Below are 67,143 nucleotides of genomic sequence, written 5' to 3'. Positions count from 1 at the left end.
TTCTCGTCCACACCCACCCTCTCAGGGGTCTCAGTCACTGAGCTTGTAGACAATTTCAACTGTAAAATTACAAATGTTATTGATGCCATTGCTGCGACTAAGGTCAAAGCTGTCTCTAGTTAGAAAAGATCTCCATGGAGAAATATCATACGAGTGAGAACAGAAAAAAGAGAGTGTCAAAAAGCTGAACGCAGGTGGCAAAAAACTAATTATTAACTAACTATTTTATCTGTTTTAAATTTTGTATTCATTTTTAATTGCCTTTTAATGTTTAATGTTTTATGTAAAGCACTTTGAATTGCCATGTTGCTGAAATGTGCTATATAAATAAAATTGCCTTGCCTTGCCTTATAGACAGAATAGCAGCTGAGATCAGTCTCATTGTTTTTTAACCAGGGCAGCAGTTTTCAGATTATATTATGTGCTTACATAATTGCAAAAGGGTTCTCCAATGTTTTCTCAGTGAGCCTTTTAAAATGATATCAGATTAGTGACCAGAATGGGCCTTTGGATCATTGGATGAATGGTTGCTGATAATGGGCAATGTAGATATTAAAGATCAGCCACTTCTGTCTACAACAGTCGAGACCCCTTTTGGTATTATATACATAACGTAATCTGAAAACTGCTGCCCTGGTTAAAAAAATAACGCAACTGATCTCAGCTGGTATTCTGTCTGTAATGGAGTGGAATGGAAATTAACATTTGACTGGTAGTGTGTGTGTGTGTGTGTGTGTGTATATATATATATATATATATATATATATATATATATATATATATTACATAGTCCTTATAGCAAAGTCCTTATATTGATTTTCTTTCTGTAATCTAGTGAAAACTAATGGTATCCTCAAAGGTACAAAAAAGTCTAAATCTAAACACTACAGCATACTTTGGCACTCTCCATGATGTGATGATGATGTCTGTTTTGTTTTGTTGGGCGGTTACTCTTCACACACACACACACACGCATACACACACACTCCTACTAGTACACAATGAGGACAAGGCAGTTAATCGGAAAGACTGTTGTTATTCTCCAACGCAGGTTCTCGATGTTGCACAGTTTCTGTCTAAATAAGTAACTTTTTTAATCATCACAGTGGACCTTCCATGTTTAACGTCAATATCTTTCTACCTAGGACTTTGGCAGTATGTTGTACTTGCTGGTACAGCCATTTGTAAGATCACAGCTCATTCATTACAAGAGCCTGTGGTCACAGGTCAGGTTTTTCATCGGCCCTCTGTGAACCCAAATCGCAACGCAGCAATTAAGAATACGCTAATTGGAAGGTCATTTCAATATTTTTACAGTTTCCTTTAAGCTTTTCTTTTATTTTGTGGGTTTGTTACCTATTTTGAAAACCCAACTAACGCTGTTGTTAGCTTGTGCTTCTTTTTAGTGATTTTGCTTCGTCTCCAGATCTCAGTAATTAACTTGTTGAGTACAATGTTAATTTTGCCGAAAGGAATGATGATCAAAACTACTAAAATAGGACGCAGTTATAATAAAAGTGGAACGTCTGCTAATATGCTACATGAGTTTTGATGGGATGAAGTGATTGGATGATGTAAGTGAGAGCACTCTCCCTGGGAGATGTAATGACTCTGGAGCTCTGGAGAATGAGGAGAAGAAGTGAACACTCTCACTGAGGCTTGTGGCTGTTTTCTGCTTCTCTGTCCGTGAGTAGAGCAGGGAGGTTGGAGGGGCTGGGGGACAGAGAGCGGGGGAGTGTGTTCGGTGGACAGCCATTCATCCTGAGCTGAGGGAAGGTTTCCAAATCTCCCCCTGACATTCTTCTGGGCTCAAAGAAGCCCCGGGACAGAAGTGGCCCAAAACTGGCACAGACCGCCTCAGCGTTGCCAGGGACAGCCACTCTGGTGAGGCGTTGCTGGGGCCCAGCGCTGTTTTGTCTTCCGTTCTCACCTCACTTCCTGGTTTGGAAAACTAGGCTGGAGGATCATTAACCACCAGAAGGACCCCATTCTACACTGTATGTCCACACATAACCCGACCTCAGGACAGGCTCACACGTCTTCATTCATGTTTCTGTCTTCACTGGCAGTCAGTGGCACCTTTATTTATTTTTTACTCTAAAGCTAACGTCCATCCAGTTACATACTGTCCCATGTCCTGTCTCTGACTGTACAGCTTACAGCAGGGGGGTCAAACTCATTTTAGTTCATGGGCCACATACCCCTTATTTGATCTCAAGTGGGCCAGACCAGTAAACCACTCAGAAACTTGATCTGCTACAGAGTTTCTTTGTTAGCTGGATGTTGGCCAAGTTGCTTCTGCTATGACAGCGTTCTAAGGCCATTGTAGGAAAAATAATAATGACACGGACCCGGGAGAGAGGGGTAATATTCAGAGAAAGAACTCAGAATTTCAAAAAGATTCAAAGATTAAAGTGGTAAATTTACGGAACAAAACTCAGATGGATTAAAGTGGAAAATTTGGAATTGGAATTAATTACTTCTCTGTAAATTTCACATTTTGCAAAGTCATCCAGTGGGCCTGATTGGACCCTTTGGTGGGCCGGTTCTGGCCCATGGGCCGTATGTTTGACATCCCTGGCATACAGTGTAACTTTTGGATAGCATGTGTTACTTCATACCGTCTCACTAGATAAATATCTTACCAGGCATATACCTGTTGCCATACCTGTTTCAACGCAGAGGAAATGCCTTGTCTTTTAACTTCCTGTCTACACAGGAGGTGGGAATGTGTCAGGTTGTTTAGTAGGGCTGTAACGATATGCGATATGAAACCAAAATTGCGTCCAGATCCAATGCTACCACATCTTTAAATAATTATTAGCATTAGTCGTGCATTATCCTCCTTTTGTCGGGTACATTTAGCTAACTGTAAAGACGGCTAAAAGCAAAGGGGTGGGGGGGGGGGTAACACTGGTAATGCTAACGGAGGTGTAACGTTACGAATGGCCGCTGTTCTGACTCAGGTGAGTGGGTCTGTTTATGGGTTATTAGTGTTAGAGTAATATCAAATATCAATATCAAATATTGATTAGTGCAGCTATATTTTCCCTTATCATCCTGTACATATTATATCAAAAAGGACATGTACCACATTTCGTGCAGTTTGACAGATCACATCTGTGTTTGTTCTCTCAACTCTAGTTGTGTTTTCAACAGAATGCATGATTATGAAAACAAACAACTTTGACCTGTTATTAAGAATGTGGTTAGATCAATTCAAGACAAACACATTTTATTTATATAGACCTAAATACAAGTCACAAATTAGCCTCCAAGTGGTCTATCAATCTGTACGTCACATGACACCCTCTATCCAGAGGTGTAGTCTAATGTATTTTAGCGGGTACTGTACTATATAAATATATGGACCAGAATGGACATATCATAGTGGGGGGTCTGGGTGTCCTCCCCCAAGGAGGTTTTGAGCGTCAAACACTTCATTTCCTGCATTCTGATACACTTTAATGCACCAATTTACGCTGGAAATACCTTTATTTAGCCTATGTGAAGAAAAACACAGATGACAATTCAAAACATATCAAAAATATAATGTTGCGTGTCATTGCACATTTTTAAGTGGGTATATGGAAATTCTGGAGCTTTCTTAGTGGGTATACTGCGTGTACCTGTGTATCACAATGTGAAGAAGGACAAACGTCACATCTAGTAAAAATAAGGAACAGAATGATAATACTCAAAACGGTTATTTTACTTTTAAAAGATATGATTCTGCTTCACAGTGAAAGATTGCCTTTACAATATTTTGAAATGAATGGACCTGATATTAGACCCATATGATTTAAAGAAATATCTTTAATTGTTGAGTCTGCATGCAACGAAAATGCCACCATTTTTTAAGTCACAGAAATGGACGTCCTTCATGTACTCTATGTTGCCTATAACTGCTTGATTGACAATGACAGAATTCATTTGTAATTTACAGTGTTGATATTTTGCTGTTGCTCTAACTTTGTGAAGAGAGATCTGTTCCAGATAGGTAACTGTGTGAACAGGAAGACTTGATCTGGAAATCTTTGCTGAGAAAAACCCAGAAACTCCCCCTCAAATCTTAAAGAAGATATTCTGTAGAATGCTGTTTCAGTTTACACTCAGCAAATTATCCAAATGACTAAACCTGCTTTATGGAAAAGGCTGCTGATAAGATAAGATAGACTTTATTAATCCCACGCTGGGGAAATTCCTGTGCTACATCAGCTCAAAAGAAAAACATGTACACACATCAGAATGACACAAATACACATGAAGTAGACATAGGAGAAAAAATATATAATAATATAAGAAATAGGAAAAATAGAATCAGTTATAATAATAATAGTAATAAAAACAGACATATTTACATAATAAACACCTTTATATAAACAGTATATATACACAGATATACAGATGAGTAAGGTGCAGATGAATAGATATGACATACTGCACAGTTGGAGGTAACAAAGAGTGATAAATGAATAAATATGCATAGTGCAGAATATTGTCCAGTGATGTATCATATTGCAGAACCAGCAAAAAGAACCAACAAAATCTGCCAACCGGCACCTCTGTTCCCCCCTGGTTCCCAGTCTTTGTGCTAGGCTGCTAAGTGTTAGTTGACTGCTGGTGGTACTTCCCCCAAAGATCCATATAGAAAAGAAAGAAAAATCCTGTGCACACTTTTTCCCCCTTTGCATTTGTTTTACCAATAAACGTGACCAATTAACCAAAGTGAAACCACCAAAGGGAAAATGTGTGTGAGAATTTTCTTTGGTTCTTTCATATTTACCAAAAAAGACATAAGAGTGGTATCAATCTGAACATCTCATTCTCTGCAAAAAAGGAAATAAGCTTATTTCGCAAAATGTCATTTAAATTTTCAAATAAACCATTTATTTCATTTCCTACATATTACACTGAATGTTCTCTAACAGAAAAGACCTATATGCTGCTTCTCTGCATAGCAACAGCATGCATCCTTCAATGTCTTAATGTTCTTGAGTAAAACACTGCACTCCAACCTGCTCCGGCAACATCTCTTCCTCCAGACCTTTAAGTCTCAGTCTACTTGTGCAAGGTATATTTGTATGTGAGTCAGAGGCAGGGGCGTAGCACAAACTTCTGGTCCCTGTAGAAAGGCATTCTCTATGGGCCCCTCCCCACATCCACAGCTATTCATTCTCGCATCTTTTTGGGCCCTCCTCACATTAAGGGCCCTGGGTACTCAGTCCCCTTCCCACCCCCAGTCCGACACCCCTAGTCAAAAGGAATACGCAAAATTATAAAACCCTAATTGCAGTGTGAGTACTGTAGCCACAGAGTGCACCTTCCCTTGACTTACGAGTTAACTAACGAGCTAAAAGCACCAAACCCATCCACCCAGAGACCACAGTGTGACTGACTCTCATTCCCCTGTCATTTCTGGATGTTTATGCTGTGGGCAAACTAGTTCAGCTCACCATCGGGGGATGGATGTGGATGGATTGTAGCCTCTGCTGTCTGGGCGATGCTGAGGCTGCTGATGCTGAGACGAGTGGCTGTGGCCAACAGCACAACAAAGCTGCAGATCCTCGGGGACATTGTTAGAGCTGCTGCTCTCCCAGGAACAGCGTCAGGCTGCTGAGGCAGCGTGCATTTCATCTGTTAGATAACACACACACACACACACACACACACACACACACACACACACACACACACACACACACACACACACAATAATCCACTGATGAAAAAAGCACAATTTTATGCAAATTTTTACAGGCAATTACGGACCACAATGTTCTAAAAAAAATAATGTTATAGTACCACAGGAGATGTAAAATAAAGTAAACCCATAAAAATGACAATAAAAAAGTAGAGAGGGAATACAAGATCATTAGCCTGCATGGTATGTATGTAGTCTCTTGGATAAACTTACTGCTAAATATAGTAATATTGAGGTGATTTTCAATGTGTTTCTTTCTCTCTTTGTATATTATACCATTTGAAAAAAAATATCTATTCGAGAACCCTCTTTCTACCGTGTACCAGTTAGTGTAAACTTGTAGCTACTTATGTAAGACTTGCATTTATGTATTCTCTGTGTTGATCATTGACTCAAGTCCACCCCAGCTCAGTTTAGACTGTACTCGTGCGTGTGCGCCCATTCATTCAGGAATCCAGGCCCATTGTTAAATTTAAACTTCTATCTCAGCCCCCTGGTAGTAAATTAGTAGGCTTGTGGAGGAGACGGGCAACGCACAGGCACACATTTCCACACACATGGGGGTAGAGGGAGGGGTGGGGGGACGAGCGCAATGGAGACGAGGGGTTGTTATGGAGGGGAGGGGAGGTCTATATCGTCAGCTCAGAGTGTGGAGGGAGGGCCCGCCTTGTGGCCTTCCTGGCCCCCTGCACCGGACGGGTGTATAGATGCTCATCCAAGCAGCCGAGCGGCGGGGGCCACTGGACGGGTGCAATGTGACGGGGGTCAGGAGAGACTGGGACACACAGCCTTAACCGCGCGGGAGGGAGGGTTTAACCATTAACCACCATTAACCATTAAGGCAGCTGTGCAGAGCCGGTACTGTAGGCTACATAAGGCGTGCGCACCGGCGCCCACGCCTCAGCCTGAGCGCGTACCGAGAGGCGGAGGATACATCCAGCCAGCCAGCCACGCGAAGGAGTGCTCGTGCTGTTACTGATCGTCACTGATCACACACTACTCTCCGGACCGCTGACACTATAAGGTAACCACCGCCGAGAAGCTGTGTATATGACTACCTGCTGGACATTTAGCTGAAATGTCATAGAACAGAGTGAGCGACCGGCTGTGAGAGGAACGTAATGCTTCTTTTTTTAATGTAACGGAATGTGTCACTTAGCGACTCAAACTGCCTATCGTAGCCTATCGTGATGATACAGAATGAAAAATGATGGTGTGTTTGCATTCATTTTCACGAGTTCTATACTCGTGGTGATAGTGGCAGTGACATAAGCTCCAACCCGGCGTTGGAACAGAAAGCCCTCTGCCCTTGTTTAAATGGGCAGTAGAATAGAATAGGAGGGCTCGTCTATTCAGCCCTGACCAGGGGAGCACTAATTTACGCCTTTGCCATGTTGGGTTCGGGTGGTGTTGGTCCTGACTACTAAACAGAGGATTGTTTCAGCGGGGAAAAGCCAAACTCTGTGTGCGGATGTCGCAACATGCAGGCGGATGAGAGCCGCGCCAAGTCAGCAGCAGTAAGACTGGAAGAAAGTAGATTGGCCTTCAAAATAAAAGCGTGTATTTATTTAGTAGTAGGCCTACTACTTTGTAGTAGTTTGTAGTGTAGTAGTCAGTCATACCCATGACTGAAAAGACACAGGCTGAAGCATCATTCTTATATGCCTACTTCAATTTAAGCTAGCCTCCAGAAAAAAAAAAATACTAGTTCTGTATATTTTCTGGGTAGGCTTCAACTTTCTTTATGTCATCTGTGTCAGCTGTGCGTTATCAGGTTAGGTGAAACTTAGGCTACCATCCACAACACATTGATGTAGCTTTGGTCACAATAGAGATCTGACAGCATCCAGTCTTAATATTATCTCTACAGTAACCAGGCATGTCATTTTTTCACTCATTGCTGATTTAAGATTCAGGAGTTTTTGTGGTGAGTTGCTGTGGTTTGTCTGTAGTTTAGAGAGAGAGAGAGAGAGGGGGGGGGGGGGGGAGGGGGGGGGGGGGAGAGAGAGAGAGAGAGAGAGAGAGAGAGAGGGGGAGAGAGAGAGAGAGATACAGAGAGATACAGAGAGAGAGAGAGAGAGAGAGAGGGGGGGAGAGAGAGAGAGAGAGGGGGGGGGGAGAGAGAGATACAGAGAGAGAGAGAGAGAGAGAGAGAGAGAGAGAGAGAGAGAGGGGGGGAGAGAGAGAGAGAGAGAGAGAGACAGAGAGACAGAGAGAGAGAGAGACACAAAGAGACCAAGAGAGCGAGAGAGACAGAGAGAGAGATACAGAGAGACAGAGAGAGAGAGAGAGAGAGAGACACAGAGAGAGAGAGAGAGAGAGAGAGAACAGGGAAATACATGTGCTAGATTAGTTCATGGACCCCTTATTTGATCTCAAGTGGGCCAGACCAGTAAATCACTCAGAAACTTGATCTGCCACAGAGTTTCTTTGTCAGCTGGATGTTGGCAAACGCAAGTTGCTTCTGCTATGAAAGCGTTCTAAGGCCATTGTAGGAAAAATAATAATGATACAGACCTGGGAGAGAGGGGTAATATTCAGAGAAAGAACTCAGAATTTCAAAAATAAAAAAAAAATTAAAGTGGTAAATTTACGGAAAAAGAACTTGGATATTCTCGGAGATTAAAGTGGTGACTTTGAATTACTTCTCTGCAATTTTCACACTTTACAAAGTCATCCAGTGGGCCCGATTGGACCCTTTGGCGGGCCGGTTCTGGCCCACGGGCCGTATGTTTGACACCCCTGTGCTATACCTACCATCACTCCATAGGACTATTAGCCTGACATGTAGCCTATATCTTCACACATCTGTTTCCGTGATGACTCAAACATGTTCCTTCATTCAACATTTCTGCTGCTTCATTCCACATGTATGAAAATGGGAAATGTAATGAGGTTTAAAATTAGGCTTTTTTACTTCTATAACTTGGGTTTCGGTTTCCTTGACTGAAGCTTTTACGTTTGCTGCTGTTGCTTTGAGTTTGCCTGAAGACATGTTAACAAGGCCGGGGGGGGGGTTCAGATGACAGTTGTGTGACACTCCGTTGCAGAGGATGTGCATCGTACCTCTGTTAAAGGTAGAATATTTTTAGCCTCTGGGAGGAAATTTGGCGCTGGATGTTTTAAACTCACTGTTAGTCTCTCCCCACGTCTGCCGTAATGTCAGGGGAGTTGTTTTTGTTTGGCTTAAATACTGTTATAGTCTATTACAAGGCTTTATAGAGTATTTGTAGTAATCAAAGTGAACTTATGGTGCTTAAGGAGGTTTTATCATCCACTGTAATCATGATGATGATGATGATGATGATGAAAATGTCTCATATTTAGTCTATATTACAGAGAATAAAGTATTCTTTCAAAGATGGAAACTTAAAAACCACCATAGTTTTTTTTTAGCTCTTACATGTTGCAGTCTTGTAGGAGCTGAACCTAAAGGCCACCTCCAGCCAGTGTTTCTTCCTGTTTAACGGTTAACGTTCTTTCTCAAATAGATGGGAATTGCATTGTCAGGAAACAGCCTTCATTGATAGCTATATTTAAAAATAAACCTGGAATGGTCTGAAAAGTGTTTACATTTGAATAATCAATGAATTTGTTCTTTTCCCAGGTGACAGTTTACTCCGGTTGGAGAGGTGGGCTATTTTTTCGCCGGTAGTAATTCAATCTTCATACTGCAGACCTTTAAATATCTCCCTTGAAAACCTCCCAGCAGCCACGTGGTGTAAGGTGAGACATTGCCAGCCCGGTACACTCACCAGTCTGACATGATCAGTGAACTGAGAGCATTACTAGTCTGCGCTGCAATCCGGCCACTCTAGACCTCTGATTTTATTTTTTCTGAACTTTAAAGGACTGTTTACAAGTGACTGGAGGGGATTTCTGTTGTGAGTCCCCACGCCTATTGTTTTCTCTTCTCTTCTGTTTTGAACCAGTATGCTCTCTTCTTTTTTTTGCCGGTCTACCCTGAGCACCTTGCAGTGAATGGAGAACATACTGGTTCTGCTCCCTAAGCACCGACAGGAACACGGGCTGTGCAGACGCCCGGCTGCATGTGCCTTGCTGCAGGTTTTTTCCTACAGAGCAGTTTTCTCCAGGTCTTTAGTAGCGACCCCCACTCCCTGTCAGCCTCTTTAATGGGATAAATCAATTGGACTGATCAGGTTCAAAACCAGATCAGGTGGCCAATTCCATTCTGACTTCCCCAAAACTGTTAGGCAACCTGACCTTTTCTTGTCAAGTCCACTGTCTTCCAAAGGCTTCCGCATGGTACTTTGGTCGAAAGAACTAGACAAACTCCCTGACATCAGCATGTCCTCCGGGGCCATTGAGGCAAAGAAGGAGGGCGGCCCACCGAGCCCGGCTCTACTCAACTCCAACTGCTCCGTCCCCCCGGTGATCCTCACCAAGGGCACTGAGGAGGTGAGCCCAGGGACCGGGGGCGAGTTCGAGCTCACAGAGGTCCCGTCTCTCACAGAGAGGGCCGGCGAGGCCGCAGAGAATGAGGAGAGGACGGAAATTGTGGTGGCGATGGACTGCCGGGCCAATGCCAAAGGTCAGCGCGAGGAGGATGCTCTCCTGGAGAACGCAAGCCAGAGCAACGAGAGCGATGACACCAGCACCAACCAGAGCCCAGAACCACCGGCACCCCTCAAGGAGACCTCCTTCTCCATTGGCCTGCAGGTGGTCTTCCCCTTCCTGCTGGCTGGGTTCGGGACAGTGGCAGCTGGAATGGTGCTAGACCAGGTCCAGGTGAGTGATCCCAACATATTATATACTGTACATAGTAGGTTTGGGGGAAAAAGGATTCTCATATGTCTTGTGATTATTATTTTTTGCGATGATTTTTTATTTATTTTTTTACCAATGATTCACCTAAATATGTCCTGTTTATCAGGTACCACGACTGCATCATAACCGTTCCTAGCAAAACCGAGCAAAAGCAGAAAATGCAGAAAATCTATGTTATGTACTTCTTTACAAATGAAATCAATGTCAGACTGACTGACATGAGATTGTGATGTGCATTCTTTTTTTAGAAAACAATTAGTTTTTAGAAGTGTCTCATGGTATATTGTCTCTAGAAGTGTATTATTCAACTTTTGTTTTTGTTAAAGAAAGAACAGAAAATCGCAATATTTCGATACTATCGAATCACAGTACTTCTAGAATCGCAATAAATGAAAATCGCAATACAAATTCAATCGGCACCCATGTATCATGAAGGAATCAAATCGGGACAAAAAAGCATATCGTCCCAGCCCTAGTACAGCATAGAGCATACATCTATGAAAGATATGCTTGGTTCTGATTGTAATTAGAAACTGGTCAATCTAAATAAACAATTCAGTGTAGTTTATGCACCGGTCTGTAGCGTTCTGAAACCTTCCAGTTCACACCAATGAGACTAGATGAGACGCTGTATCATCTCCTTAGCAACGACTCTTTGTACTTCCGTTCGTACGTCCGACTTCCGGGCTTTTTGTAGCTGAATATATCATTTGTTGCGTCTAAATCTAAATCTAACTATAAATGTTTCTCTGATTCACGGCTTTGTCCTAGGCGCTCCCTCTCTTCAGTCATTCTCTAGCTCGCTCGACCGTACGTGCTTTCAGGCGCACGTTGAGCCTCCATCTATCTGCCATTTTGACCAGTTAACAGAAATAAAATGGATTATTGATAATTTGATTTTTATAGTATGTAGCTGACTTTACAAGATGACTTCGCTATTTGCTGTTGAAACAGCTGACGTCCCATTCTAAAACCAGCCTCTGAGACTTGACCACCATCAGCCGGCTTTAGTCGAGCTGAGACGGGCCAGTTCAGACCGCTGCAACTTTTCTCTACGACGTTCTAAAACGGTTTTGTCTCGTTGCAAATCTTTAGTCTGAACTAGGCTTTATGCACACTTGAAAAAGTTCTTCATTGCACCAAAAGGTTCTGCTCTTGTCCAAGCCTAAAGAACATGTACTGTATGGTAACACTAATGGAAAGTTAAATATTTTTGGGTACTTGGTATGAAGTGGGGGAACAACAGTTTTGGGCCAACACACTTTCATCTTTATTTGGAGAACAGGATCACAGGATACCTGGATCCAAATGTCCAGAAACACTCATTCAGACATTAATCCAGTCAGTTGAACTCCACTTTATTCCCTTTTCTGACAATCCAGTTACCTGTAAAAAACAACAGGAGTTCATTGTGTTTCTGAGCAGAGCCGGTACTGCAGGCATTGTGCACCTGGTAATAGAATCCGATCAGAGTTTTTTGATCACAAGTAGACAGCTCTGAGGACAGGTGGGAATGCAACCAGGACACATTGAGATCTGATCACTCAGACCACATTCGGAGGTGGTTTAGGCCGCATGTGCCACATTGTTATAGCAGTGTTTACGCGTATGTAAACTGTCAACTGTGAGCAGAACTACGTACTCATTAAAAGTATTTCTATTGTCACAGAAACCACTGAGAGTGAATCGTATGTTTTGGATGTTATTAGCAAAAATTGTCAAGCGATGCGTCGCTGCATTTGTTCTGGTGCTGGCTGCTCTTTCCACGGCCTGGAAAAGGCAGCCGTCGGTATACAATAACCTTATTTTTAGTTTCATAAAATGTCCCCCAATTCACCAATGTCTCCTTTTGTTATTTATTAGTCTGGCATGGCCAGACTTCTCTCCACAGCACTGTGTCAGCGCTGGAGTAAGCCAGCGGGCCCGAGTGGTCAAAGCAGCAGCTGTAAAATGGTTTCATTTCCTACAAATTCTTCCAAACCAAATTTTGTTATTTGAAAGCTTTTCACAAGTGGTCACTCAAGACACATTTGGAGACTGTCAATGTGCTGCTGATTCTGATGCCGTGAGTTTGGGGGTGGGTGGGGCAGTCGTCACACGCCATGGGGGTATTTAACAAACCTTTCTCACCTCGGGCCTGCCTGTCCTCAGGGCTGGCACATAGTAGTACACACTTGTCTTCTAATATACTGTCACATACCCTACTATTTTAAATCTGACTTTTATAGAATAGAAACAGGAATAGAATATGCTAATTGTAGTGCAGTGTGTAGCCAGAGAGCTGCTGGAACAACTCTGCCTCCAAAAAAAGATATGACTGAATTTATAATTACTCTCTTTCCTTTTTTTCCTGCTAACTCACTGGAGTTGCCGTCTCGCTCTGAGTACATCTAAGAGTTCACGTGCAGTGTAGAAATGCAGGCCAAAGTCATGCTGACAGGTCATATATTTTCCTTAAAGTCAGCTTGTGATGCAGATAAAGCTGGAGGTGTCAGGCTGCCAGGAGACCAATCCGGGCACATTGTGTACACGCATACTCATGCCAACATGGTGGACCCCAGGAACTCGGCACAGGGAGGAAGGGAAGAGGCAGGGGAATGAGTGTACTTTCTTTGAGCACCTGAAATGGCAGCACACTTCAGTCGAGCAAGAGTCTGAGTGAAAACAAAAATACAATGCAGTGTCTAAGCCTCCATTACCGTGCGGTTAGGTATCCTCACTAAACCAGGAATGCAGAGGTTTGAGGTCAAAAAAGTTTTCATGCTGCCTCAACTTAGGCACCATGCTGCTGCAGTCGCTCCAGTTTCCAAAACACTCAGTGCACCATTCCTTTAGAGGTGAGGCTGGGAAAGAGGAGGCATGGTGAAGGTACATGTACAGGGCCTCATCTCTCACTTCTTGTCAGCCATGCTTGTGCCTGTGGGCAAGCCTTAAAGAAATGCTTTGGTGTGAGATGCAAGATGAGGCTTGATGGTCAGCCTAAAAAATGACTGTTCCAGTGAGTTCGGCTAAGCATCTAGCAGGTTGTCTCACTGTCTAATTCCCCCTCCATGACACCATGAAACACCAACTTAGCTAATCCGCCCCTGTCCTTGCAGGAAGGTAATTGTCTAACTCTCGCTCTCTCTCTGGTTCAGTCAGACTGTACCAGCTCTCTGCTAAAAGTGAGCTTGAAAACTGTAACATGTTAGAGCCTTTATTTGTTGTGTCTGCCTGGCCTGAGTTAGGGCTGTGCGATTAAATCAAATTTGAATCGCGATTTTGATTTTGGCTCACGAAAAACAATTATTTTGCACATTTCGTTTTGCAAGTCAACTTCTTTGTCTAGTGTTCTGAATGAAAAAAAAAGTTCAACCGGGAAAAGAATTAAGGGAAAGTTTTCACTGTTGATTTGTTTCACTGTTTTTTAACTGTAATAATTGCAACATCTGTCCAAAAGTCAATGAGTAATCATGTTAAATACTCGTGATTTTAATATTGACCAAAATAATCGTGATAATCGAGGAGCCCTTTCCTAAGTTTAGAAGTTGCAGCTTTTCACTTTCTGTAAGGCTTCTTTGAAATGTGACCTCTTTAACGTTGGTCACTTGACTTTGCACACACACACACACACACACACACACACACACACACACACAGCTGGCCACATTCCCACATAGAAAGGACTGTCCAGGCTGGTATAGAGGAGTGAGATGTCTGCATAGTTGTGCTTAGTGATTTGGCAGCAGAATGACCTAAAACCATCAGTCTCTTACAGCCAGGACTAGAAACCGGCTCACTTGGGTTACTCACTAAAGGTTGCATGTGGTTTGTAAAGGTCATGTAGTGCTAGTTTTCCTGGGAATGCCGGTGTCAAAGGCCAAATGGGTGACTTGCTATCAGTCACAGGACACAGTTTCAGATTCTAAAACATACAGTTTCTTCCTCTGTGCAAACAACAAACCAATGATGCAACAATTAAAACTTGTTAGTGCAGTAAAAAATCATTATCATCTGTGTTTTCCTCAGTGTCTAGCAGCCTGTCCTGCATGTCAGTACACTTAAACACAAAAATAAAGTGGTGGGACACAGCTTCATCCTAAAAATACAGGCACCAGAAAACAGGAAATCATAGTTGAAACAATGGTTTAACACCAGCCAAACCCCCACTGCCCACCAGACACCATTTTAGTCCAACCACATCCACTTACCTGGTTTTTACACAGGAGCCACCGCTAAACCAGGGCATGGGCTTATTCCCTCAAACTGAGGGGGCTCTATAGAGAAGCCTGTAGGGGGAGAGAAACCTGTAGGGGGGGCTCTGTAGAGAACCCTGTAGGGGGGCTCTATAGAGAAACCTGTAGGGGGGGCTCTATAGAGAAACCTACCAGCAAAAAGCGAGAAAACAGCGAAGAAATGGCCAAAACTGCATAGCGCCCCTTTTAAAAGCTACAACGTAGCAATGTAAATGTAGCCTGAATCATCATTCTGTCTTCCAACCCTGGCTCTATTCACTGGACAAAGTTGATGCTCAAATGAATGCATCATTAGTATTCCATTCATTCCAGGATTTTCCTAAACAATGCCACCAAAATATAAAATATAGGACCCAGTGCATTTTTTCTAAACTTTCAATAGTGTCCACCATTTGCACTATTCTATTGCTTGCTTTAGACCTTCTATTCATATTGGTCAGTCTTTTCCGTCATGCAAAAATGTTATGTCCTGACAATCATTGACAAGATATCAGCTCACAGCTATTAACACCTGTCAATATCCCAGACAGGTACTTGGTTAGGATGTGAGTGATGCAAATTGCAAGGGTTAGTAGGTTAAAATGCTTTTGTGTTGCCCAAAACCCTGGCTAATTTTTCACTCTGTCCAGGATCTTCAGGAGTCATTGGATTGGTTGCTTATTTGTACTTGCCCTAGTCAGATATTTCAGGTTTTACCTTGCATCTACTTTCATCTGGTCCCTAGATGCAAACAGTCCACATCTCCGGCTTCTTTAGGACTTAGCTTAGAGCTTGATCATGCTTTTTGTGTACATGTGTGGGAACATTAGTGCCAAATTTGTGCCTGAAAACTCATCCATTTAATGCCAATGAGGTCTTGTTGCATAACATATTTGAGAATCAACTACACCCAATGCCCAATGCCTTTGGTCACAGCTGTGTTCATTTTACCCTCCATGGCATGTGTTGGCACACAAAGCGGGACCCAACCTGTACCATGCATGGAAACAAACACCACCTGATGCAGTTTCTGTGACGCTGCCGGAGGTGCCATCTTAAAGATTATTTTTTGGGGGGCATTTTTAGGCCTTTATTTTCACAGGAAAGATGAAGACATGAAAGTGGAGAGAGAAGGGGGAATGACATGCAGCAAAGGGCCGCAGGTCGGAGTCGAACCCGCGGGCACTGCGTCGAGGAGCAAACCTCTATATATGTGCGCCAGCTCTACCAACAGAGCTAACCTGGCCACAGACATTAAGTGCCATCTTGTCTTGCATTGCCTGACCTATATCCACAGCGTTGTGACAGCGCTGAAGTAAGTTGTGCCTATAGCACACATACATTCTGGGATAGAATTACTTTAAATCAGTCACAATCATCTTGCGCTAAGCTCCAGATGCAAAATAGCCTCAGGAAGGAACTAGTTTTGGTGGAACATTTGCACATAGGGAGGCTCTGGAATGGCTAATTCTAAATAAAACGCATACAATATTAAATTAAGTTAACTGTTCACACAATAGAGTAACGTGAGCTATCGGACAGGCAAATCCTGACATGCGCTGGATGTCAGCCTTTATCCTGGAAATGTTCTTCCGTTGCGCCAGACTACGTTCCATCAGGTTCAGCTTCCCACTCAGTACAGAAAGTACAGTGATCATAAATGAAATTGGGCCATGTTGCTCAACTGGGCAACCCAACCCTTGTGGGGCTTGCATTCCAAAGCTCCTATAGGTCTGTACACAGAGGTACTGGGGTTGTCCAGTAGAGTTCCTGGAACCGAGGAGGTGGCCATGAGGAGGGAGGGCTTCCTTGGCTCAGAGCCAGTGTTCCAAGGAGACAACAACATATATCACCACAGGGGAGGCAAAGAGAGAGATAGGGGAGTAAAACAGACTTAGAGAGAGAAGGGGAGAAAGCTTGAAAACAAGCGGCTGTGAAATAAGAGAGGATTGCTAACAGAGGTGCTCACAAGGCTGCTGGGTTGGCAGAAGGCAGTGGGCCAAGCTGAGGGACTGGCTGTTGGAAAGGAGCTCTGCTTGGCCTGATGACAACAAGGGGACAGACAGAGGGAGTTTAACCCACACTGGAGTTTTGGTGCCACACCTTCTGATACAACACAAACTAAGCTGTAGACAGCACAGATAATGGGTGCCCTTATCTGTCCTATACAGTACAACATAGTGACATATACAGCCGGACCAAAATAGCGAAACAGAAATACAAGCTTACTAGTGTGAGAAATGCAGGACAACAGTGTTTGTATGTAGCTTCAACGTCTGCTTCTCCTCTATTTTCTTCCCCCCGTCTATTTTCTCCTTCTCTTTTCTTTTCTGCGTCAGCTGCAGTGAATATTGATTCAGCTCTGGGCAGACTGGACTGTAAGTGCTGGGGGCCTGTGGGACTGGCCCCAAAGATAAGCACTTTTACTAGGGATAGATCGATGGCCTCAGCCTCAGCAACAGCTTTGTGTTTGGCCAGAGTAGACCCCAAACCTGCTATCACTGCATGAACTTTAATGGAGGCACTTCACTACAGTGACAAGCCTAGCGACTCACAGGGAACCCACCTCTCAAGAGCTGGCCAGCAGCCTTGGAGGAGGTTATCTAGTGGCAGGTCTTATAACACCAACTATAAATTTCACGAAAGGCCATCTACTAGGATTAGGATGTGTAGCTGAGCAGACACGTTATCTTGGCAGTGCTAAACATGATTTGTGATTCTCTCAAGCAAGCCCACCATCTGCCTAAGTTGTCCTTTAGATTCTGCTGGCCTAGCGCCTGGCTGGCTAGCTCCTTAGGAAAATGATGTTCCCATTCCTAAAGCTACGTTTGGTTGACTTGGATTGGTTGAGGAAATAGCCATCAGTGGGTATAACACCAGACCTTTGAATTGCTAAACAAATAAAATGTGTGCAATACAGAGGTCTGGAAACAGGCTATAAACTCCACACAACCTTAAAACAATACTGTACATGAAATTAACTTTATACTTCGTGTTGGGAGGGTTACTTTTAAAATCCACTACAGATTACTGAATACATGCCCTAAAATGTAATATCTAACGTATTTCATTAGATGACTCAAATTAAGTAACATATTCTAAATACTTTGGATTACTTTTAGAACACTTCAAAAACGTCTTGCTGAGCTCATTTGACTGGGTCTTCTATTTCCATGCCAAAAACACATTCTTGACCGTGTCCTAGCTGTGTGTCTCCTCTGCCATTGTCATGTGACAGGTGCTAATCACTTTTAAAAAGAAATTGTGTTTAGATAATGCTTGCCTCATATGCATTTTAGAGCAAGTAAATCAAAAACAAACTAGCAGGGCACTTGGAAAGCGCAAACCTTCGCCAAGGCCATGCCCCATCTTGCAAAGTTAAGGCAAACATAGTTTGCATATCAGCTCAGTGATTCGAATCCACTCCCAAATGTAATGGGTTCTTCCTTGGCCCATGCTACACCCTTCCACCAGGTTTCGTGAAAATCGGGCCAGTTGTTTTTCTGTAATCCTGCTGACAGACCAACAAACTAACGAACCAACCGAAATGAAAACATAACCTCCGTGGCAGAGCTAATGAAGTAAATATATTTTTAGTAGTAACTTTTTTCAGAAAACCATCAATTTAAACTGTAACGGATTACAGTTACTCATGTTTTGTATTTTGATACGTTTGATATGTTATACGTTATCCCGTTACTCCCCAACCTTGTTGATACTTACATGAAAGGTTCCTCCTACAGAGAAAAATGAAATGTATATAAAAATGCTGTATACATTGCAGAAGTAATTGTGAAGGTACAGAGTTTTGCATTAGTGTGAACCGCCCATGTGTATTGACAGAAATATTAATATTTGTTCAAAGTAATAACATTGTTATCATAACTCATTTGTAATAAACCATTTTAGTGATAGAGAGATATGAGGCAGGCCAGTGTCCTTGTGTTAAAGCTGCAGTAGATAAGGATTGGTGGGTAAAGGTGAAAGAGGGGAATCACAAGGGAAAAGGGGAGAATGGAAGCCAGAAGAGGAGGATGATAAATCATTTCTACACAAAGTCCCAGTGACCCTGATCGTGTTAGAGGAGACAGCTGAAATGATACATAGTGTAAAAGGTCTGTAGAGACACACTATCTGGTCCATCACACAGGTCTGGTTTCACCGCTGAATCAATATTAAAGAACAAGGTCACAGATCCATTCTGCTCCCAAATAAGGACACACTCCATACATGTACTGTAGGTGACAGTGTCCCATGTCCCTGTGAGCAGTGTGTTCATTATGTCGATGTTGTGTTACTGATATTACATGGTGGTCGTTGCAGCATTGGACGGTGTTTACGGAGGTGTCGGAGGTGTTCATCCTGGTTCCAGCACTGCTGGGGCTCAAAGGCAACCTGGAGATGACGCTGGCCTCCAGACTTTCAACAGCGGTAAGAAATGTGTGCGTTTGTGTGAGAGTGTGAGTCTGTGTGTTGGTGAGGTCTTACCTTTAAGACAGAGACTTAATAGTTATCCCGAACTACCAAATTACAGTATGTCCTACCCAAAGTGCCATTGGTTGTTTTCTATTGCATTATTCAAACTGAAAAAAAACTCATCTTATCTCTAAAGTAGCCATGTCTAGAATTTGTTTTGTATATCACTGCAGATTTGTCTAATTTTAGCCTGGAGAATTGTTTCAACTGATTGTGGTTGTGTTTAGTGTAAAGTTATCTATCTCTCTTTGTGTGGCAACCCCCGTCAGACCCATTAAAGCTGAGTGTTCTTGGGGTCAGAGGTCATATTGCCAAATGTGACCTGGGTTTCATACAAACTGATAGCAACATTCTTGTCCCGTTCTTTTTTTTTTTTTTTTTAACATTTTCACTGTCCGCGCCCAGCCTGTTCACTTGAGCACAAAGGTTGGTTTTGTCTTAAAGTGTTCATATTATGCTTTTTGGCTTTTCCTTTATCGTGTTATATATCTTTTTTGTGCATGTTATAGGTTTACAAAGTGAAAAAGCCCAAAGTCCACCCCAAAGGGACTTACCATCTCCAACAGAAAACACTGTTCACAAACTGCTCCAAACAGCTCTATTGTAGTCCAGCCTTTACTTCAGAGACAAACGTGGTCACTTTGGAACACACGTTATAATGCTCACCTAGCTGCTAGCATGGCACGCCCTCATACTCTGCTTCTGACTGGCTAGTAGTCCTTACCTAGATACTGTCAGGGCACGCCCTCATACTCTGCTTCTGACTGGCTAGTAGTCCTTACCTAGGTACTGTCAGGGCACGCCCTCATACTCTGCTTCTGACTGGCTAGTAGTCCTTACCTAGGTACTGTCAGGGCACACCCTCATACTCTGCTTCTGACTGGCTAGTAGTCCTTACCTAGGTACTGTCAGGGCACGCCCTCATACTCTGCTTCTGACTGGCTAGTAGTCCTTACCTAGCTACTGCGCATGTGCGACTCCCAACAGAGATGTTACAGCAGTGAGAGGTCTCATTCTGTAGCTAAAACAGAGACCTGAACACACCGGGTCAAAATAGGAGCTGCAGCAATGTGCAGTACAACAAATATATGGTGTTTTTGGAAAATTAAAACCATGTAAACCTATTCTGGTACAACCTCTAAATACAATTATGAACCTGAAAATGAGCATAATATGAGCACTTTAATATGTTGTTCATCTCAAACATTTACTGAGTAGAGAGAAATAATTTGGACCAGTATATATTTTCGTGTATATTAATTTGAACTAGTAATTCAAATTTGTTAGTTACTATGCTGGTTCAGTCAAACCAAAGGCCATGCTGTTGTAGTAGACAGACCAGACCGTCCTCACCCAGAAAACGACCGTATAGATCGATTGTGCAAGCAGCTCATAACGACCCATATTTACATTTCTTGTTAGGGTGCGACCTCTCCTGGCTGTAGTAATTATCGCGAGAGCAAACGAGGAAGTGAGGTGACAAAGTATAAGGGTGGCAAATTACGGGGATACGAGGGATGGGTCAAACAAACACAGGAGTTTTGACTCATGAGCCTGTGTTTTTTGTCCCGTGTAAAACCGTAAGCCAACTGTCACTTTCTGAAATCAAGTTTCACAGTCACACAGAGTTGTACGGACCTTAGTCCGTGACGCAATGACATCTGTGACGTCACGTTACGTCCTCATTTTAGTAGTTACTATATCAGGGTTTCTGCGGGGTCTTAAAAAGTCTAAAAAAGTCTAAAATTTTAGGCCTTAAAAAGTCTTCAATTTGCTGAAGTATTGTGTTCTAGGTCTTAAATCATTTTAAACAGGTCTTCATTTTCCTACGCCCATGTAATGCTACCTCTAATGATCATTGAAATGTTTTTTTTTTTATTTCTGTAGTTCTTTCTTTTGATAGTCCAAATATAATCTGCTGTATATGTACAGATTATTATTACTCTGTGTCGCTTTTATTCAATTTTAATACATTTAAATACTTTGCAAGTATTTTTGTGACTTTACATTTCGTTGTACTTTTATGTTGTGATATAGGTCTTAAATTTAATTCATAAAGGTCCTAAAAAGGTCTTAAAAGTCTTAAATTTGTATGTTATATGTATATACAGCCAATCTCTGATTTCTTTTACTAACCCTGGCTAAGTATTTTTGTTACCCAAACTTATCTAGTTCCGTTTCACGTTAACTACGTGTTTAAAACTGCACCCGTTACGTTAAATGGATCAGTCACATGATTAAAATGTCCACTGCAGTCACTTGTTTAACACAGTCATACATGTTGTTTTGGGAGTCTTTGACAATCAACCTACCCACATTCATGTTACGGTATCTGTTTTTGTGATAAGCTTACTGGGTTTGATTAACTGTTAGCCAGAAGAGCAGGTTTCAGCTCTTTAATTTACTTTTAAAAAAATACATAAAACCAATCTCTTGAGTCTGTATTATTGTGTCGTTCTTGCATAATTATAGCTAGCTTATGTCTGCTGGCTAACCATATTCACATTTTAGACAGTTACTGTACATGCCACTTTGGTCAAGCTGCAGGGTTTGCACAAGTAGAATGTGATGCTATTGGTACATCTATTGTCTGTGGTTCACGCCAATAATGCTGCTCTCTGAGCTAAAATGGTCCATTGTATAGTCTGAATGTTCAATGAACCAGCAGCATTGGTGACCAAAGGTTAGCAGCACACCCTACAGTTATGAAGACATAAGAAAATGAGTCCAGTATCGCTCTTAAGTGCACCAATCCTCACATTCTTTCCACTGGCCTATAGAAAACAGGTGACAAAGCTGATTGTCTTTGCTAACAGCAGCCAACCCAGCATGAAGAGCTCACTGCAGTCACAAAAATAATCGATTCTAACAAGATATTTAGAATTAGTCTGACAGTTTTCATGCCCTGTAACAAGTGAATTTGTGAGTATTCAGATGTTTTGTAGAAATACTCTTAAAAGTAAAAGTCCTGCATTCAAAACTTTACTTAAGTAAAATTAAAAAAAGTATCAGCACCACAAGAAAGTACCCAAAGTAAAAGCACTAATTATGCAGAATGACCCATTTCAGTATTAATATAATCACTTTAATATTGCAGTTGGTAAATGTGGGGCTAAGTCCTATCTATTTATAGGCCTACACTTTTTATACTGCTGGGAAGTTTGTGAATTTATATCTGGGATAAAGTCTAATTGTCTAAAATTTGAATATTTGATGAGACACAACGGTTGCTTTTTTTTGGTTTCAAATGTTTTTAGTCAGTGTTTTGCCTAACTTCGCCTGATGTTTCCATATTATTTCAGAGTGCAGATATAACGGTGAATCAATGACAGATTGGGAGACGTTGTCACCAATGCTTCAACACTGGTTTAACAAATTGTCAATGGTTGTTGGAATCTGGCTATGATATTAAATCTGGAGTGGCTATTTTCAAAGTAAGGACAATGTCTTGAAATAACCACCTGTAGCAGACAACATATACATTATGATATAAGTATCATCGTTTTACATGGAACCAGGGACATGAGGAGGATGTTAGAGGGGCAGCGGCCCACATTTTGCAAATAACTAAATAAATATATCCCTGGAATGACAACTTTTGCAACACTATTAAAGGGATATTAAAATGTATGTGTTTAAAACAAACCCATGACCAAGGACGTAGGTTTCATGTCAACATTGTATTGCGTTCAAATATTTTTGTTATCCCTGCTGATTCAACAACACACATGTAGACATCATTTAGTTATTTAAAGTCATGTTTTAAGACTTTAACAGAATTAGCAGATATAATAACTTTATTTGTATTAACTTATTTTTTTGCACCAGTCCCATTTGTCAAGCTGTATAGTTTAGAGTTCAGCATAAAAGGATTCTCACATCCATCATCACAAAGTAGGCCAGAGTGTGGAGCTTGTCCTGAGACATTACTGTTAGCTCTCTGCTGGCTGGCCCCAGCAGGACCTTTCTTTCCATGCCGCCGCTAATTATGTGCAGATTAAGACCACTGTAAGTTTCCTAATGTGCTTATTAGTGATAAAAAAATAACGTAATCCCTAGGACTGGCTGGCTGTACGAGTTTTCAATTCACATGACCGTGTTTCCTTTCATTTTTTTTTTTCTTTGAATATTTCACTCAAACGAGTCTTGTCTTTTTACTTTTTATCAACACGCAGTTTTTTTCTCACCTCTGTCTTATTCCCTCTCATGTTACTGATTGTACGTATTTGGATAATGATATTTTGTGGATTACAAGAACTTGGCAGCACCTGCACTGCAACTGTCTCCGAGTTGCAAAAACAATACAACATTGACCACACTATAATCAGCGATTACAAACAATACAAAAGCCTACTTTATCCTCATCCTATGTGTATTAGATGTTTCAACATACACTGCATTCACATATGTGGCTCTAACCATGTAATCAACAGATTTGCTCCGAAGTGAACAAGTTGCAAATGAATGGTGTTTTTAAATGTGTAGTGATGCTTTTGAATCGTAGGGTGTCTCATCCTTCTTATGTCCTCTGTGAATCACTTTCACTGATGATCCAAACACCGCTAATACAGGCGCCTACGCACACACACACACACACACACACACACACACACACACACACACACACACACACTCAAAGCTGAGGACTCTGCATCATCATCATAATCATCATCATCACATATCACATAACACCAGGCGATGCTTCTGCAAATTTCTGAGCTCATCTGTGTACTGAATTGGTTTGCACATTGTTGTTGGTTTGCACATTGTTGTTCTAAACGGGAATTTTTCTATGAGTTGCAAAAGCTTGTTCTGTCTGAAAGCAACTATATGCATCCCTTCACATGTGGAGTTGATTGTGAGTCTATGATGCCCCCAGTGCTCTGCACAGACGGTTGGCTTTCTCTTATCTCTCCTATCTAAGGTCTGTGGTAGTCTGCCCCCTCTGAACGACAGAATCAGAAAAGATTTATTACGGTTAGGGTTAGCATGGCTGTGGTAGCCTGAGGCGTTCATGCACACATTTACATGGTGCTCATGGGTGAGGAGTATGTTTGCGTGGCTAAGTGGCAGAGACACAAATCCCAATGACGCACAGTTCTAAACACATGAGCGTCAAGCTGCCTGTCATGCTGCCAGATACAGTTGTCAAATGGGGATGGTGCTACAATGTGAGACTTTTGAGAGGGAGACGCACAGAAAAAAACAATATTAACATCTCACTATGGCTCTTCATTATTAACCAGTTATTAAACATTGAAATGCTTTTAACATTGGTTTATCTTTATGTATAGTCATAATGAAGTTTCAGCATTTAAAAAAACTCCCATTCCCTCAATTTAGCTTATTTCACTTATCATAATAGCATGTCTTTTTATGTTTTGCACTACTTTAGTGTCTCTAATCCTCTTAATATTTGTTTTACAGTAAGTCAGTTAAGAGGATGTATTCAACGTTTTACTGTATAAAAGTCAAACTCTTTATGCAAGACTCATTAAAGCGCCATTACAGTAATCAACACAAGCCAACAGATGTGTAGCAATAGTGTGTTCTTTGGAGACATATTTCTGGCTGCCTGGCCAATATAAGTCCAATATTCACTCTCTCCTTACCTTATTCACTTTCTTTTGTTCTCCAACAACTCCTAAGAACAGTCTGTAGCTGCTGGATAATTGTGAAGAACAATTGTTAAAACAGAAGTTAAACTGTAATTATCCTCCAAACTTTATACTTAAATAAATATTTATTCTTAGAAACTTCGTACACCGCATTATTACATAAACCCAAGCATGAAGCAGATATCCCTCCCCGCAGACTTGTGTGTGTTTTCATTGGTCCAGATGTTTCCTTCCCTCTACATATGTAAATGTTAGAGGACAGGAAGGAAGAGGAGATCCTCTGTTTGTGTCCTCTCACTGTGGATGAGCATCAGGATCATTGCTCTGGACACACAGTAGCCCACTGTAGCCACTTGAGACCGTGTGTGTGTGTGTGTGTGTGTGTGTGTGTGTGTGTGTGAGAAAGAGGGAGATGAGATAAGTGGAGTCTGCCACAGGGTGGGGGATCAGATCAGAGTGTCTTTGTCCAGAGAACTGACATCTGATTGTTCTGATGGGACCAAGAGGCAACAGCATGGACACACGCTGTACACCCACACACACACACACACACACACACACACACACACAGACACACACACACACACACACACACACACAGACACACACACACACACACACACACACACACACACACACGATAATATGTTGAACTTGTGTGTTCTTGTCTCTCTTTCAGGCTAATATTGGTCAGATGGACACAGCTAAGAACATGTGGAAGATGATCATGGGGAACTTGGCCCTCATCCAGGTAACCTTAGCACATCTCTAGAGGACAATAAGGTGAACTCTGACTATGCTTACAGCCACATAACAAACCAGGGTACTGGGTGGAAGAAATCAGGTTATGAGTTTATGTGCTGTTCAATGTTCTAAAACGCCATTTATATGCAAACATTTTAATTTTAAGTGTGACTTTGCATTGAATTATTTGGGATACCACAATGCACAGCTACAATACCCCCTTTTTGGGGGTCAATACTTAATGTAAACATTAACCTGATGCATTATAAAAAAAACATATTTGAGGGTTGCTTCTTGCTTGTACAATTTACAGCAAAGGTTCTCTGAGAATTTATTTTTATATCCAAGCAAAGTTGGTATTGTAACTGAAATGTCCCTAATTGATATCAAATCAAATCAGGACCTTGGGAATCAGAATCAAATCGATTCGGGAAATCATTGGCGATACCCAGCCCTAGCTACAAGTAATGAGGCTTTTTCTTTTTTCCTGTCACAGCTACATGATCCTTGTTCAGCATTTTTATCATGCACAAAACAACCTTTAAAAACCATCTGAAACCAGTTTCCAGTTTTACATGGCCAAATAATTAGGGTTTCTCTTGGACCCTTAACCTGATCAAGGAAACACAGTTTTTGCTGTACATAACATTTCAGGAATCAAATTACTGCCAAACCTGGGAACAATCTGGTTTCATAAGTGCACTGTGTGTACAGTAAACAGAGCGACGGATCATTACTGGGCACACCAGTAACACTTACTGTGTGGCTTCAAGCTTCTGAACTCTAGCTCTGATCAGAAATAAAAAGTGACAAACAATTTGATTGAAAGCACATACTTACAGCCACTACACACACACACACACACACACACACACACACACACACACACACACACACACACACACACACACACACACTAACGCTACACCAGCACAGTGTGTTTCCACATATTGTCTGATCTGACTGCACCTTCAGAACAATAAGGGTTAGGGGTGTCACAATTTTTCTCTCTCCAACCCCGCCTACTTGCGCACGTCTGAAGAAAAACAGGCTTGCCTGCCTAAAGCATGCAGCTAGAGAAACAGGATAACGCTAGCTTACCAGTAGCCTGCAGCTGAACTTTTCCAGACACCATGGCCACTGCGGGAGTCGGCGATGACACAACAGAACTGGAAAATCCCCCTCCTTTCCTGAAATCATGGTTGTGGCAACGTTTCGCCTTCCCCTGAGTTATGTAAACACACCACGAACTGTAAAGCCTGTGGGCGCTGATGTTACTAAATGCTGTGTTCAGGTGCACCTCGTTAACCTCATGGTGCATTTAATTGCACCTTGTAAACTCTGAGAAACTCAAACTGGTGTACCCTTCTGCCATCTAGTGGCTCCTGCTGTTACTGCTGAAAAGAAATTTGAATCGAAATTTGAATCGAATCGTGACCTTAAAATCGAGTGAAATCGAATCGTGGATTTTTGGACAATCGTGACACCCCTAATGCGGGTCTAAGTTGAAAGTCACTGAGATGTCAGTCAAGCACATTTTGAAAACAGCTTGTGTCCTAAGACAAAGAGCAGGTGGGACAGGAAATAGCATGGGCAGGAGACTGCAGGAGCTTTTTCCTCAAACACTATTGTCATTACTCTCAATTAATGTCCTTGCACTCACTGCAGCCTCTCATTTCCTGCTACTTCTCTGAGCAGTTACTGTACATAAACAAGGATATAAACAACCAATATTTCCAAAATGAGAGGTCAGTCTCTGTCAATCCAGCTTGACATATTGATATATGTAAATATCCTATTGTGAACATTCCAATAATATTTAATTTCCCAAAATTAACTCTTCATTTGGCCATTTCTGAGGGTCTGTTATTTGAAGTGGGCTTGTGGTTGTGTAATGATTGGTGAGTCCATACTTCCTGGAACACTTGCTGACATAACCTCCTATAAAGAGGCAGGGTGTACTCACACTGGGTCACACTCCATTAAGATACTTATATTGGAGATTCACATTTTTTGTCTATTACTTATTTTGGTAGTTGTGACACTGTGTGTTTCGAAATAGTATTCCCCTTAGATAAAAAGCTAATAACTGTGAGTAAACATGAATTAACAAGTTATTTTCTGGGGTCTGTGATATTGAATAAATCAAACTGTAAATCATACTGTATGTATGAATGCCATGTAAGCTTCAACAGTGTGTAGATTCTGAAAGAATCAGAATCAGAATCAGAAAGGGCTTTATTGCCAAGTACGTTGCACATACAAGGAATTTGTCATGGTGTTGTTGGAGCATGTCACACATTCAAATATAAGAAGGATAAAAAGAATATAAACAATATAAGTATAAACATATACACACAGTACGTATTAATAACGATAAAATAAATTTAAATAAATAGTAAAATAAGTTAAACAGTAGTAAAAAGGGACGCTACAGCAGAGTAGGTACAGTGGCATGAGGAGCCAGAGGTGGGGTGTGGAGAGAGTCAGGATGGATTCTGGGCCTTGTTAATAAGGCTAGTGGCGGAGGGGAAAAAACTGTTTATGTGGCGTGAGGTTTTGGTCCTGATGGACCTCAGCCTCCTGCCAGAGGGGAGTGTCTCAAAGAGCTTGTGTTCGGGGTGGGAGGGGTCAGCCACAATCTTTCCAGCACGCTTCAGAGTCCTGGTGGCGTATAGGTCCTGGAGCGGTGGCAGATTGCAGCCAATCACCTTCTCAGCTGACCGAATGACACGCTGCAGCCTGCCCTTGTCCTTGGCAGTGGCAGCAGCGTACCAGATGGTGATGGACGATGTGAGGATGGACTCAATGATGGCTGTGTAGAAGTGCACCATCATTGTCTTTGGCAGGTTGAATTTCTTCAGCTGCCGCAGGAAGTACATCTACATCAAGAAAGCTGCTCAGATGTAACAGGTTACTCTCACATACGTCTGAAGTTTACATGTTAACTGATATACATCCACCATTTTATTGTGTGTGTTCAGGTCCAGGCCACAGTGGTGGGGTTCCTGGCCTCTATAGCTGCTGTGATCTTCGGCTGGATCCCAGAGGGACACTTCAGGCTGGGCCACGCTGTGCTGCTGTGTGCCTCCAGTGTGGCTACTGCCTTCATCGCCTCTCTGCTGCTAGGTATGTATGGCCACCACACAGGATGTCAGGGATATTCAGTGTTAACAGCTACTCATCAGGCACAGGGGCGATTCCAGGATTTTTTTAAGTGGGGGGACCGAGAATCAGTCAGGGGTGGCCCAGAATATAGCATAGAAAATCTGTTTAGAAATATAGGAAATATTAGATAGGATAGAACAACACAATGTAATTCTGCTAAATAAAACACATTCCATTCATTGATAATTTCCCTTATTTTCATTTTGAACAAATTGAAATCCGAATACAATACACATTTTCTATAGGCTCAGTCTGCCATTTAAAAAAATATTAAAATTCCAGTGCTGGTTCCATTATATCAGAATTGAATTGGATTATATCAGTCATCATGGAAACATGAATTGGTCATGTGACAAGGGCTGGGAAATTTGGCAGAACAGGCAGCCAAGTGACAGTGCTCTGATCCAATGGAAATCATAATTTTCAAATCGACAGCACTCTAGCCCTAATGGATTGGGGGGGGCAATCATATTTCAGGGGGTGCCAGTACCACCCCTTGCCCCCTTTCTAGCCGTGTCCCTGATCAAGCATGTCTGGGTTACATCTGACTCTCTGTGCCAGTGCTTGAGTTCTATTCTAAGCAACTAAATACTAGCCTGGTCCTAACAGACTCTGGTACATTAGCATGGTCCTACCAGACTCTGGTCCATTAGCCTGGTCCTACCAGACTCTGGTCCATTAGCCTGGTCCTACCAGACTCTGGTACACTAGCCTGGTCCTACCAGACTCTGGTCCACTAGCCTGGTCCTACCAGACTCTGGTATATTAGCCTTGGCCTACCAGACTCTGGTACATTAGCCTGGGCCTACCAGACTCTGGTACATTAGCCTGGGCCTACCAGACTCTGGTACACTAGCCTGGTCCTACCAGACTCTGGTCCATTAGCCTGGTCCTACCAGACTCTGGTACATTAGCCTGGGCCTACCAGACTCTGGTCCACTAGTCTGGTCCTACCAGACTCTGGTACATTAGCCTGGTCCTACCAGACTCTGGTACACTAGCCTGGGCCTACCAGACTCTGGTCCATTAGCCTGGTCCTACCAGACTCTGGTACATTAGCCTGGGCCTACCAGACTCTGGTCCACTAGCCTGGTCCTACCAGACTCTGGTACATTAGCCTGGTCCTACCAGACTCTGGTACACTAGCCTGGGCCTACCAGACTCTGGTCCATTAGCCTGGTCCTACCAGACTCTGGTACATTAGCCTGGGCCTACCAGACTCTGGTCCACTAGCCTGGTCCTACCAGACTCTGGTACATTAGCCTGGTCCTACCAGACTCTGGTACACTAGCCTGGGCCTACCAGACTCTGGTCCATTAGCCTGGTCCTACCAGACTCTGGTACATTAGCCTGGGCCTACCAGACTCTGGTACACTAGCCTGGTCCTACCAGACTCTGGTACATTAGCATGGTCCTACCAGACTCTGGTCCATTAGCCTGGTCCTACCAGACTCTGGTCCATTTCATTGGTCCAGAGAGTCTGGCCTCTCTCCATTGACAGTGTTAACTTCCTTGAAGGCGGGTACTCTGCTGAAGTTTAAAACTATTGGATCTGCCCAGAGCCACTCTGGATCTGCCATAACCAATCGCTAATGTTTGGTCGTGACGTTGGCTTAGCAGCGTTAAGCGCTAGCGTTAGCCTTGGCAGTAGCTCAGTCCGTAGGGACTTGGGTTGGGAACTGGAGGGGCGCTGGTTCAACTCCCAGTACGGACCAAAGTACAGAGTGTGGATTGGTAGCTGGAGAGATGCCAGTTCACCTCCTGGGCACTGCCAGGTGCTCTTGAGCAAGGCACCGTACCCCCCCAACTGCTCAGGGCTCTGGTCCAGCACTGGCAGCCCACTCACTCTGACATTTCTCCATTTGTGCATGAATAGGTCCTGAGCATGTGTGTGTATTTTAGGCCTGTGTGTAGTGATTTCAAACAAACAGAGTGTAAATTGTAATTTCCCCACTGGGGATCAACAGTATAAATTATGAATTATAAATAACCAATCGCTAACGTTTGGTCGTGACGTATGTCATGCGCATGTGCAACTAGAGGGGAGTCCGACAACAACTATCGGCTTATATTTAGCATTAGCATCGCTAGTGTTAGCCTTAGCCAACTCCTTCACCACTAACGGAGCGAGCTGGAAAATCAAACTTTTCCCAAACCCCGTGGGGAGGAGGGCCACAACATGATGTTGTGCCCGTATCCAGGATACAAAGCTTAAAAAAAATTATCCTGCATAATTTTCCATTCATTGTGTTTTTAATGGCTTTTATTAACTCAAAAACTTCTCTTCTACTGCTTTTTCTCCCTATTGCCCTTCTATGAGCAAAGGCTTTTTCTTATCTGCCCTTGACATGAGAGGACCCTGTTTGTGGTAAACTGCAGTGAATACTTTCCTGTTTCTGTAAGAAACAGAACATTTCCCATTTCTGATCTGTGGGAACAAAAAATCATTTATAACTGTTCTAGTCCTAAAATATTGTAAATCCTTTAGCCTCTCTGGCCAGCAGCTCTTTATTGCTTCAGATCTTCTCACTTTATGTTTTTAACCCAACCTTCAGGATTTGTTTTTGCCAGCTTCAACTTTTCCTGGTGGAAAACAACAGATTCCCAATCCATTCTCCCGGAAAAACAAAAAAAAACTCTGGCTACACCCTTAAAGACAACATTTTCTACTCTGTGTTTTTACTCCTCACACTTGTTTGAAGTTCACGGTCAATAAGACCCCACAACCCTGATGATAGATGGTTACACTGAACATCACATGGTACATTTTACAGATTATGTGTGTGACAGTGCCCTCAGATGTCTTCCATGTTGTGACATCTCTGACCCAAAATCCCACAGGACTCATCATGATCGGTGTGATCATTGCGTCCAGGAAAGTCGGCATCAACCCTGACAATGTGGCCACGCCCATTGCTGCTAGTCTGGGAGACCTGATCACCCTGTCCCTGCTGGCAGGCATTTCAACTGGACTGTACAAGGAACTAGGTAATAAAAACACACACACACACACACACACACAGCTCACAAAGTAAATGTGATTCATTTAGTATATATATAATGCTCAGTTAATGGTGCTTATTAGTGCTCACACATGTGTCAAGCATCAAAGTGTATCAATGTCTTTGGCCTTCACAGATCATTCAGCTGTTTTCACATAAAGGGAGGACATTTTTTGTTGTTTTCACTCGTTTGCTATTTTTAACAGTGTGGGCAAGAAATGTATGGAGGAGATGGGAACGTAAATATTATTTCATAAATTTAAAGCAAATTAGTGCAAACGCTGTTTTTACAGCTTTATTCAGATGTCAGATACAAATAAGTCTGTTCCTTCATGGCAGGAAAAAGAAAAAAATATATTATAGTTTATGGGCGACGTGATACAATCAGAAAAGCCTCTATTACCTTTGAAGATGTTTTCATGAAAGGGAGCAGCATGTGTAGAAATGTGTGAAATGTGACTCCGGCTGCGTGCGGTAAATAGGGATGAAGGCCGCACCCACCTAACCTCACTGTGTTTTAGGGCTGAAAATATAGCTGTTGTCAGCTCGGCGATAGTATCTTTACCGCAGACGAACCCAGCTTCACTAAACTATCCACTGCTCCATCGTTTCCACACCGCAGACAGACAAACCAACACTGACACACTCAGAAGCAATGCAACCAGTGTGGAGTAATCCCATTACTCCTCCCTTCGTCTGAGAGTCTGCAAACCTAACAATGTTACTAACTTTAAATGCGAGTCAGGTACTATATTGAGCTTATTTGGGTTATTTTGGCTGTTGTGTTTGTGGTGGTTATAGTCTCCTGTAGTGTCAATTTAGAAGTAACACTGTCCCCTATAGACAACACCAGGGACTTACTGTCAATCCTAATATAGTCTGTCTATAGTAGTCTAATGTAGACTTACCTTGCACGGCGGCTGGATTCACACGAGATCACACGAAAACCATCTGGCACGTCAGGTAATATAGTCCTCTACAGATCTCTACGGTTATATTATTAGTTAATGTCAAACTCTGTTTGTTTTGTTATTGTTAAGATAATCTTACCTGGTGCTTTAATATATGTATTGTAGTTACTTTGTTATTGTTATTTTCTTTTTACAATTGTAACAACTATTATTACTAAGCAAATTAGTTTTTTTAAATTGTACCAATGGTAGTACGAGAATACCTTTTCTGTACACAAATGGGACTATTGCCAGTGATTGTCCTTAGGGTTAGGGTTAGTGTAGTTAGTAGTTAGTAGTTAGTGTAGTGTAGCAGTGTAGCAACAGTGTCCGGCGCAGTGCTGACTCCACATAAAACACTAAATTACTAAATTACTTCCAGCAAACTTCACTGAGAACAATGAGGTTAAAACAGCATCACTAATCTGTTTTAACCAAATATTCCTATATATGATAAAAAGCATTGTCCATCAACACGTGCTTGGTGTGTGAGTCCACCTTCTTTCTCCCCTGTCCAGATGACAATGACTATGCCAACCCGCTGGTGTGTGCGGTGTTTGTGGCGTTGTGCCCCCTATGGGTGCTGATTGCCAGGAGGATCCCATCCACCAGAGAACTCCTCTACTCCGGCTGGGAGCCAGTCATCATCGCCATGGCGATCAGCAGGTAGAGCACAGGGGGATCAAGTTATTTCACCTTTATCAAATCACAAATTGCAGAATACACATACTGTGGCTATGACAACGTATTCCACAGCTTATCGCTATATCTAACATTATTTATGCAAAACAATGTTTTTGTCTCCATTTTCTAAATATTAATATTAAAATTATGACCAACTATTAAATTAAAGACTGTATTTTTATCTATTGACACAATTTTTCAAGTTGTTTACTCTTGCATTGATCAAATACTGAAAGTTAGCAAAATGTACACATCACCATTTACAAGCAAGCACCAACCTCCGGTGCTGAGAAATGAAGCCAGCATGAAGTGCCAAAAACTGCAGTTCATCAAATGGCCACTTGAGGCTAGCTCCAAAAAGGGAGTCACTCCCCATAGCCCCGCATGTTACAATGCCCCAACTTTACAGCAGAAATAAACATGTTTACAGCCTGGTTTTGGTCGACAGCTAAGTTTCCCTTCATGACAACTGTGGGGGTGGTGAATTTTTTCGTTTAAATTACATTCAGGCTTAAAGTGCCCATATTATGAAAAAATCACTTTTTCTGGGATTTGGGGTGTTATGTTGTGTCTCTGGTGCTTCCACACACATACAAACTTTGAAAAAAATCCATCCATGGTGTTTAGAGTGAGATACAGTTTCTGAATGTGTCCTGCCTTCAGTCTCTGGGTGAGCTGGTCAAAATCAGCACGGCTTGTGACGTCACAAGCCGAAACAAGCAGGCTAACCGCAACCATTAGCTCGTAGCGTTAGCATGCTAACGCTAATGCTAACGCTAGCATGCTAACGCAAGCATGCTACCTCGTTCTCAATAGCAAAGCACTGCTACAACACACACAAGTTCACCATAATCTACAAAAGAACTACTTCCATGTGCGCCCTCATTTAGAAGTCTCCCAGCTAATCCTGCCTTGTAACTGACCCAAGTTGTAGAAACAGCCTTTCTTTTACTGTCTATGGAGCTAGCTAGCTGACATGATCTACATCTGAGCTACTGGGCATGTGCAGTGCAATCAAAGATAGTACAGAAGAAGAAGAAGAAAAGAGGTCTCACTCTGTAGCTAAAACAGAGACCAGCTGAAAAGAGGATCTGCAGCAGTGAGAGAGAGCGGTGCAGTACAACACAAATATGGTGTTTTTTGAAAATTAAACCATGTAAACCTATTCTGGTACAACCTTAAAATACAATTATGAACCTGAAAATGAGCATAATATGGCTGCTTTAAAGTTCTGCATAATTAAGGGTGTGTCGCTTTGAGTGACAGGTGGCTGCCATCACAGGAGGCTAGCATAGTCTGTAGGCCTCATGACACTTCTTTATCCAATTTTGGAAATTCTGCCGGATGCATGTCTTTCCGTCGATGTGCGTCCCCTTCCTCTGTCTCTGTGTTGGCGTTCTAACCTCCGGTGGATTTATGAGGACTATGGTTAACTGCTCCTCAGATCTCTGCAGCGTAAATCCAGACAGCTAGCTAGACTATCTGTCCAATCTGAGTTTTCTCTCACACGACTATTTGACAGCGGCTCCGTCTGGAGCTTAGCACCGCCCATGACGATTGTGATTGGTTAAAAGAAATGGCAATAAACCAGAGCACATTTTTTTTCCCATCCCGGAATGCTGCATGGACTAGACAGACCCTCCTCCGCTCCGCAGCGTGTGGATGGTCTGGCAAAGCGAGACTAGGTGGCGTCAGGCACTGCCAAGATGGCGACGGCCGGACCCACCCACATTGAGCAGAAACATATGGGTGGCGTCGCAGAGACTACGTCCATACTTTATACAGTCTATATTCACAACCTACAACCTGCATGTCCGTGTGGGATGGATCTTCATGTATTTTCTATGTAATGATGACAGTGGAAAACTATGATTTCACTTACTGTAATCACTCTTGTCTGTCTTTTAGTGTTGGTGGTTTGATCCTCGACAAGACTGTCACCAACCCAAACTTTGCTGGCATGGCTGTCTTCACTCCAGTCATTAACGGTGAGCAGTTATAAAAACTCAAAGATGAAAGTTTAAGGATTCCTAAATGGGGAAAGTGGGTGGAAAGAAAGAAAATGATAAGTGAGTGCATGGTGGATAAGATAAGATACCAACAGCCAATGTGCTAGTAAGTAAAGGTCAAACAATAAAACAGTGATAAAGATAGGAGAACAAATATAGAAAAATCTGTTCTAGCATTGAAATCTGTATTTAAAGCCGTTCATGTTGCCACCTTCATCGGATGTGCCAAATGTGCTGAAATCCAGGTAAATGTGCGTATAATCGATTAATCGTTGGTAGATAATGCTGTTTTCAGCTTCTTAAATATAGAGGTTTCCTGCTCTTTTCTGTTTTATATCACATTAAAGTGAATATCTTTGGTTTTTGGACAAAACAAGACATTTAAAGACCTCACCCCGGACATTGCGAAACTGGAATGGACATTTTTCACTATTTTCTGACATTTTATAGACCAAGCGATTAATGGATAATTAATTGAATCGTAAGTTGCAGCCCTGCATCACACCAATATATTGAGGCTGTAAAGTTATGATGAAGTTACCAGCGTGTACCTTTATTTTGAAAATCAGAACTGACTGTGTGTGTGTGTGTGTGTCTGTCTGTCTGTCTCTCTCTCTCTCTCTGTGTGTGTGTGTGTGTGTGTCTCTTGCTCTCTGTGTATGTGTGTGTGTGTGTGTGTGTGTCAGGTGTGGGAGGTAACCTGGTTGCGGTTCAGTCCAGTCGAATCTCCACCTATCTGCACATGAACGGTCTACCGTTGGGGGATCCCAACCCCACCCCCAGGAAGTGCCCCACACCCTGCACCTCCTTCTTCGGCTCCTGTAAATTGACGGGCGGCGGTGAAATGTCCCACTGTTTCCCTCTTCGTTTCATCCCATGAATCATCATCATCATATTCTTTATTTTAGTATTAGTATTAGTATTAGTATTAGTAGTAAGTATTTGACTGGTTTAAAACGAGGTCCTTTTTTCTCTTCCAGCTGTGAACTCTCGTTCAGCCCGTGTGCTCTTCCTCCTGGTCGCCCCGGGTCACCTCGTCTTCCTCTACACCATCAACTCACTGAGGGGGGGACACACCACCCTGACACCCGTCTTCATTACGTTCTACCTGGTTGCGGCACTACTACAGGTACACACCAACACCCATACAAAACACACTCTGTACTCTTTACCTGCGACTGAGGAGAGTGAAATATCTAGAAAACCAAAACTAGGTGCAATGTATGTATGCAGTATTCACAAATAATTTTTTCCTGGGAGTTTTATAACATGTATAAAACTGAAAACCTAATAATCATAAATCATTTATTATTATTAATTATTAGAGAAGCAGTAGCAAACAGCTGTAGAGGTAAGCTGGAATTGTGCTTCCTGCAGAGTAAACATCTTAATGAACCTACGCAGAGGATGTTATGGGTAACAGTAGGTCGCAGAGTTGATTGGCTAATCCATTGTTTCCTGTCAAGAAGTTCTCTAATATTTTCATTTGAGAGGGTGTACGTAGTACTGTGTAAGTGATCTTGAAGCACATAACCTCTTTAAGACTTGCTTTCTACTAGATACATTACATGTCAGATACGTATGTTATACCCCCAATCCTAAACATTAAAGACGTGTCTGGTCTTGTAATTGGGAGATAGTTTTCTCATAATTATGAGCAACACAATTTATTTTTTCTTTGGTGAATGCAATTCACTTCTGTATTAAGTATGCTATTTTGCAGTAAATTGCGGTAATACTAAAACGTGCAAATCAGCTGTAAAGAACTTGAGTGATAATCATAGTATGTAAAACGCTGCAGTGAGATTAAATTGGGTTTTGTAGGATCTTGGTTTGTGGCCATTTCTGTCACTAGTAGCCACTAGCTTGTACTAGCCAGGACATTGAATGCGTTGGTGTAACATTTTCTATTTCCTGAGTTAAAACCTCAGTGTTTCCGACCATGCCACGTACAGTAGGACTGCCAACAAGCTACGGAGCTTAAAAACTGGCATACATTCTTCCAGTTTGGTGAGTTTATGTGAAACGACTGCAGGAAGATCTCAGAAATGCTGCAGGCCTTGTGGGGATTGGTTAAATCTTCATGATTTCTTATGATTACAAAATTGTGAATTCCATGCAAGGAATGTCAAATTGGCTTTCCCCATCATTTAGTTAACCTCCAAACTGCATTCGGAGTAGAGGTGTACCAATTCCAAATGTTGCTGTTCAATTAATTGTCTTAGTAATAATTGCGGTTAACAATATAATTGTCTCTTTCAGTGAAATTTTAAAATATTTATTTATTACATTTTTTAAACAAATTATAGTTTTGAATGAATTCCAGGATACATCTTTTGGTTATATCACTGTTATGTGACCGAGATCATTTAAAGTGCTCATATTATGCCCATTTTTAAGTTCATAATTGTATTTAGAGGTTGTACAGTTGGTGAACAGTGTTTTCTGTTGGAGATGGTAAGTCGCTTTGGGGTGGACTTTGGGCTTTTTCACTTTGTAAAGCTATAACATGCACAAAAAAGATATATAACACGATAAAGGAAAGGGAAAAAGCCAAAATGCATAATATAAGCACTTTAATAACACAGGTACACAGCCTATGAAGTAAACTATGCCTCTTTGTTATCATAAAACATTTTACTATAATATATAATAAAATAATAAAAATATATAGTCTGACCAAGAATGTTAGCAGTTAATTGAGGTTAAAAAAAGAAACCACGATTATGTAAAAAAAATTTGACAATTACACAATTATGTAATAATTGTTGCAGGCCTAATTTAAGAGACTTAGAAAATGCGACAGGTAATCCCAATAGTGACCTGTCTGCACAGTTGATCAAATAGTGCCTTCCTTTAGTTCCTCTATGGTTCCTGTAACATACAGTGTGCTTGTGCTTCGTCTTCCTCCAGGTGATAATCCTTCTCTACCTGGCAGACTGGCTCGTCCACTGGATGTGGGGTCGAGGCATGGACCCTGACAACTTCTCCATCCCCTACCTGACTGCTCTGGGTGACCTGCTGGGGACCGGTTTCCTCGCCCTCTGCTTCCACATGCGCTGGTTCATCGGGGACAGAGACTCTAATTCGGGCAACTGAATGCATGCAGAGATACACACATGCACACACACATAAAAGAAAAGAAAAAAAAACTTTACATGCTCTTTGCTTGCACGCACGACAGTGACAAACATCACCCGTATGCGTGAACATTATCTGAAAGTGGACATTGTCTACTATAAAAGAGCTAATCTCCTGTAGGGCTCGGATTGATGGTTTAGCATTTGTAGCGCAGTAGCGTTTCATCTTCAGGATGTCAGGACACTGACGCACCGCGGCAGCAGCAGCAGTGTTGGAAACACACCTCAGTATCTCCACCTCAACCAGTGAACAAACTCCACCTGATGAACCCAGCCCCGCAAACTACACTTCTCTTCCTATATTTTACTAAATAACTGAGTCCTACTACGTTTATTGTTATTATACTTTTGACAATGACTATTATTGTTGGTAAATAATGCATTTGGTGTGAATCGATATGTGCAGGGCCAGTCCTCATTATTTTAAATGGGGACGTTAGCCCTCCCGTTTTTTAAAGATCAAGTTTTAACACTTGAAACAAAGACGACAGAAGACAGCAAAACATATATCCAAACCAGCCTAGAATGCTTAATCACCAAGTGCTATGTCATGTATACAGAATGAATATTATATGTGTCTCATTTGTGATTTAGTAGAATGCATAGGGCTAGCTATTCTCTCTGTTTTACCCTGGCCTTGTGACGGTAGGAAAAAGGACCAAGGGGTTTTACTGCAGGGGACTGGACCACAAATGTAACAAGCTAAATCCCTTTTGGCATCGCTCCCCTCAGTGAATGGCTTAATTCAAGTCAAAAAGAAACAGAAAATCTTGGCCTCGAGAATTAGGAATATCAGATCTGAGGTCAGATCACAATCCAACAAACGCTTGTCAGCCACTGCGAGAAGGGATTTACCTCTGATTTTGTTAGCAGTTGAGAATTGCCTTATTAATGCCGATTTAAAAGTTTCTCACTCCCACAATAGCCTGTATTTTATTCCACAAACGTCTTCTGGACTCCACAGAGGGTTGCACTGCTTCCTTTTTTTGGCCAACTACTAAAAACTGCCGTTACGAAATGCCCTGAGTAAGATTCTTCTTTGTTTGAGCAAACGCACAGAAACAGTGGAAAATAGTATGTGGAAAATGGCCAGACAAGTGTCAGTTAGGAATGTGTCGGTACACCTGACACACACACACACACACACACACACACACACACAGACACACACACACAGACACACACACACACACACACACACACACACACACACACAGACACACACACACACACACACACACACACACACACACACAGACACACACACACACACACACACACACACACACACAGACACACACACACACACACACACACACACACACACACACAGACACACACACACACACAGACACACACACAGACACACACACACACACACAGACACACACACACACACACACACACACACACATACACACAGACACAGACACACAGACACACACACACACACACACACACACACACATACACACACACAGCCACACACACACACACACACAAACACACACACACTTCACTGTTGGCTGCAGCTCACTGTGTTTTTGTATTTGATTTTTTGTGGATGCCAAAAGGTTAGAGAGGCTTATTTTGCCGCGAGCTGTTCCAGGTGAGGATAGCACCAGTCCCCCTGCCTGAAAACATCTGACAACTCTCTACTGGAGCTGGCTAGTTGTTGTTGTGTTGCCCTAGCCAGGCGTATAGTAAGTGAAAAGACGCTCAACATGCTGCAACGCATTGGAAGCCACCTGCAAAGCTCAGCCAGCTGAACGCCATTGTGTTCACACATGGTGCAGATTGTGAATGTGTGTTAAGTTGCCTTAGCCTGGATGTGCTCACTCAGGTTCAGCTGTCTGATACCAGATGAAAGGTTATGATTGCTGATATTTTGCGAGGATATTTAATATCTTTTAATTTGACAATTTTAATTCCCACATGCATTGTGGGAGTCAAACTTGGAGCACTAAACCTTTCCAATGAAAGACGGACCAATGAAGTTGTTTGAGGATGGTTAACAGTTAGGTCACAGTGGCTACAGGAAGTTGTGGCAAACCTTTTTGGTATTTTATTGTTGGTGTTGGTTTTCATTCTGGAGCCTTTAGATTCAGATTCACCAAAAGATCACCGTCATCTTTAAAGCTGTCCTAGGGTCCAGTCAAACCAGCGATAGAGGCCCGGTCACACCAGCATAACAAACACAACCATTTAAATACATTAACTTCACTGGAATCAACACGATCAGTGGATTCTCTCACGGGGTGAGATAAGCATTAAGTTCCAGTCAAGTGAAATTGACCAATAGCAAAACGTCTTGACAGTTCTGGCCGTTGAGGGAACAGGAGGAGAGCTAACTCTCTGTCGGAGTATAGACCAAAGATAACTAAGATAACAGGCTTCCTGTCAGTTAGCAAGTCTCGATAGTTTAGAAACATTTATCCCTCTTCTAGTGCGTTCCATTTGTACTCAGAAGTCATATTTTCCGAGGTCAAAGTTGCAAACACGCCCCCTGAACTCGGATTTCCGAGCTTGGAACTCGGACAACCACTGAGTACCCCAAGCTCAAAATCCAACATGGCTGCCCCGTGCATCAACAGCAGAGAAAGCTGTAGTAACATACAGTTATTATCCCTTCTGTCATATTGTGTCGCACTAAATCAGTCGTACACACAGTGCTGTCCATCTTCTACATGTTGTTACGCTGTTTGGATGCACAAAAACCAGCCTAATGCGTTGTTAACTACTGGTATTGCTAACAATGGCTAACCTGGCTAGAGCTAATGAAAACAATGAAATCTGACTTGTTAAACGGAGCGCGTTCCACTCGGGTGTGACGTCATTCCCAACATTGCCTTCCGAGTTCCGAGGTGAATGGAACGCACATTATAGTAACTCTTTGTTGACTGAAATTATGTACAATTTTGAGAACAAAATGCCAGGCAAAAATGGAAACAGAAAGAGAGTCAGAGAGCTAATGTGACTGCTTGTTTCCGGCTTGCTATTTTCCCTTATTCTTTAGGACACACAAATTAATATTGCTGTGCTATTTGTGGTGTGACTGGGCACCGAGGAAGATTTCACTGAGCTTTTTTTTCAGATTCTGTAGAGTGAATTCAAGTAAAATTCTAGAAAAATGTGTTTGTTTTTTCTCTTGTCACACATATAATTGATAAAATAACTAATAATAATCTCTCTGGTCAGGGAGGAGCCTGACCTTTTGTAAGCGAATGACTAACTGGACAATGTTTAACCAAAAGGCAAAATCAGTTTAAACCTTAGTGCGCCCCCTTAAAACAAACACACACACACACACATACACACACACACACACACACACACACACACACACATAAGCTATCTGATAACAGCCTTTGAGACCCAGCTGTCCCGAGCGGACTCTTTCTTTAGGGGCTAACAGGTGAGGAGGAGAATGAAAAAGAAAGTTGTGACCTATTTGACAGACTGTACCGAGAACAGACGATGGCCCAGAGCAAAGCCCAGTGACTTAGGAGAAACCTGCATGTGATGCTTGACATATTCGGCGCTTGTCAGACTTCTGTGCTGTATGGAAGGGGCCAGCAGAATACCTGTGCAGGGCACATCATGTAAATGTGCAAAACACGATTATTTTATCTGTTAAAAATCTTTTGTTTTGCTCTGACTGTTTTTTTCTTCAACAACAAAAATGTGTCAGTCATGTTAAAATTGTGATTATTTTTTTTCTATTCCTTTTTCCTCTTTTCCCTAATCTTTATAACTCTTCATGATTTTTGTTTTGTGTCATAAATTGCATCAGGCAAACAACACTGTAAAGATGAAGCAACTTCTCCACGCTGGTCCTTTGGCACAAAGTGCTGCCAGTCTGCTAAACGGACACCAGAGGGCAGCGCAGGGATTCTCTAAACTCTACAGCTCTTCACTGCATCTCTGTGTCCTCTGGATTCAAACCCACACGTCCACCCAGAGGGATGTTTATTTTGTCTTCTTTTCTACAGCGTTTGACTTATGGTAAAAGTTGCATCCTTGCATCTGTTTACAGTCTGTATCCTCCACGCTCTTACTGACCACGTGCCAGCGTTCTGCCTCTGTGTCAATGGAAAGTTGTGAATACTTCTATAAGAGGGCAAGTAATGCTTTGTCTATTTATTTTTAGATGCACACAAAGCAAATTGTACATATATTTATTCTATATATAAGGTTGTTTATTTTGTCATTTCATTTTGGCTCTGATTCTTTGTCACCATGTTGTAATTTTTCTCTTCTCTCTGATGTTTTTTTTTTTTCTTTGCAAAAAGGCCAGTAGAGCTTCTTGGTGCTCGCCGCCGGTGAATGAATAGCACAGTGCCTTATACAGTACCGCTCTTTACACACCTCACACATTTGCACACACACCCTGCCACATACAGGGAATTCTTAATAAGACATAGAATGGCCTTAACCTATCAGAGCCAAGCTCAACTCAGAGTAACCAATCAGGAGCTAGGTTAGCCACAGAGTAGCGTCTCTTTTTAATTAGCTTTGATTAATAAAAGATGTACTGTAAGTTGATTATGATGTAATGTAATAATGACTTTATATGATGATGATGATGATGATGATGATGATGATGATGATGAGCAGTGGAGAGGAGGGCTGGGAGAATCAGTTACAAGATTTTGTTCACTGAATCTGAAAAAATGAGGACTTGAAGGCTGAAAAGACCTCAGCAGGCTGGTTTTACAGGGCACCTGGAGTCAAGTTAAGCAGCAGCAGAAGTAAGATTTGAACCCACAGACCCACCAGAAAACCCCAAAACAACAAGTGTGACATGATGTGTCCTGTATATGAAATACCTGCAAACCCCTTTACCTGCTTTCTGGCTGTGAACCTCAGTGCTTCAAACCCTCCAGCCCTCAAACTCACAGGGATCCACAGGCCATCCACGCCACGAAGGAGCCTTTGATTCAGACTCTAAACCTCCACCTGTCCAGGTCAGCTCTGCTGCCTCTGAGAAACTGATTTAAAAAAAAAGGTCACTGTTGCCTCCTCTGTGTGTTCTGTGTGGAGGAAGGCTCTCTCCCTGCAGGACTTTGTAAATTGCTGGAAATAAAGGACTATATTATTTCATACCATTCCTCTGTCTTATTGTCTGTTTTTGTCAGCTTTTAAATTAGGGCTGCATAATATATGGTTTTTCTATCGTCATCGCAATATTAGTCTCATTTTGCCAGACCCTCCTCCACACGCTGCCGAGCTGTGGAGGAGGGTCTGACTAGTCCCACAGCATTCCTGGATGGGAGAAAAACATGCTCTGGTTTATTGGCATTTCTTTAAACCAATCATAATCATCGTGGGCTATCTTGAGTAGTTTTAGTCGTGCAACAGAAAACTCAGATTGGACAGATAGTCTAACTAGATGTCTGGATTTACCCTGCAGAGATCTGTCCTCAGAAATCAACCAGTTTAAAATTCCAACACAGAGAAAACACAATATTAACTGCCGCAATACACACATCGCAAAAGGCTGCGACGTATCGTAAAAGATACTCTGATATTACTGTGTTAGTTCAAAGAAAATCTCAGCAGAAATCTACACTTTAAAATGTAACTGTCATTCTTTTTTTTAGTGCTGCCTTTTATTTTCAATTCAATGTTCAATTTGTTCAATAAAAGAATGTTGGGAATGATTTCCTTTTCTTTTAAATTCACCAAGCATTTTGTTGTATTTTAGCAGAATACTGAAAGCAGCAGAACTGAGCACACTTTAATATCTGTTTATTTATCGCAGGTGATATTGTTATCGCGATATTCAACAACGTTATCGCATATCTCATATTTGCCTCAAACCGTGCAGCCCTATTTTAAATGTGTCGGTGATCTGACAGGATCAGTGCGCTGCAGTCTGCTCATCTTTTCTCAGTACAGATGCTCAGATGCAGGGATGAAGCTCAAGCTGAATTTTGGACTTTGATCTTAGATAGGCTGCTCTGGTCATTGGCTTGTTTTACTGTCTCTTAGCTGCTCTGCCACTGATTACAAATTGTGTCACTTATTTCCCTGCAGAGATAAACTGAAGTCTCATTGCTATCTGGATTGTTTTTGGGGTTTTTCACATAAACTTAAAACCTGCAAAAAGCTGATTTAGTCATCTATTTTTGCAGCCGAAATAAGCTGTGAGCACCACTTTATCACTCTATAACTTGAAATGAATTCATGTGGACTTTGATAGATACATTGGACATTATGCCACAGGTGGAGTTGACTTGTGTATTTAAGGGTTAGGTACTGCACTTAATGATTGTTTCTTCTAGTGTTTGTGCAACATGTCCTTTCCTTTTATTACTTAAATATTGTATTACTTCTAATATAATTTCTGTGATATGCTGTATCTGTGAAGTTTTTTTTTTCATGTGTACTTGCATGAAAAATATTTCCCTCTGAATTGTAGTGGAGTAGAAGAATAAAGTCGCATTGAGTATTTCACTCAAGTAACAATATACAAATACCTCAAATTTGTCCTTAAAATATATTTAGTGACATTCCACCTCTGCCTATGAAATTTATTTATTTATTTTTTGTTAAATTAAATGAATTACAGAAGCTGTGCACAAAATTCTAATCAGAGATTAAAGCATTTCAAAATCTTTCCACTTATCACCCTGAACCATTACAATAGCTCAAAGGTTTGGGGCATACTTAAAAGAAATTAAATCTAGAACTTAGAGTTCCTTGCAGCTTCATGTGTTTTGATCCCTTATCATAAGGTTGACAATGTGTTAAAGTGCTGCAGCGCGGGTACCTGGTAGAGCACGCCTCGACGCAGCGGCTGCGGGTTCGACTCCGACCTGTGGCCCTTTGCTGCATGTTGTTCCCCCTCTCTCTCCCCCTTCATGTCTTCAGCTGTCCTATACAAATAAAGGCCTAAAATGCCCCAAAAATGATCTTTAAATGCGCTGCAGTGCACTTTAGACATTAAATCACACACTCACTGTTGATCTTTCATGTAAAACCTTAAAGCTGACCCACTTACGTGAGTTTATGAATTGCAATATGAGTGTTTCCAGATCAGTAAGTGGCTTCACTAACGTGATGTACTGTTTGGTCTAATAGTAAAACTTGGACCTCCAACAACGAGGCTGAACACACGGTGATGTTTCATCATGCCGGAGCTCTCTGCATCAACTCTTACACTGGGAACAAAGGGGTTGGATACAAATATTTAATCACTGAAATTAAATAGATACAAAATAGAACACGAAGAGACTAAAAAAACGTGTATCTTTAAATACATTGCACCAGTGTGAAAACCTGGGGTACACAACTGGGAAACTTACATGGTGCAAAACAAGCCAAAGATAGAAGAGAGGAAAAATATAAGTACCACAGAAGAAACTTATTCAACATGAGATGAGCAGAGGGTTGATGCTGCTGGTTTGACACCCTGCAGATGGAACCAGGGGTTTCTCTCTGCTCTCTCCTGCTTCATCCTCCCCTCCGTTTCCAAGGAGATCCCTTGAGGACAGCCGGACACAGAGGGCGTCAGCTACCTGCAAGACCTGAGAAGGACCTGGATGGGAAAATTGCAAAGTACCAAGGATAATTTCAGCATTGAACAACACTAAAATATGAATATGTGGACAAGTGGGAGATGTAGAACACACCTACCATCTCCACTCCTACTGCACACATCCAGAGTATCCATCACAATCTTCCCCAGGGCTCTGCGGGACACGTTCTACAGATAGAGTGAGAGGCATTTTACTCTACTTTTTGAAAAACATAAATCCAGCAGTGTGTGCGTGCGTGCGTGCATGTGTGTGTGCCTAAGGTGAATGGTGTGTATTGTGTGAACCTTGGTGCGTAGCTGCATCAGCAGTGTGAGGGCATCTGTGAGTTTCTCCTCCAGCAAGGACAGACGTGTCTTCTCTTTCTCCTCCAACCTTGTCTTATCCTCCTCTTCCTCCTAAACAGCAGAGGGAACAAATGAATGAAAACAAGCTCCTAAACTATGTCCACAGTATTAGTAGTCAGAGGAGTCAATATTAACCACTGGGAGAAAGCTGGATATGTTTGCCCCAACTATTAAGGTTTTATTCAGAAATAAGGAGTTTGACACAAATATATCACTTAAAGCTGGGGTAGGCACTTCATTTTTGGCATCGTTGGGCAAAACATTCACGATAACCCCTTTAGCACATTCAAGTAATTCAAGTAATCCAAGCATGGTCCGAGAGAAAACTAGACTTCTGTACCTCCTCTTGGCTCTGTTTTCAGGCTTTAGTTAATCTAGCCATGACGGAAGACTTTGGCCAATCACAAGTCATTTCAGAGAGAGGAGAGAGAGAGAGAGAGAGAGAGAGAGAGAGAGAGAGAGAGAGAGAGAGAGCATTCCTATTGGCTGCTCTGCAAATGCAAATGCACATGCATGTCCCTTCTGTGAAAGTTCTGTTTACCGTAGCCAAATGCTCAGGGCTGCAGCTAATTCAAGGCTAAACTATTAGATAAGAGACTTTATTGTGCATATAGGAACTTAATTGTGTAAACAAGAAATAGTCCAGTTTATTGTCCAGGGAGCGGACATTTGCTGTAAAAACAGTTGGGAGAGCTGGTCTGTTGGGGTTATAGTGCGTTCCATTTACTGGAGCTGGGAATGACGTCACACCCGAGTTGAATGCCATTGTTAGCAATACCAGTAGTTAACAACGCATTATGCTGTATTTTTTGTGCATACAAACACTATAGCAACATGTCAACAGATAGAAGTAGGACAGGACTGTGTGTACAACTGATTTAGTGAGACACGAATAAGACAGAAGTGCTAATAACTGTATGTTACTACAGCTTTCACAACTGTTGATGCACGGGGCAGCCATGTTGGATTTTGAGCTCGGTGGTTGTCTGAGTTTCGAGCTCGAGGTCAGGGGGCGTGTTTCTGACTTTGACCTCGGAAAATCCGACTTCAGAGTACAAATGGAACGCACTATTAGCCCTTAGCCTATCATGAACACTCTTTTTTATTGTATTCACGTTTCCTCTCACCCAACCTCCAGCGTCTCCTTGTTGGGATGGCAGCATAATGCTTTGACCTCTTCACCGGGCAACAGTCAACTTAAAGTTATCCAGGTAAATAAAGCACCTATATTAGTGGCAATATCTAATCTAAGAAGCACTGCTTAGTTCATCCTCTGGTAATTCAATGTTCATATGGAAGTGAAGTATAGTATGAACTTTATTTGGTTTTCCTTACGTTTGTCTTTACCCTACCCAGACTTGTCCACAGTTAATTCTCTGTTGTGGAAGGATTTTTCTCCCTACCTAATCTGACATTAAGGCTCCAGAGTTTTAAAACTGTTTGCAACTTAGTCTGCACTTTAAGCCATTCCACTACGCCTCTTAACCAAGTTTCTCTTAAACCTGTTTGAGTCGTGACTCACTCGGATCTTTAACCCAACTCTTTAAATTAACTCGCGAGTCTCTAGTATCATTAACTCGGACTGCCAAGGCTGCCAAAAGCTTTATAACTTACAATTTCGTAGGCAACAACAACTCCACGAGTCAATTCAAGCGAGTGAGTGAGCAGAGAGACAGTCCGAGACAAAACTTCCCGACCCGCAGACTCAGAGCCGGAAACATTGCAAGCTCACCTCGGCTCGCCTCGCAGACAACTCATGAGTTGTCGATGTCCCGCGAGTCAGCCGGCTACGTTGTCATGAGTGGATCTGTAAAGTCTCTCCTCGAGCTCAGAGTAAAGCAAATCAACAACAAAAGCCATTCTTTCACTTCTGAAATAACATACAATGTTCTGCACGTAGCCTAGCTAGGCCTACTGTAGGTTTGGTGTATAAATGTAGTATGTTAAAATGCAATTAGGTCGAGCAGACAGTCCGAAACTTTGCAAGCTCAATGTCAAGTTATTCGCACAACCCGGAACAGTTTAGTGAGTGAATCAGAATAACTCGAATCTTTAAAAGGAATCACGTTTGCCAGGCCTAGTTTCTCTCTCCCACCTTTTCTTTTTCAAAGCCTCTGCTTCCCTCTGGCTGCTCTTGGGTTTGTCCCTTCCAGCTGCAGCGCCCCCTGCTGCCCTTAAAAGTGCTGATGTGGTTTTTATCATGCAGGTGACTCTGAGAGATAAGTTGGTGGACCTCATTGTTCTGACATCTGGAGGAAGAAGAAAAAGTGACATCTGACACTGGGAATGGAAACACGTGTCCACGTTGGCGGTGAGTTAGATGTTAGCTGACCCTTTGCCACAGCCGTGCAGTCGGTGCTTCTTCACATCCGACAGGCAGCACTGTCCTTCCTCCCTCATCCCTCTGTCCTCCTCCTCTTCATCAGAAGCAGCTTTTCCTTCCACCGCTCTCTGCAGACACTCAGCCTCTGCAAGCAGTAGAAGAAGTTACTTTACTTGCTCAATGACATTTCAGTGGTTAAGACTTCACACGTGCACCTGAGTGGATTATTTTTTTGCAAAGCATTGGTTAATGAATAATTTTCTGTGTGCCCTATTGACCTTTTTCCACAACAGACATGTGTTGTAACTGATTAAAAACGATTGCATTCCATTTGGTGTGTCTGTTCAGGGTTACACATGCTGGCTCACTGACATGACTTACTGGGACACTTGAAGGAACAACATCGTTAACAAAATTTGTTTCACGCATGCTTGTCCTCCTATGACGAGCCAAAATGTTTTCTATGAAAAAGGTCAATTGCAAAGCCTTAAATATATCAACAATCACTGACAAGCATACCCAATGGGTGCAAAGTTTGTTGTTCACCACTGGATGGAAATCTAGAGTTCAGTTAGAACACACTCCTGATCCCTAAATGCTCAGCGATCCATCACTTTTCCAGTCACTCACGTGGCTTGCTACAGGCGTCTTCTGCTCCGATTGGGTAAAGTTGTTGATAGGCGTGGTCAGGGATGCAGGTACAGCGGGATCTTGAGGGTTGCAAAGGTAGAGAACATACCTCAAATATATTGCCAATCAGCTAATACTGTGGACAGAGCCTCCCTCATTTCAGTGGGGGTTATTGAACATGGTATGTATTTTATTCACTGGCTTGGACCTGTCTAATGAAAGCGTTCCTTTTTCCACTGGCTTTAGTGCATTGAATTTCAATATCAAATCAGTAGAGCACAGAGGCAAATTATGTGAAAAAAGATGCACAAACATGCCCGCGTGCACACACAGTGTTTGTACCTGTACTGGTGTAGTTCAGTCTCCAGTTGGGTGATCCTGGACTGAAGCTGTGGCACAGACTGAGCCTGCTCCTGGATCATCCGAACCCTCTGAAGTCCCAAGCTCAGAGCCTCCCTGGCCTCCTCCGCCCGCCTCCTGATGGAGATCATCCCAGATCATCAAACCATTCCTCTAATATCTATCCATTCTTCCGTTCAAACATCAACCCAGTTAACTTTACAAAAGTCCAACCTGATCTGAGCGTTCTTCTTCCTCAGTGCAGACTCCGCCCCGTGAAGCTTGCGCACCTCCTGGTACGCCCATCGCAGCTCCTCCTCCAGACGTTCATTGAATTTCATGGCCTCCTCCAGCTGCCCATCACGCGAGGAGCGAATCAGCTTCAGCTCTCTCACAAGGGGGTCCCTGATGTCCTGTCTCCTCGCCATCCTCCTCGCCGCGTCACCGACGCACTGTCCTTTGATTCTGTGTGTTGGTACCAGTTTTCCCTGAATGAGGGTGATGGAAGTTTTCGGAGTTGAAACCATGGAATTGAAGCTGGATGGAGAAGGGAGGGTGCGGCTCCTCTCCTGTCGGAGTGCCACCTCCAGGGCCAGGCAGCGGGCGTCGCTGCCTTGCAGCGCCGAGCGAAGGTCCTCCACCAGCTCCCTCAGAGCTGCTACCTCATCTGGAGAAGAAGAAGAACAACAACAACAAGAGAGTTAAATATTGATCCAATTACAGGGACACAGAACAGTATTTAAAGGGGAATTTTGTATTTTTAAGCCTAGACTCTATTTTTATTTGTGTAAGTAGTCTATATCGACGACGTTTCATTTCCGGGATTGTTCCGGTGCCGCCAGATATTCCATCAGATGTCCCTCATTCGGCCGGATGTTCCGCTTTCTTTGTGTTGGCATTTCAAACGCCAGTGAATTTATGAGGACTATGGTTAACAGGAAGCGGGCAGAGAACATCACCAAAGACCCCACACCACACATCCTGCACGCACTCTCTTTAACCTCCTCCCCTCTGGCAGGCGCTACAGATCCCTGTACACAAAAACAGCCAGACACAAGAACAGCTTCTTTCCCACTGCCATCACTCTCCTGAACTGCTGATAAGTGGGGTCATCCCCACTTTGTCCACTCACCCTCTTCTCTACACATTACATACTTATCATTCCAATATGCATCTTGCACACTACTTTTCACTATTACTTTTTGCACTTTACATTCCACTCCATGTGTACTTGTCTTGATATTATGTCTTATTTTTATATTTGTATTTTTGTATATTATGTTGATATGTGCCTATATGTATATTGTTGTCTCTGTTGTAAAGTATGTTACTACTACATGTCTATTTGTTAAATGTATAGAGAGTTAACACCTACAGAAGTCAAATTCCTTGTGTATGTAAGTATACTTGGCCAATAAAATTGATTCTGATTCTTAACTGCTCCTCAGATCTCTGCAGGGTAAATCCAGACAGCTAGCTAGACTATCTGTCCAATCTGAGTTTTCTGTTGCACGACTAAAACTACTTTTGAACGTACACATGTTCCACCAAAACAAGTTCCTTCCCGAGACTATTTAGCAGAGGCACCGTGGCTCCGTCCGGTGCTTAGCGCTGCCAAAGACGAATGTGATTGGTTCAAAGAAATGCCAATAAACAATAAAGCATGTTTTTCTCCAATCCCATAATGCTGTGTGGACTAGCCAGACCCTCCTCTGCAGTGCTGTGGATGAAGGTCTGGCAATGCGAGACTAGCCTCTAGGTGATGTGAACAAATACCCAGGAATTTTGCTAATGGAGTTTTTTGTTTTATTGTGGTATTGCTATTTTTTTTTATTTAAAGGATTTGAATACATTCAGTGGCGGTTCTGGGGGGGGGGGGTTGTATTTTTAACATTTAACATTTTTTTAACATTGTTGCATTGGTACTTTTGATCACGTAAAGGGTCTGAGCACTGCCTGCAGCATTGACTGTAGAGGGATTAACAGAATGAGAGAACAGGTGGTGCAGGAGATGGAAAAGGTGAAGAATAAATCAGGTATGAAATCCCACTTGTGTTAAAGTGGGACAGGTTACATTTTAAGATAAAATAAGTTCAGTAATTGGTGCTTAATTGTCTACTTCCTCTCCTACCACACATCGTCTCAAGCCTATTATTACTGCTCTGTCTCTCTATTCAGTACATAATGAGCAGATTAGGCATCCGAATGATGTGTATGGCTACAGTCAGTTAGAAGGTAACAACAGAGTCGTGCTTGAATCGTGCAGCAATTGGAGTTTGTAAATAATATACAACGATACGTGTAACATGGACATCCTGGTACTGTACCTGACTCGACGTCTTCTGCGGTTCGACCTTTAATCAATCTGTTAACGGGTCCATTCTGATCCCTCGCCAGATCAAAACTCACACATTTTTTCCGTCTGACACGCGGCCACCGGAGCCGGATCTGTCGCTCGACCAGCTCTGTGTCCTCGGTAACCGGGAGGCGCCAGGCACACTCCGCAGCGCCTCCACGCGCACTGCGCACACGGAAATACCCACAGAGCCGCGAGTGGAAGTCTTTAAAAGACAGCTGGCAGGGCAGCACAGAGAAAACATCCATACAATCTTCATCTTCCTCATCTTTTTGTCCATCTCCGGTTCCTCCTTTCATCCTCCCCTTTCCTTTCTCCGCTGCGGTGAGTCCCAGTACGGCGCACAGCGCGGTGAAGTCCTCCGCCGACACCGTATCGTTCCGGTTGGGGTAGGCCAGGTGGTGAAAGACCTCCTGAAGGTATTGGTCTATTCCAGTGGCCAGGACCACGATTTCGTTATCCACGCCGGATTCGGGGCAGTGGTGATAGGCCAGGGCGCTCCGGAGCCACTCGCTTTTACGCGCTGTCCGTGGCGAGGGCTGGACGCGCGGCAGGTCCAGTGCGTTGCGCTCCATGACTGCACATAAACTGGTTTAGTTTTCCTCCTAGATCATATCACATAAAAATCGGATCACAATTAGAATCGGATATGACTTGAGACCAGATAAGGCTAAAAACACACCCCGGTGTGGTTTGATGCGGCGTAACTCACTGGAAATCTCACTTTCAATTCCTTCCCGGCGCATCAAGTCAAGATCTGATCCCCTCGGGGGAGAAAAAAGTCCCACTGTGCCGACTCCACCCTTTTGTGTGCACACTCTGAACGCTTGTGTGTGTGTGTGTGTGTGTGTGTGTGTGTGTGTGTGTGTGTGTGTGTGTGTGTGTGTGTGTGTGTGTGTGTGTGTGTGTGTGCGCGCGAACGCGCCAGTAAACTTACAGTATATGCAAGAAAGTGCGGCCAATTTTGGTGCAGTGTTGTTTGATCTCTATTACAAATGTGGATCACATATCAAGTATTGCTCAAGTAATCTCACAGTGTTCCTCCACAGGGAGCACTGAGCAACAGTTTGTGGTGGCATGTGTCTGATAAATAATCATATTTATACCTACATGTCATACAAGTGAGTTCTTTTAGATAGATTATATGATTTGCAGAGGGCATTTTGTGGTGACTGTCATCCAGCGACAAAAACAAGCCACAACAATCCAGAGTGAGCCATGGTGGGTTTCAGTTTGCACCTTTGCCAGGATGGATCCTAAGTGGATCTGACTCACCCACTACCTGTGTGTCAGCAACAACAACAAAAAAAAAAAAAAGTGCACCTTCTGTTACCTTGGAAATCAAAAATGAATATGTTTCCAGGAAACTGAGCAACTGCCAGGGGAAATGCCTTTCCCCACCCTGACCACCACTTGTCACACACCTGACAGCCATAACAAAGAGCGCGTCTTGATTACACTCACCTAGGCATGACTGGACCATACCACACACATTCCTCATGAATAACACTCCACTGCAGCTCCTAACCATAGCATTACACATAGACAATAATTACTACCTCAGAATGAGAGCCGGAACAATTTGTCAATTGACAGAAAATGAATCAAGTAAACATTCAAATCACTTATCAAGCCACATGAATTTTGAATGCTGAATCTTTGCTGACTTCTAAATTGTGATTATTTGCTCTTTAAGTGATTACACTTTAAATTCAATAGCTTTGCGTTTTGGATTGTAACTCAGACAGAATCATTTCATAAAACGTGCATTTAACCAAATACAGAAAGAAAGAAAGAAAGAAAGAAAGAAAGAAAGAAAGAAAGAAAGAAAGAGACGCATGTAACTAAAGTCAAAGTCCAGCAAATACAGAAAGTTTCAAGTTTCAATCATCATCATTAATTATCAAATACAGCAATTACCGAAACACGGGTCTCAGGCTCCCTCCAACAATGCTCAATAAATATAAATATAAATATATATATATATATATATATATATATAATGTACGAAAAAGAAATCTCACAAGTAAAAAATAAAAAAAGACACAATGATAATGCAACATAAAAGTGTGCAAGTTAAAATATAGGGATACAATATAACAACAATGTGAAATGATGTGAAACACGGAAATACAATGTGAAAGGATTTACACACTCAAAAAAAAAATGTTTCAGCGATGTTCTTTTGATTCCATTCTCTGAGGTTGCATACTGAAGAAGGCACAGCTGAAATATGTATTTTACTACCCTACTGAACACAGAAGCTAATCAAAACATTTTTAAAAGAGTATTTGATAGAGTTGGGTGTGCAAACGTTTCTGTCCTTGCTGACATTTTATAGACCAAATGATATATCGAAGAAAGTAAGATAAAGTGATAATGAAAATAATCGATTTCAGCTGTACATTATAACATTACACTTTTTGAAACCACAGTATGCTGCATTCAGGGCTGTAGCATATAAGCAGATATTCCCATCTTTTTATGAAAAACTATTAGTATTCTACAGACTTTTTCGGTGGCTAATCAAAAATGTCTCAGGAAGCTGGGGACGTAGGGCCCATGATAATCGACCATTCACATCAAAAATTAAAACAGTTTGAATGGAAATGTGATTTGTGCAGACCAGCAAAGAAGAAAACTCACCTCTCTTAATAAACATGGAGAAATGTACAGAATCATTCAAAATGAATCACAAACGCTACTGAAGACTGTCACTTTTTCACCTTTGCATACCACACGCTAATGTACTGATTAGTCATCTGAAATCACATGAGCTCACAGAGGGAAACCTGAGATATTGTTTAGTCTTTGATTTGGTTTCCAGCACTAATCTGAATATGGTTGAACTGCAGAGCTCGCGGTGACTCATCTTGGGGCTTTTACCTTTGGAAAGGTGTGTGAGTTTATAGTTTCAATCTGTGCTACTCAAAGCTACTTCCCCAAGACAAACAACAGTATTCTCAACCACACACAAATCGTCCTGAAGATATCAAAAGACATTTTTTGCCTGTGGCCTGTTTCAGGGACATGTGGGGGCAGGCAGAGCTTAGTTCAGGTCCAATGTGTCTTGGAAACTATGTTCTTCCATCCAGGCTCCCAGGAAACAATCTGTGATAACACAATCAAGGTCAAGGTATGCACTACAGCCACAGATACACACACACACACACACACACACACACACACACACACACACACACACACATTGTTTTTATTTAAAGCACCAATGTAGACCCCTCAATTGGTCTCCATAATGCAGCCAGCATTGGCTATTTGTAGTAGAAATGATCTACAGTTTTTGAAAATATATTTTTATGGTGTTCTTACCTACTGTGTTCATGTAAATGTATACAGATTTCAGCCGAAAAACTCTATTCTGCAAAGAAAAGTAGAACATATTGCACTCAACTAAAAACCTACACACATACTGTACGATGCCCACACACGGAGTAAGTAAATGCTCTTTGGTGCTGTTGTTACAGTTAACTGCATCCATTCCCAGCGGCTGCAAAACACAAAAAATGGGTTGTGCAGCTCTGTCATCATCACCAGGGATAATTCAAGTTGCAGTATGTGTGACCCTCCCTCTGTCCTGACTGGTTTTTCTTTGTAATTACTGTAAAGCTCTTGTTTCGCCATCAAGTTGCATCCAAAAAGAGCACAGGCTTACATAAATCACATAATAGGTGTTTTGGTGAGGGTAATGCTCTCTTTATCTGTTCTTCCTATATATATGTATGTGTGTGTGTATGTGTGTGTGTGTGTGTGTGTGTGTGTGTGTGTGTGTGTGTGTGTGTGTGTGTGTGTGTGTTTGTGTGGGCTAACTAGAAGTTAATGTGTGGCTCAGCACTAGGCCCCTCAGTCCTGCTGTCATGCTGCCTCCCTCTAAGAGTCTGTCCTCCAGCTGCTGCCTGCTCTGGGTGAAGGGACCTGATCTGAAAATGAAAGGATGGGAAGCAAGAAGAGGGGGCTGTAAATGAATGGGGGTGGGGGTCTGGAGCCGTGTGTGTGTGTGTGTGTGTGTGTGTGTGTGTGTGTGTGTGTGTGTGTGTGTGTGTGTGTGTGTGTGTGTGTGTGTGTGTGTGTGTGTGCTCATGCATGCATGTCTGAGTGTCCTGTTGTTCACCTTTGAGAGGAGGAGTGAGGCAGTATCAGTATTGATAGGAGTTGGGTTAAGGCTTTGTGTTGGCTGCCATATGCTCCTCTGAGGGTCAACTAAAAGACAAATACAGCCTTACACTCCCAACACACACACACACACACACACACACACACACACACACTGCTATACTGTGTCAGTTGACTAGTTTAACCCCGCAGAGATGTGGAGGTCTCTAAATGTGAGGTCCCACATCTAAACCTTTTTGCCAGCATTTGGTTGTCATCCTCTTACTTTTTTAATGATCTGGGACCATTTCCTGTCACGGCCTGCATGTTTCAGGACTGAGCCACATGTCAAGGACAGGATGAGCTCATCATAGTATCATATGTGGCTGTTCAAAGACACAGTGCTACATATGCTGCATACTGTATGCAAAGTATCTGTCTCCCTTGTATCATTGTGTTCTGTTGTCAAATTCAAACAGAATCACAACATTGTTTTATATTTTCTATCTCATTTGGCTGTATTGGCTATTCTCGCATTGCCAGACCTATCTTCACAGCGCTGTGGAGTAAGGTCTGGCTACACCACACATTCATTATAGGCTGTTTTTTTGCATATATCTTTAAACCAATCAGTTAGCTGGATACATGGTTAAACGTAATTTGCTCTTAGCAGTGTATACTTCGTCCACAGCAATCCTCTCCAATCGGTTCCAAAACGTCCCGGTGAGAGAGGAAATGCCCTAAACATATTCTTTGTGCATCTTTACAATCCTTGCAGACCTGCCTTGTTGCACAATTCAAATTTTCTTCAAAACTTAACATTTTTAAGCATGCAGCTTGCTAGCTCGAAGTTTGTTGTTTCCCATAAGAGAATGTATTTTGAGAACAGCAACACACAGAGAGTGGAAGCCTAACATCCATAACACAAAGATGTCAGGCTTTATCCTGGAAATGAACTTCCGTTGATCCAGACTTCTCACTGGCAAAACATTTCATTAAATACAGTATAGTGTCATGGTGTTTACCAATTTGAGTTCAAAAGTTTAAGGTTAGAGTATATGGCCGATGATGATCTACATCTTCATGGTACTTTACTTTGGACTTGAACAGATAAGCCAAGAGCCATTTGTCAGAGCCACTTGTATGTTACTGAACATGCAGCTACAGCTTGATTTGGTGATAGGACAAACACTCTTTTGTCAGCAGTGTGTAAGCTTTGAGTGCTTTGGTGAGCTCACTACTTTGTTTGCTCAGGTGTGTTTTCTATAAAGTATCTGCAGTGGGACGATCGCTGAACTAAATCTCTGACAGAACTCTAACTCTGAAATGAGACTTTAAATACGGCGGCCAACATGGGGGGGGGGAGTGAAAAAAGAAAGGAAAGATGGGAAGAATGAAGAAAATGGTGTAAAAAAAGAAGGGAAATCCAATCCAATCCAACTTTATTTGTTAAGTGCTTTAAAACAACCAAAGTTGACCAAAGTGCTGTACAGAAGAATAATTAAAACATCATAAATAAAAGACATAACATTATGACATGAGTAAAAATAATAGCTGCGCAATAAAAAGCAATCAAAATAAATAATTAAATGAAGTAAATAAAGTTGACATCTTACTAGGTGTCAAAGGCCACAGAGAAGAGCTGGGTTTTAAGACGGGATTTAAAAACAGACAGAGAAGAGGCCTGTTTAACGTGCAGAGGCAGATCATTCCATAATTTAGGAGCCGACACAGCAAAGGCACGGTCTCCTCTGAGCTTTCGCCTAATTCTAGGCACACTCAGGAGCAGCTGATCCTCTGACCTGAGAGAGCGAGTGGGTATATAAGGGTGGAGAAGCTCAGAGAGGTAGTGCGGGGCAAGACCATTCAGGGCTTTAAAAGCTAATAAAATAATTTTAAAATGGATCCTAAATTGAATAGGCAGCCAGTGGAGTGAGGCTAAAATGGGGGGAATGTGGTCATGTTTATGTGTGCCAGTTAAAAGACGTGCAGCAGCATTCTGTACCATCTGGAGACGGGCGATGGAGGACCCACTTACCCCGCTTACAAAGGCAGTGATTACAACAGAAACACTAGCAAAAAGGGCAACATACAAAGCAGACAGAGAGGAGGGCAAGTTTAACAAGTTTGGAGGACACAATACTTTTACCTTATATGTAAATTAAATTAAATGTATGAGTGACAGTGACAATATGACAATATGTAAACAATATATACATTCAGTAAAGGCTAACACACAGTCTGTCAGTTCAGCGAGCTCCAAACTGTCCAGATGGTCTGACATCCTTCAGTGACCTCCCATTCACTACTTTGATGTAGATCATAAAGTGGGCACATTGTTCTGTCACATCTGTCAACTTTGAAACCAATTCATGTCCTCGCTCTGTGTGGGTTAGTATAAATGTTATAAAGTTGTGTGTGAAAGTAAACACTCCTCACATGGAATGGTCCCTCTTCTGAAACAACCCAGTCCACTCTAATCAAGCAATCTGTGATAGATGAGGAGTGTGTCAACATGAGCCGTGACATGAGAAATTAGGTGAGACAAAAAGCAGGCTCGGAGTTCACGCTTTTAATGGAGATGTGATTCATGATCTGTGTGTGTGTGTGTGTGTATGTGTGTGTGTGTGTGTGTGTGTGTGTCATGTGTGTGTGTGTGTGTGTGTGTGTGTGTGTGTGTGTGTGTGTGTGTGTGTGTGTGTGTGGTGTGTGTGGTGTGTATGTGTGTGTGTGTGTGTGTGTGTGTGTGTGTATGTGTGTATGTATGTATGTATGTAAGTATATGTGTGTGTGTGTGTGTGTGTGTGTGTGTGTGTGTGTGTGTGTGTGTGTGTGTGTGTGTGCCACATTGTAAACAGCACTCCACAGTGTGACAAGTGTAAACATTTCCTCATTCCTGAGATATTTAAGTAGCACTGGTCTACCTTTGAGCTGTCCCACCTGTGTACAAGGTGATGGCTAAGATACATGTGTGCACATTCATTCACATACCCACCCTATACACACATCCACACCTATTCACACACATGCACGCACACACAGATTTCCAACTGCATTCCTGAGAGCCAGTGAAAAGCCTGGCTGAAGGTTAGGAGAGCAGGTGAGGCGTGTGGCTACAGGTAGAGCTGCGGCTCTGAGCTGCTACATACACACAGTGTCTGTGTTAGACTGCACACACCAACACATCCCCACTGTGTCCTGTGGCCGTAAGTCATTTGTAAACATGTACATAAGCATAGCTGCTCAAAATGTTAGGCGTTAACAAATGATGCATCCCTTGCTGTGTGCACATCTTCATTGTAGTTTCTAACATCCACAATACACTGCTCATCAAATCAATAACCCCCATCTCACACATGCACACACTGACACTAACAACACATTTACAGTGCCCCTGAATGACTTATAGGAGGGGTACTTTGAAACAGGAAGCTGTTTGAAGTAGTACAGCAAACCAGGACATGCTAGTCCATAGTAACCTTTTTAGGAATAAGTAATAAAATTATTTTTTTTTGGTAACGCACCATGACCTGAGGTCAGCTGCTCATATACGTAGGTGCAGAGGATACATGGTTAGCAGTGCACATGTCACCATCGTAATTCGATTATGAATAAAACATTTAGGACCACTGACACAAGGCAGGCAAGGCAAATATATATATATATATATATATATAAATATATATATTTCTGTTTTAAAATGTAAAGAGCTGTATAGTGTTTAAAATGAAGAGGACAGAATGTGCAGAATACTGATCAAGGAATGTGCAAATGTTCACACTATAAATATATACAAATAAACTCAATGGGAGTTGTAGAGTAGAATATAATAAATATAATTAAATACAATGAGAAAAACATTCAAGGAAAACCACTCGTCCATAAAAATGTAATGACGAAGCTGACAGACACAGTAACTAAATCCTAAGCCTGAGAAAAGCACCTCCAGAGGTCTGACTGGACTGTAGTCAGTGAGTAGGTCAGAAATGTACAGAGGGGCCCTGAAACCATTAAGTGCACTAAGAGCCAATTAAGGGGTTTGCGCGCTTGAGTAATATGTTTAGCGTTAACGCATCAGGACTCTGGCTGCTGCAATAAGAATGTTATGAGAAGATTAAACAGATTTATCTATATAGACAAAATCATCCAAACTTCCTGTGGACTTGTTTATGCATGCTGGCTTAGCGCACATAGTCGTGGAGTGGTTGCCTCTAGTAATATAGGCAACAAGTTTGAGCAGATATAATGTGGCCGGACATCCGTGGCTGTTTATCTCAGTGTTTACAAGCTGTTTGGCTCTTTAACATTTTAGTGACAGCCAGCAGCAGAGTCATGATGAGCATGAAGAAGTTTGAAATGCACAGAGGAAGATTCTAACTAGAGATTTGACATCCTATCAAAGTAGCAGTGTCCTTCCCATCGCTCAAAATGTTTCAGAATTGCTTTTTTGATTTGATTTGAAATGATCAACTTCAAGATTTAACTAGTTCAATTGACTACAAGAAGTATGCAGTATGCAAGTATTTTACACATCAATGATATATGTAAACTATCTAGTATTGTGAAATGTGTTGTTTTTGCCGATGGCACCAATCTTTTTAGTTGTGGGGAGAACCGACAGCAGCTGCTGGAGGCTGGCTCAGAAGAATTGGGGAAGCTGAAACTGTGGTTGGACTCAAACAAATTATCACCAAATCTGAATAAAACTGAATTTATGTTGTTTGGAAAAGGAAAATACATTTGAATACAAATGTTGTTGTGGTGATTAACAATAATATGTTAGAAAGAGTTTATAAGAATATGTTTTTGGGAGTGATACTAGACCACAATTTATGCTGGAAAGCCCAAATGAATCATGTACGTTCCAAGTTAGCAAGAATAATTGGTGTTTTAGGTAAAATAAGGTATATTCTGAACCACAAAACATTGTACATATTGTACTGCTCTTATATTACAGAAGCACACTACAAACAATATGCACACTTAAAAAAGCAAAAAGGAGAGTATGTAATGTAGGTCATTGTGAGCACACTAATCTATAAAGTCATATAATCTGAAAGTTATGAATCTAGTTGATTTTAAAATGGCACAATTAATATACAAAGCGAAAAACAATTTGCTTGTGTGTTTCTCTTCGTGGGGTGACTCTCTGGAATACTTTGGAGGACGAAATCAAATTAAGTAAAAATTTGCACAGTTCAAAATGAAATACAAAAGAGCAGTTCTGGAAAGGTCCAGTAAAGAGGAGAGAGGTTGTGACTCATAAGTAGAAATTTTCAAATGATTGACTGGTAGTGTATCATGTTGTATTAACTTGTTTCAGATTTGTTCTTCAGAATTTAGTTGTGCTTGATAAATATACTGGATGGACAGTTGCTTAAGGATAGTACACAAATACATTATTTAAGGAAATTATGGAAAAGTAACTTAATTGATTGATTGATTAATGCACACACACACACACACACACACACACACACACATATACTTACATACATACATACATACACACACACACACACACATACATACATACATACATACACACACACACACACATACCACATACATACGCACATACATACGCACATACATACGCACATACATACACACATACATACATACATACATACATACATACATACATACATACATACATACATACCTACATACATACACACATACATACACACATACATATACACACACACACACACACACATACATACATGGTTAATAGGGTCAACAGCAGTCCTTGTTCTCCTGAAGTCTATGACCATCTCCGTGGTTTTGGTCACATTACAGGGTCATTGGTTCCCTCTGCACCATTCAGGTCCCTGTGCATCTGACTCCTGTCCACCTTTAACACCAAACAACTACATAGAAGAGGTGAGGAAGACAAGTGTGAAATAATAATAAGTGTAAGACAACTCCCTGATGCAGTTGATAGAAGCTGATAGTTGCAGTATTCTCTCATGTACTCATCCTAACTAGAAGTAATCCTTCAGGGTAACCTGCCCACCTGTTGGCACCACTATACTGCCACCACCTGACTGAGAGTTGGTACTGCCGTAGTGGAGGCTGCTGTTCATGCAGGTCATGTTCCCTTCGTTTCATCTGTGTTGGCTGGTTGGCTGTTCATTGGTGCCTTTAACTTGTCTACTTTATGTACAGTACTACTCCATTTACTGCGCAGTGACTTCATTTCTGACATAGGTGGTGTTTGTTGTCAAGTTTAAACTGACAGTTCATGTAAACTACTACTACTACTACTACTACTACTACTAATAATAATAATAATAATGTCTTTATTGACTTGTTGCAGCTTTCTGGATTAGAGGTCGCAGGTAGAAAATAACAATTTAGTAAAATGTTGAGATTGTATAGAAAGCTATCATGTACATATCACTGGCTGTATTTATCTGGTGGCTGTATTTTGTCTTTGCAAATAAAGATTTCCATACATAAATTAATCTGAGAGAATTAAGGGGTGCACGAATTCACATTCAAAGGATTACGGAGCATGGGTGAGAACGCACAGATCAGGGTACTGTTAGGGGTTTATAGGATATGATGGATAAGGATTAACAGGATGGAAAGGGTTTTTATTTATTTTTTAATTTTGTTTTGTTTTGCTTTGTTTAGTTTCTGAATGGAATTAGCTCGCCACACTCCGGAGCAGAATGTGGCGCTAATGCACCAATGAGCTGGATGAAGAAGAAGGATTCAGCTGCTTTTTATTCGGCTGAACCCGGACCGCATTCGGACACATTCGGAGATAAGGGGCGTGGCTCGGCTGTGGTGCGTCGCTCAGCTCTCAACCGGCGGTACAATCGGATGATCACGGGCGGGCGGAGCCAACTAGGAGGAAATGGTCTAGTTGGCTCTGGCTGCTTCAAGAAAACCGGCGACGAGCATCCATACCCGGCAGTTTGATCGCACATCTTCGCTGCTTTCAATCCATTACTGCAACAGCTATCAAGCAAGACACTTCTCTCAATCAAAACGTCATTGATTTAGTGGAACACATCGACATTTAGCGAACGTTACTTATAAACCAAGCAACACCTGTATGCTGCGATTTCTAGAAACACCTGTGAACGGCTCGGAGATTAAATAGATAAACGGCTGCAGGATGGAGACGCAGATACATGTGCCTGTCGGGTCGCCGGTAGTTAGAAAAATCCCCATTTTCGTGGACGAACACAACGTGACGGAGGGAGCGATGAAGCTCATTAAACAGCTGAGACCGGCGTGGGACACGAGCCATGTAAAGACCAAGGTAACGTTAGCCGCTAAGATAACGTTAGCTCAGCTGTACAGAGTATGCTAGGCTAGGCTAGGTTAAGATAGACAGCTCAAGCCTGCAGCATCACCAAACACTAATGTAGCAGGCAGGCAGCAGGGGGGCCGTGGAAACATCTCTACTGGCTAACGTTAGGGTACATTATTTTAACAAACTACACACCGCCGTCTACACTCTCTTCCTATTAGTTGAATGAAACCGTGTTATCTTTTATATTCTGTTGCAGTCTTGGTAGCAACATACTGTGGAAACGTTAGCTAAGCTAGCAAGACGCTCTCAGACTTGAACTCCCCCAAAGGCCAGTGAGGAAACATTCCTGTTACATACAATTTTATATATCCAAAGTTCACAACATGTAACACGAAATATGTAATGAAAGCCGAGTCACGCTAAGCTGAGCGTCAGTGGCCAGCTGGCGGTGACGTGATGCCGTGGCCCCGTGGCCCGGTGAAGCAGACACACCTCTGAAGCTGGCTGCTCATAGTCCTCCTGGCTGCTTTAGCATGTCTCGCTGCCCTCTTGTCGTTGCTTTTTAGACCAGTGTGATTGAGTGGTAATACTAATAGAAACATTAAAATATATTAGAAGGTTCTCATTAAGATGAAAACGCAAATGTCAAATTTGCAAATTTGGTTGGGTGAACTTTCTCTAAATGCCGGTTTTCCAGAAAGTAAATTAATTCCCCAAAGTAGATATGTGGAATGGTGTAGTTAAGTATTTCACAAGGCACAGCAATATGCAGAGGTGGCATGTAATGGGACATTTAAAGTCAACGAAAAGGGGACATTCTAAACCACTTAACGTGAAAAAGCTTTACTTGGTGTAATGTACCTAAACAATGATCAATCATCACCAAATTTCTCTCTCATATTGCTCCTCATAACCACTGAAAACTGTCAAAAAATCCAACATATGAAGAGGAGCAATATGACAGACATTTGATGATATAACATCCATAATAATTGGACTTTGGTTAGATGTTTTGACAGTTTTCAGTGGTTATGAGGAGCAATATGAGAGAGAAGTGTGGTGATGATTGATCATTGTTTAGGTACATTAAACCACGTTAAGCTTTTTCACGTTAAGTGTTTTAGAAAAGACAGGAACAGAAGGCAGACATAAAGGTCAGATAACATACAGACACACACACACACACACACACAGATCTGTGCCTGTTCTACAAATAAATACAGTTGAATGTGTGTCGGCTAATGTTTGAAACCAAACTTGAGATTGAGACTATTTCAAGTTTTATTATTTCCTGAATTCTCAGTGACAGCAAAAAGGAGAGGTTCTAGATGGAAATAATTTAAACCATCATTTCTGGTAAAATCAGCATTTCTGAGCAATTGGTCATTTCTGAGCAAAATGCCCTAAAAGGTAATTTGGGGAACTCCTCTGTTGCTTGCTTGGTGTTAAAAGACACACTGCAAAATCAGTCCTAAAGTGAGCTAGAAAGCCACTTCATGTTTTAAGTGAACACAGCTCTGTGGGGTGGAGCTTTATCTTGGAAAAAGGCCTAGAGGCCAAGTGTCTTGTACAACCAGCAGTCCAAAACGGTCAAACATGGAAAAGCAGCTAATTTTCCCATTTGAGAGACTTAAAGACGCTACTATGCTGTACATACTTTCTGTGTCCATATGTGTAGGTGTATATGTATAAAAGTACCTGTCTATATTTTATTTTCTTTGTATATATGGCTGCACGATATGAGGAAAATATACAATAATGTTGTTGAAAATCATGATAACGATAATACTTCCGATAAATAAACAGATATTAAAGCAGCCATATTCTGCTCATTTTCAGGTTCATAATTGTATTTTAAGGTTGTACCAGAATAGGTTTACATGGTTTAATTTTCAAAAAACACCATATTTTTGTTGTACTGCACCGCTCTCTCTCACTGCTGCAGATCCTCTTTTCAGCTGGTCTCTGTTTTAGCTACAGAGTGAGACCTCTTTTCTTCTTCTTCTGTACTATCTTTGATTGCACTGCACATGCCCAGTAGCTCAGATGTAGATCATGTCAGCTAGCTAGCTCCATAGACAGTAAAAGAAAGGCTGTTTCTACAACTTCGGTCAGTTACAAGGCAGGATTAGCTGGGAGACTTCTAAATGAGGGCGCACATGGAAGTAGTTCTTTTGTAGATTATGGTGAACTTGTGTGTGTTGTAACAGTGCTTTGCTATTGAGAACGAGGTAGCATGCTAGCGTTAGCATGCTAACGCTACGAGCTAATGGTTGCGGTTAGCCTGCTCGTTTCGGCTTGTGACGTCACAAGCCGTGCTGATTTTGAACAGCTCACCCAGAGACTGAAGGCAGGACACATTCAGAAACCGTATCTCACTCTAAACAGCATGGGTGGATTTTTTTCAAAGTTTGTGTGTGGAAGCAACACCCCAAATCCCAGAAAAAGTGATTTTTTTTCATAATATGGGCACTTTAAAGTGTGCTCAGTTCTTTTTGAATTTAAAACAAAAGAAAGGAATTCATTTCCAACATCTTTTACGGAACAAATTCAACATTGTATTGAATATTAAAGGCACCACTAAAAAAAAAGAGAGTTATATTATAAAGGGCAGTTTGCTACTGATGTTTTCTTTCAACTAAAGGACTTTGCACGCTAAGTCTGAAATTTGTGAAGGAAGGAGAGGCAGAGCGACAGCAGTGTCACATTTTGTATTGTTTTTGCGAAATTTCTCGCAACGGATTAATTAATATGCATCACACTCAGTGTGCAAGGTTTCTGTGCGTGACAAATGTTTAGGATGACAGATACGAAAAAACGCATACGGAAATTTCAGACTCCGTGTGCAAGGACCTTAACACACAAAATCTCGGGAGTGTCTTCTCGATACGTCGCAGCCTTTTGTGATGTGTATTGCACTAGTTGATATCGCGATGATGATAAAAAAAAAATGATACGTTGTGCAGCCCTGTTTGTATACATGTTCTATGTGTGTGCAGCATTAAGGAGCTACAACTTACACTTCATTGTGCAACCTTGTGTTGTAAAATGACGAATACAATTAACCTTGAACCTTGAAACAAAAAAATGAAACACTTTATTTGAAGGGGTGTGCATAAGACTGACATGACAGTCTGACAGGACACGAGTTAGCTGTTAACTAATTAGCCTGGTTAGCTGTACAGCTGTCCTATTAGTTGACTCAGCCCCTGGGTGCCAGGAGCCAAACCATGCAAGAAGATAGAGAGGGGGGTAGGGGGGTAGGGGGGGCTTTTCTGCATCAAGGCATAATGTTTCAAGAGAGAATTGCGATTCATCTACGAAACGACTTTCCCCCCCACCCCTAATATATATTTAAAACATTGAGTGGGCACGCACACACTACGAATAATCGATTAGGCCTAATCCATTATTGTATCCATCTCTGGTATACATTTTGACTTTTGAGTTTTAACCACTGTGAGATTGTGCAATATGCTTCGTCACCCCAAACTAGCACACCTGAGTGTGTTGTTGAGCCATCCATTGGAGACACAGCTTGTTAGGGAAAGGAAAATGCATAATTGATTATTTTTAAAATGATAAAGTGGCTAATGTGTCGTGGCCAGGTCAAAGTCTTTGGATTAGCTCGGACAGTTGGCACGATGACACCATTTCCTGCTATTACTCACCAGTGGCACAGTTTGGACACAGTTACGCCACCTATTTGTTTATATCCTGCTGG

General features: G+C 42.0%; 3 protein-coding genes across 8 annotated transcripts in view; 2 read left to right on the top strand and 1 right to left on the bottom strand.

Moving 5' to 3' along the window:
- Window positions 1-6,412: 6,412 nt before the first annotated feature.
- slc41a1 (solute carrier family 41 member 1) lies at window positions 6,413-39,516 on the top strand. 3 transcript variants are annotated; one of them, XM_031307527.2, is made up of 12 exons: window positions 6,413-6,728; window positions 9,312-9,430; window positions 9,683-10,453; window positions 19,030-19,137; window positions 25,480-25,551; window positions 28,529-28,673; window positions 31,554-31,700; window positions 33,183-33,330; window positions 35,257-35,336; window positions 36,044-36,178; window positions 36,338-36,486; window positions 38,271-39,516. In XM_031307527.2, the coding sequence occupies exons 3-12, from the start codon at window positions 9,968-9,970 to the stop codon at window positions 38,454-38,456; spliced, it is 1,656 nt and encodes a 551-aa protein (XP_031163387.1). In that variant the 5' UTR covers window positions 6,413-6,728; window positions 9,312-9,430; window positions 9,683-9,967; the 3' UTR covers window positions 38,457-39,516. The 3 variants fall into 3 exon arrangements, with proteins under 3 accessions (XP_031163387.1, XP_035858217.1, XP_031163385.1); XM_036002324.1 differs by having other exon boundaries at window positions 9,637-10,453; XM_031307525.2 differs by having other exon boundaries at window positions 9,312-10,453.
- Window positions 39,517-45,678: 6,162 nt separating this feature from the next.
- On the bottom strand, window positions 45,679-52,886 carry si:ch211-112f3.4 (EF-hand and coiled-coil domain-containing protein 1). 4 transcript variants are annotated; one of them, XM_036002332.1, is made up of 9 exons: window positions 52,005-52,884; window positions 49,912-50,344; window positions 49,681-49,815; window positions 49,339-49,418; window positions 48,718-48,853; window positions 48,481-48,634; window positions 46,326-46,436; window positions 46,135-46,208; window positions 45,679-46,040 (listed from the first exon to the last, which is right to left on the bottom strand). In XM_036002332.1, the coding sequence occupies exons 1-9, from the start codon at window positions 52,606-52,608 to the stop codon at window positions 46,013-46,015; spliced, it is 1,755 nt and encodes a 584-aa protein (XP_035858225.1). In that variant the 5' UTR covers window positions 52,609-52,884; the 3' UTR covers window positions 45,679-46,012. The 4 variants fall into 4 exon arrangements, with proteins under 4 accessions (XP_035858225.1, XP_031163388.1, XP_035858226.1 ...); XM_031307528.2 differs by having other exon boundaries at window positions 46,139-46,208; window positions 52,005-52,883; XM_036002333.1 differs by lacking the exon at window positions 46,135-46,208 and having other exon boundaries at window positions 52,005-52,886.
- Window positions 52,887-62,937: 10,051 nt separating this feature from the next.
- The window catches only part of etnk2 (ethanolamine kinase 2), a 21,913-nt gene continuing 17,707 nt past the window's right edge, over window positions 62,938-67,143 (top strand). The window contains exon 1 of the mRNA XM_031307517.2: window positions 62,938-63,425. Coding sequence (XP_031163377.1) covers window positions 63,279-63,425 — 147 coding nt within the window. The 5' untranslated portion in view covers window positions 62,938-63,278. The remainder of the gene's footprint in view (window positions 63,426-67,143) is intronic.

The sequence above is a fragment of the Sander lucioperca genome, chromosome 6 (assembly GCF_008315115.2).
Source record: "Sander lucioperca isolate FBNREF2018 chromosome 6, SLUC_FBN_1.2, whole genome shotgun sequence".
Lineage (NCBI taxonomy): Eukaryota > Metazoa > Chordata > Actinopteri > Perciformes > Percidae > Sander > Sander lucioperca.
The sequence above is the reverse complement of the archived record's forward strand: the minus strand, read 5'-3'. Positions and strand labels throughout refer to the sequence as shown.

Excerpts from the sequence above, each read along its gene's own strand:
- slc41a1 (XM_031307527.2), top strand. The coding sequence starts at position 9,968 with ATGGTACTTTGGTCGAAAGAACTAGACAAACTCCCTGACATCAGCATG. Across the intron at positions 19,138-25,479 it reads CCTCCAGACTTTCAACAGCG|GCTAATATTGGTCAGATGGA; the intron begins GTAAGAAATGTG and ends TCTCTCTTTCAG. Across the intron at positions 35,337-36,043 it reads CTTCACTCCAGTCATTAACG|GTGTGGGAGGTAACCTGGTT; the intron begins GTGAGCAGTTAT and ends TGTGTGTGTCAG.
- si:ch211-112f3.4 (XM_031307528.2), bottom strand. The coding sequence starts at position 52,608 with ATGGAGCGCAACGCACTGGACCTGCCGCGCGTCCAGCCCTCGCCACGG. Across the intron at positions 48,635-48,717 it reads CTGCACGGCTGTGGCAAAGG|ATGTCAGAACAATGAGGTCC; the intron begins GTCAGCTAACAT and ends TTCTTCCTCCAG. Across the intron at positions 46,209-46,325 it reads TGATGCAGCTACGCACCAAG|AACGTGTCCCGCAGAGCCCT; the intron begins GTTCACACAATA and ends CTCTATCTGTAG.